The 69,959-nt window shown below is 35.5% G+C and overlaps 9 protein-coding genes and 1 long non-coding RNA gene across 28 annotated transcripts; 3 read left to right on the top strand and 7 right to left on the bottom strand.

The window, feature by feature from the left end:
• Positions 1 to 465: 465 nt before the first annotated feature.
• On the bottom strand, positions 466 to 2,707 carry LOC130470654 (uncharacterized). Its single transcript, XM_056841165.1, has 2 exons — positions 1,172 to 2,707; positions 466 to 842 (listed from the first exon to the last, which is right to left on the bottom strand). Exon 1 carries the CDS (start codon positions 2,328 to 2,330, stop codon positions 1,410 to 1,412), a length of 921 nt encoding a protein of 306 aa, XP_056697143.1. The 5' UTR covers positions 2,331 to 2,707; the 3' UTR covers positions 466 to 842; positions 1,172 to 1,409.
• Positions 2,708 to 12,672: 9,965 nt separating this feature from the next.
• LOC110798216 (late embryogenesis abundant protein At5g17165) lies at positions 12,673 to 17,064 on the top strand. The gene is made up of 2 exons (XM_022003387.1): positions 12,673 to 12,882; positions 16,463 to 17,064. The coding sequence occupies exons 1-2, from the start codon at positions 12,770 to 12,772 to the stop codon at positions 16,728 to 16,730; spliced, it is 381 nt and encodes a 126-aa protein (XP_021859079.1). The 5' UTR covers positions 12,673 to 12,769; the 3' UTR covers positions 16,731 to 17,064.
• Positions 17,065 to 26,535: 9,471 nt separating this feature from the next.
• Positions 26,536 to 33,225, bottom strand: LOC110798202 (pentatricopeptide repeat-containing protein CRP1, chloroplastic). 6 transcript variants are annotated; one of them, XM_022003375.2, is made up of 6 exons: positions 31,770 to 33,225; positions 28,531 to 28,683; positions 28,364 to 28,435; positions 27,351 to 27,693; positions 27,064 to 27,225; positions 26,536 to 26,968 (listed from the first exon to the last, which is right to left on the bottom strand). In XM_022003375.2, exons 1-4 carry the CDS (start codon positions 32,988 to 32,990, stop codon positions 27,592 to 27,594), a joined length of 1,548 nt encoding a protein of 515 aa, XP_021859067.1. In that variant the 5' UTR covers positions 32,991 to 33,225; the 3' UTR covers positions 26,536 to 26,968; positions 27,064 to 27,225; positions 27,351 to 27,591. The 6 variants fall into 6 exon arrangements, with proteins under 6 accessions (XP_021859067.1, XP_056694547.1, XP_021859069.1 ...); XM_056838569.1 differs by having other exon boundaries at positions 27,351 to 27,718; positions 31,770 to 33,205; XM_022003377.2 differs by having other exon boundaries at positions 27,097 to 27,225; positions 31,770 to 33,202.
• Positions 33,226 to 37,920: 4,695 nt separating this feature from the next.
• On the top strand, positions 37,921 to 40,723 carry LOC110798181 (60S ribosomal protein L13-1). Its single transcript, XM_022003352.2, has 5 exons — positions 37,921 to 38,077; positions 39,061 to 39,176; positions 39,319 to 39,452; positions 40,005 to 40,163; positions 40,249 to 40,723. The coding sequence occupies exons 2-5, from the start codon at positions 39,068 to 39,070 to the stop codon at positions 40,468 to 40,470; spliced, it is 624 nt and encodes a 207-aa protein (XP_021859044.1). The 5' UTR covers positions 37,921 to 38,077; positions 39,061 to 39,067; the 3' UTR covers positions 40,471 to 40,723.
• Positions 40,724 to 41,094: 371 nt separating this feature from the next.
• LOC110798172 (uncharacterized) lies at positions 41,095 to 42,805 on the bottom strand. Its single transcript, XM_022003343.2, has 2 exons — positions 42,581 to 42,805; positions 41,095 to 42,491 (listed from the first exon to the last, which is right to left on the bottom strand). The coding sequence occupies exons 1-2, from the start codon at positions 42,639 to 42,641 to the stop codon at positions 41,305 to 41,307; spliced, it is 1,248 nt and encodes a 415-aa protein (XP_021859035.1). The 5' UTR covers positions 42,642 to 42,805; the 3' UTR covers positions 41,095 to 41,304.
• A 1,622-nt stretch (positions 42,806 to 44,427) lies between these two features.
• Positions 44,428 to 45,332, bottom strand: LOC110798192 (leucine-rich repeat extensin-like protein 3). Its single transcript, XM_056838779.1, has 2 exons — positions 45,266 to 45,332; positions 44,428 to 45,107 (listed from the first exon to the last, which is right to left on the bottom strand). The coding sequence occupies exons 1-2, from the start codon at positions 45,330 to 45,332 to the stop codon at positions 44,428 to 44,430; spliced, it is 747 nt and encodes a 248-aa protein (XP_056694757.1).
• Positions 45,333 to 48,154: 2,822 nt separating this feature from the next.
• Positions 48,155 to 49,798, bottom strand: LOC110796815 (protein TRACHEARY ELEMENT DIFFERENTIATION-RELATED 7A-like). Its single transcript, XM_022001904.2, has 2 exons — positions 49,660 to 49,798; positions 48,155 to 48,930 (listed from the first exon to the last, which is right to left on the bottom strand). Exons 1-2 carry the CDS (start codon positions 49,721 to 49,723, stop codon positions 48,512 to 48,514), a joined length of 483 nt encoding a protein of 160 aa, XP_021857596.1. The 5' UTR covers positions 49,724 to 49,798; the 3' UTR covers positions 48,155 to 48,511.
• Positions 49,799 to 51,108: 1,310 nt separating this feature from the next.
• On the bottom strand, positions 51,109 to 52,109 carry LOC110796811 (uncharacterized). Its single transcript, XR_002535684.2, has 2 exons — positions 51,970 to 52,109; positions 51,109 to 51,634 (listed from the first exon to the last, which is right to left on the bottom strand). It is a non-coding gene; the product is annotated as an uncharacterized lncRNA (long non-coding RNA).
• Positions 52,110 to 54,024: 1,915 nt separating this feature from the next.
• Positions 54,025 to 55,688, top strand: LOC110797175 (abscisic stress-ripening protein 3-like). Its single transcript, XM_022002277.2, has 2 exons — positions 54,025 to 54,557; positions 55,209 to 55,688. The coding sequence occupies exons 1-2, from the start codon at positions 54,441 to 54,443 to the stop codon at positions 55,491 to 55,493; spliced, it is 402 nt and encodes a 133-aa protein (XP_021857969.1). The 5' UTR covers positions 54,025 to 54,440; the 3' UTR covers positions 55,494 to 55,688.
• A 3,255-nt stretch (positions 55,689 to 58,943) lies between these two features.
• Positions 58,944 to 65,576, bottom strand: LOC110798143 (UPF0481 protein At3g47200-like). 14 transcript variants are annotated; one of them, XM_022003315.2, is made up of 6 exons: positions 64,596 to 65,559; positions 63,970 to 64,092; positions 63,786 to 63,862; positions 61,798 to 62,864; positions 61,191 to 61,593; positions 58,946 to 59,343 (listed from the first exon to the last, which is right to left on the bottom strand). In XM_022003315.2, exons 4-6 carry the CDS (start codon positions 62,777 to 62,779, stop codon positions 59,319 to 59,321), a joined length of 1,410 nt encoding a protein of 469 aa, XP_021859007.1. In that variant the 5' UTR covers positions 62,780 to 62,864; positions 63,786 to 63,862; positions 63,970 to 64,092; positions 64,596 to 65,559; the 3' UTR covers positions 58,946 to 59,318. The 14 variants fall into 14 exon arrangements, 13 of the variants coding, with proteins under 13 accessions (XP_021859007.1, XP_021859000.1, XP_021858994.1 ...); XM_022003336.2 differs by having other exon boundaries at positions 58,966 to 59,343; positions 65,374 to 65,559; XM_056838563.1 differs by lacking the exon at positions 58,946 to 59,343 and having other exon boundaries at positions 60,674 to 61,593; positions 61,798 to 62,817; positions 64,596 to 65,165; positions 65,374 to 65,559.
• Between the last annotated feature and the right edge of the window lie 4,383 nt (positions 65,577 to 69,959).

Here is a 69,959-nt window from a genome sequence, read left to right as displayed (position 1 = left end):
ATAACCTCAAATGGTGTTTTCCAATCTAGGATCTTTGAGGGTATTTTGTTAAGCAAATATGTAGCTGTAAGAACACACTCTCCCCAGAATTTCTTTGGTAAACCAGCATGAAACCTTAAGGATCTAGCAATTTCAAGCAAACTTCTGTGTTTCCTTTCTACCCTTCCATTCTGTTGTGGAACATATGGAATACTTCTTTCATGGACAATACCTTTGCTGGCAAAAAAAACTAAACAAGAATGCTTGACAAATTCAGACCCATTATCTGATCTCACCCTTTTTATCTTCTTATGAAACTGAGTTTCCACCATAGAAACAAACTCACATATGACTTTTTCTGCCTGCATTTTGTTGTTTAACAAGTATGTCCAAGTAACTCTACTGTGATCATCAAGGATAGTCAAAAAATAAGAGGCTCCATCTAAGCTTTTAACCTTATATGGCCCCCATAGATCCAAGTGTATCAAATCAAAACACTCTGCAGCTTTATTGTCATTCTTAACAAATGGAAATTTATGTTGTTTGGAACTACAACAAACACCACAATTATATTCTGTAACATGTTGACAATATTCAGGATATACATGTTTCATTTTTGACAAAGAAGCATGTCCTAGTCGAGCATGTAACAAATCAAGCTTATTCCTATGCCCAATCCTAGATTCAGATACACTAGTGGCAGTCTTATTTGTCAAACTAAGCATATGTACATCAGTAGTAGTTTCAGTAGCTACACTAGCAGCAGTACTACAACTTGATTGTATATTCTCTGGTTGTCTGACAAAATAGTATAAGCCTTGTATCCATTTTCCAGCACCAATCACCATGGAATTAGAGGGGTCCTGGAAACAATATCCATTTCCATTAAAAATAACACTCATGCCAGTTTGTTCTATCAGTTTACCAATAGACAGCAGATTATGCTTGAAACCCTTGACTAACAAAACATCAGTTAACATCAATTTGTCAGTCAGATATGTGTCACCCATGATATCAACACTCAATTGAGTTCCATCTGGTAGACCAACCTTAATAGGTACATTCATGACTCTTTTGTTTATCAATATACTTTCATCATAAGTCATGTGATCACATGCACCAGAATCAACAATCCAAAGACACTTATCATGAGATTTATTCACAGTGCAGTTGAATGAATGAGAGATTATACCTGCATAATTGGCATAAGAACAGTTTGCTCCACTAGCATCCCCATTCTGCATCTGTTTACCCTGCATTGCTTTCAAAACCTCATGACAAATTGCATTGAGCATCTCATTGCTGACACCTCCAGTGTTTCCAGAAATATCATCATCCAAGGGAGTGTCACCATTTGCAGAAGAACAAACATTAGCAGCAAGTCTGTCTACATGTGCTTGTGAAGGTTTGGATGCCTTGATTGAATTATATCAATCAGGATAACCAATCAGTTTGAAACACTGATCAGCTGTATGACCTTTTCCTTTACAATGTGTGCAGACTCTATACATCTTTTCTTTCTTCAACTCCTTCCAGTCTTTCTTTCCAGAACTACCACCAAACTTCAGATACTGTGCAGATTTGTGAGTTTGTGCTACCATTGTTCTGCTGTTTAGAGCATTAGTTTCAGTGATCATATTATTCACTTCCTTCTGTTTTTCTATTTGCTGAGTAATAGCAAATACTCGATTGATACTTGGTAATGGATCCATAGATAACACATTTGTGACAGTGTTCTCATATCCTCCATTCAATCCAAGTAGAAATTTCATCATCTTGTCTTCTTCTTCAAACTCAGCAATTTTCTTCAAGAACATACAACTGCAAGTATTTAGAGCTCCACAAATACAAGTAGGAAAAGCTCTCAGATTCTGCATTTCATCCCACAGTTTCTTTAGCTTCCCATAATATGTGACTATAGTCAAATTTTCTTGATTAAGATTGTCAATCTCTTTCTTCAACTGATAAATCAGAGGTCCATTAGATTGACCAAATCTTTCAGCTAATTCTTTCCACAATTCTCTAGCATTATCTATATATCCAAAATCATCAGCAAGTTCACTATTCATTGAACTCAGGATCCAACTCACCACCATAAAATCAGCTCGTTTCCACTTAGGATAATCCTTATGATTCACAGCAGGCTTTGTGATCTCACAACTAATGAAACCTTCTTTATTCTTAGCTATTAGTGCTCTCTTAATATTTCTGCTCCAGCGAACAAAATTCATGCCATTGAACAGTACAACAACCAGAGATGAAGTAGGATTATCTGAACTAGCAACAAAATATGGATCAAAGTTACCTCCATTGACTGATTGATGAGCAGAGTTTTCAGAATCAGTGTCCATTGCGATCAACAATTCGATCCTACTGCAAATATTCTGATTGTAGGTTGAGGATTTCTGCAAGAAATTTCGCAATTATAATCGCAAGAAATTTCGCAGCAATTCTTCAGCAAATCGCACGATTTTTCATCAACAAATGTGAACAATTTTGCAAACAAATTTGTAACCTAAATCTCAGAAGAGATTCAGCTCTGATACCATGTAAGATTGAAGAAGAAAACGAAAAATATTGAGGGAAAGAAATCTCAATGATAGAGTTTATAATCTGATTTTCTTAATCTGAAAAATGAGCTCAAGGTAGCTTTATATACAAGCTAAAAGTATCTCCAACAAACCTCTAACTAACTCTAACAAACTTGTAATAAAATAATAATATAAATATGCTAATGTTGACTTTGACTTTCCTATACTCTCCTATATGGTGTTCCATGTATGTCTATTGTATTGCGCTGAATATCAATACACACATGCAAACATAGATTTAAAGCCTTTTAAAACTAACGTCTTACTTTATTCTTCGTTTTTTCTTATGCTCATTTAATTATATTTTTTAGAATTTTCTTAAACTACATACTCCGTATCTACAATCAGTGGCGGAACTAGCCTACACAAAGGGTGTGCACCTGCATACCCTGATTGCTTCAGGTTAAAAATATATATAAAGCAGTTTTGCATCATAGAATTAATTTGGTTTGATGGTCAAAGGAGATATAACAATACTTATTGTAGTAAAACAACCATTAATTTTTTTTTTCGTCATGTTTTGCATACCCTAGGTGAAAATCCTGAATACATCACTGTCTACAATAATAATGTCTATAGGTAGAAATCAAAATTAAGGTAATAATACAAATTTCTCCAATGATCCTTTCGTTGTCGTTCCTTTCTTTTTACATTTAACTTTCTTTAACTCTCATCTAGTGTAGATGGATTTTTTGACAGAACATCTTTAACTTTATTTTCATTTTTTCACAAAGGAGAATATTTAGTCAATCAAATAACTAGATTATGAAATGGACATTATGGAATGGTTAGAATGAAAGTATAGGTGAAGAAAACCTTATCTTTTATAATCAAAAGGATTAAATAAAGCAAGCATTGATGTAAACATGATTGGTTTTGATTTAGAGACTTTTTCTAATCTAACTCTAATATTCTTTTGCTTCCCTTTTACCTTTTTGGTACTTTCAAGTGGAACTAATTCGAAGCAAAAGCACTTGACATAAAAAGGTTCCCAAGTTTTTCATCACATGAAATGTCTTAGATACGGTCTTACTTACGGTATTTAAATATGAAAATTTTAAGTTAATCAAACATTAATATATAATATTGATAGACGCGTGAATTTGTTGTTCGTTCATATAAAGACCAATTGTGGATGTCAATTAGCTTAGTTAATAAATTTTAAGGGGTGGTACCTAAGACTTAAAATCGAATCTCGTCTACATCATTTTATCGATTTGTAACCGAAAATAGTAACCGTAAAGATTTTTACGAAACAGATGTAATACCTGCTATTCACTATAATACCTTTAGAGAATTCTTGACCTCCAAAGAACATGCCTCTTCAACTCTCTTGTTCTAATTTTCTTCTTCCAATTGATGGTATATTTCTTATTTTCCTTAGAGATACTTAATTTAGTTGGCCAAATTTTAGAATTTAGAACCTACCTTATTTTTTCTTCCCTACATCATGAAAAAAGAATTAATCACAATAGTACTTATTCACTTTCTTCAAAAGTTAATTTGCATTGAATAATTGATTTAATTTTATTTATGATGGTAGGGTTTCGGAGGTAGATACGTGGGTGGTCGATCATTGTCAAGAACATAACACGGGTTTGACACCAAGGGTATATGCATAATATTTTAGCTTAGAGTAATCTAACACGACCAATTTATTCTCATGGCATATGGAAATATAGACTAATCCCTAAAGAATTTATGCTTTGTCGCAACTCAAATTACATAAAAATGTAATTTAAATAAGAAGAATCGGTGCTTATTCCTTTGTTATATTAAAATTGAGGTATTTAATCACGTTGCACCGCCAAAAAAAGCAATTAAAAGCCTTAAGGGAAACTATGGAAGTACCTAATATAGAGTAGTCGTTTTTTAATAAGTGACACACGTTTTTTTACCTTAGGCCTACAGTTTAGGAAAATATTGAGTCTGAAATGCAGATAATAAAATGAGTTGTTTAATATAAAATAAAGTTAGTGATATCATTTTATATGGATAGAAAACAAGACATGAAAGGTGGCCTGGAATTTAATGGTCATGGTAGATGAGATAAATTGTGGTCATTTTCAAATTAAATAAAATGTCAAATGTTAATTATTACTCCATATGAAATTAGTTAGCACTCGTGTAATGCACGGTTTCTTAAATTTTTTACTTTTAAAGTGACATTAGTTTTTTTTTTTTTTTTTTGAGGGGGAATTTAAGCTAGTTCATTAATCAAGGGACAAAGTGTCCATGAGTACATACGGAGCAACGTTCGTAGGGCAATGATTCACCCAAACTTGTTCGAAGCCAAAAGGAACTAGCTTAGCAAGGTGATGGGCTACAAAGTTGCCATCCCTTTTCACATGAGACCAATGAATAGACTTAAAATAAGAGCTTACATCAAAAATATCTCCTAGAATAGAATCAAGGTCGGAAAAATACATGACACCCTTCGAGAGCCGAGTTATAAGGAATTGGCAGTCAGACTCAATAATAACCTCCCTGCATTTGTATCTGCGGCCTAGCTTAACTGCTGCTGCGATTGCCTTTGCTTCTGCAATTTCAGCAGGCCAGTAGGCACGTGTTCTTCGTGTTGCTGAGAATATGACTGCACCCGTATGGTCTCTTGCAACAATGCCTACTCCAACCCAGCCCTCCGTAGCCAAAGATGCATCAGCATTTATTTTTATTACTCCTTGAGGGGGGGCAATCCACCTGTTTGAGCTCCGTGTTCTGCCAACAGATGGTCTCGCATAAATACGGGCCGCGTACAATCCTTGCTCCTCTACCAGCCTTGCAACACGAATTATAATGACTGAATTTGGGCTGGTTTTGTTCTCAAATACTTTCTGGTTGCGCTCCAAATGCACCAAGCTAGAATTGCTCCTTTCTGTTGGATCGCAGGCTTGTGTTGCTTCCAAGTTAACATCAGTTCACACATATTGCCAGCACTCCTCCAGTTTATCAACTCCTCGCACTCACTTACAGTCCACAATTCCCGCACTCGGCTGCAATCAAAGATAGCGTGACCCTCAGTTTCCTCCTCGACATTGCACCATGGACACGTGCCGTCGTCAATCAAATGACGCTTGTGTAGCAGGGCACGAACTGGGAGGGTGTTGGTGCACAGCCGCCATAAGAAATGACGCACCTTTGGTGAGACATCTAGTCCCCATATGACAGACCACGCTGTGTGTAAAGCATCGAAATTGAGGCCTTTACCAAGCATGTATGCCGTCTTAACAGAATACCCGCCGTCCTTTGAGTATGCCCAAGTAAGGTCGTCGGTTGGGGACCGCCAGCTAAGAGGTATTGCCAAGATACACTTCTTATCCCGCTCACTGAAAGTATTAGAGATAACCTCCAAATTCCACTCCATCGAGCTGTGATCAATCAATTCACTTACCAGGGATAGCTCATCCGTCGGATCAGTAGTGACAAAACGACCAAGCTCGTCAGTTAGCCAAGGGTCTCTCCAAATGTTTATGCGTGCCCCGTTTCCAACTCTCCAAATGATACCTTCTTTGATGATGGACTTTGAACCCCAAATGCTCTTCCATGAATAGCTGCAAGAGTAGCCTAAGGCCGAGTCGAGGAAAGAACAGTTGGGATAGTACTTGGACTTCATCACCCGTCCAAGGAGAGTATTGTCTCCATTCACCAAGCGCCAGCCTTGTCTACCCAGTAAGGCCTCATTAAAAACTGTGAGGTCCTTGAAGCCCATACCCCCTTCACACTTTGGGGTGCACATTGAAGCCCAATTTCTCCAGTGAATTTTCCGTTTCAAGCCATCACTACCCCAGAAGAACTTAGCCATTGCTGACTCGATTTCGTTTATCACTGTAACGGGTAGTTTGTACACACCCATAAGGTATGTTGGTATAGCTTGAATGACCGATTTTAGGAGCACTTCCTTCCCGGCTCTGGATAGTAGTTTCTCTTTCCAACCCTGCAATTTCTTCCAAATTCTGCCAGTGAGTGCACTAAAGATTGCTTTCTTCGATCTCCCTGCTATCATAGGAATGCCAAGGTATTTACCGTGCCTCTCCACTTGCCGCATGTTTAGGATTCCCATAAGCTCCTCTCTTCGCTCCGTACTAACTCCTCTACTAAAAGATACTTCCAACTTTTCATAATTAATTTTCTGACCGGATGCCGCTTCGTATTGGTTGAGAATATCAACTATCAATGTGCATTCCTGTCGAGAAGCTCTAGTAAAGAGTAGACTGTCATCTGCAAAAAGAAGGTGTGAGATTTCCGGCCCATTACGGCTAGCCTTGATACCATGTAATTTCCGTTCTTGAACTTTATTCTTTAGCATACAAGAAAAAGCATCCGCAACTAAAATAAACAAATAGGGGGATAGAGGGTCTCCTTGCCGGAGGCCTCGTCCCGGAATCACAGAACCACACACACCACCATTGATTATGAAAGAGTATGAAACCGTAGTGACACAATCCATTACCAAATTCACCCACCTCCCATCAAAGCCCATAGTGAGTAGAAGTTTTCTTAGAAAGCCCCATTCAACTCGATCATATGCTTTGCTCATGTCAAGCTTCATTGCTATATTTCCCCTTCTCCCCTTACTTCTCTTTTTCATAGAGTGAAAACATTCAAGTGCGATAAGAGCATTATCAGTAATGAGGCGGCCGGGAACAAAGGCACTTTGGTTCTCCGTAACCACCCCTGGGAGCACTGACTTGAGCCGAATCACAAGGGCCTTTGATACAAGTTTGTAGAGCACATTACAGAGGCTAATGGGGCGGAAATCGGGCATGTGTTTCGGAGACTTCACTTTTGGTATTAAAGCCACGTTTATGTGATTAATGAGGCTCGGGGATAATAAACCATGCAAAATGTTACTGACATAAGAAGCAACATCATCACCAATAATATGCCAGAAACGCTGATAAAAAATAGCATGCATACCATCCGGCCCCGGGGCTTTGCAAGGCTGCATCTGATTAAGTGCCGTGTGGATTTCCTCCTTCGAGAAAGGCTTTAGCAGCTCACTGTTGATTTCTGGCGTGATGATCTTGGTCATATTCTGGAGTACACCATCACACTCCACGTCAGAAGGTAGCATAGACTCGAAGAGCTTCTCATAATAATTAGAGACAATAGATTCCAACGCCCTATCATCCTCCTGCCACTCTCCATTTTCATCGAAAAGACCAGTAATGCTATTCCTCCGTTTACGTTGAGAGGCCTTATGATGAAAGTACTTCGTGTTCTTGTCACCATCTTTAACTTCGGCAACCCGTGAGCGGAGGTACCAATAAGCCTCTTGTTTTGAGTTGAGATCATCCAAACATTTCTCTAGATCAGCACTTTCAGCACACGTCGCCTCCGAGACGGGTTGTTGTTGTACTAGTTTCAAGGCCTTTTCCTTAATGCTAATTTGCTTCCCCAGGTCACCAAAATTCTTCTTGCTCCACCCCTCCAAAGCGGTAGCTACAGTTGCTAGCTTTGCTGGGACCGAACCGTTTGTCGAACCTTCCCATGCCCCCTTAACCATTTGCTCACAGGACGCTTCCAGTAGCCAGCAAGTCTCGAATTTAAAGCTCTTGTCCTTCCTCTGTTGCTTCCTGTTCTTCGTGTCCGTGCCACGCACCAGAAGGGCTGTGTGGTCGGATTTGTAACGAACCAGGTGCTCAACAATCATGCCCGGGTAGAGCTGCAACCAAGGAGGTGATGCAAGAACTCTATCTAGGCGCTCCCGTACTCATGAGTGACATTAGTTAACACTCATAGTCTTGATTTTTAGTATCAACCACTACAGAGTAAAAAAATGACTTGAATTTAGATGCAATAAATTTGAAGGGGGCCATTTCGTAATTTACTTCACATTGAATATTTAAAAGTCACCATTATTTTCAAGAAGAATAAATTATTGGTAGTACTTAATGTCTAAAAAACTAAATTAAAAATAAAAACATGTGAGATTTTGGAGGAATTTTTTTTAGTATAATATATACGTAGTAAATGGCAAACTAATGAAATTGCGTCAGTTATTTTAAAACAGAGAGATCAACTAATTTATGGGGTTACTATCTAAATTATAGAGAGAAATGAAATTATTTTTTCTGTGTGTTAAATTATACTTAATATTTGTAGATCTCCATTTAGAGTATCAAAATGGATTTCTATTTGTAGATTTTGAAATTTTATGATCAATGGTAATATTTTATTTATGAATTAGAAATATATATATAAAAAATGGTCGTTAATTGGAAAATAATCGTTACAAGATTCTCATGTCATGCCAAATAGCGTGCCAAGATTGGCTGAAATTTCTCCACCCAAAAGCAAATATTTTCATTTTCCCCACCCCATAAACAAAATCTTCTCACCATTGAATAACCCCCTTTTTTTCTACTACTTTTTCCTCATGGGTGAATTTTTTTCTTCCAACCATTAATGGTGCTCTTAGGACTTAGGCCTTGTTCTTCTGAAATTTATTTGGCTGAACTGAAATAAATTGAGCTGAATTGAAATGCACTGAACTGAACAGAGCTAAATTGAATGAATGTCGATGAACTGAACTGAATGAAAGTAAAATCATGTAAAAAAAGACAGAGTCTTACGCTAAGGCTCCGTTTGGTTTGGTGTAAAATGTTTTCAGTGCAAAATTGAGGGGAGACACAATTTCAAACTAATTATCCGTTGTTTGGTTCCTTAAAAGAAAATGGATGAAGATGGTGAAAATTGAGGGGAAGAAGAGAGAGGAAGATAAGGAGGAAAGGTGGAAAATTGGTTTCTCTCCCTTCAACTGGAAAAGAGTTTTCCACCTTTGAGGGAGTTATGAATTTTATTTTTTTTCTTCTCTTGTCAAACCAAACAACGTAAAATGATTAAAAATTAAAAAAAAATTTACCAGGAAAACGTTTTACACTCTACCAAATTGAGCTTAAATCAAATTTTATCTACGTGGACTACGTCATTTCGCTTTTATACATAGTTATGTGTCCCAAAGGGGAAAAAAATACTTTATCTGTTTCAAAAAAATTGCAACACTTTGATTAGCACGTTTGCCTAGACACAATTTTGACAATAAATATCTCTAATTATATTTCTTTTTGGAATCTTAAAATTTAATATTATGAAAATATACAATGAAATCAATCCATCCGCATTTTATTTAATGACATTCGCTTTTAGTAAAAGTATATGATCAAAGTTAGTATATAAATAGTGACAAAATTAAAGGTGTTGCCATATTTTTGAAATGGAGAAAATATCAATTAATCCATATTTAAAGTGTGCTCTATAGAGGCGGAGAGGCCCCGTGGTCCTGTGCCCCCTCTTGGAGTGTTGGTTCTTAAGCCCCTCGTGGACCTCGCTCTTGACTTGCTATTTTCCTTTTTCTCCCCCTTAATTTGTTACCATTATCTTTATTTGTTACCATTATCTTTTAAGTACGTGATTATGAATATAATATGGTGATAATTGTGGACTCTCATGTGCTTTATGTGTCTGCCATATCAACTCAATCAACATAAATTAATCAAATAATTATGCCAATATGTCGGTTATTAATCATATCTTTTGAATTGCAATTTTGGATCCGAATCTATATTTTTGTCCAATTTTAAACTACCAAATTTGAGATTACCATTGATCCGAACACGGTTTTTATAGAGCAAGATTAGCGGTAGCCTGAATAATAGTCTGAGCAATAGTTTTATTGAGTATTAACTTAAGACCTCCCATTTAAGTGGAAGAGTATGACAAAAATATGAGCAAGAGTCTTGGATTCCAAGACTCTACTTAAGACGTTTAAACAATACATTCAATCTTAATTATTATTATTTATTCTTTTTTATTTTATTATTTTCATAAGTTTGAGGAGTCTTGAATGAGTACAAGGGGTGAATTGGAAAAATTAAGTAATTCTGAAAGGATCTCAAAAAGAATCTGATTAATTAAAAATTAATAAAAAAAGATGACGTGAAAGTCTTAGCTTATACTAGCGCTAATCTTACCCTTAATACCAAGTATTTGTCATTTTCAAAGTACGTTTTTGCTATAATATAATTATGGCTTACTTTGCTTTTGTTTTATAAGGAAAGAAAATCTGAACGGAGTCGGTAGACTATCTGAAATCATTCTTTTGGATTACATTGCTTATTTTTGCTATGATAGTAATGGGAGAAGCTATTCAAACATTTTTTTTACTGATCTAGGATGAGTACTTTTCACCTTGAAAATAAATAAGTTTTAGGTCCAATAAGTGTATATAAGGTGTACATGTAACCTTTAATCTTAAAACACTAAAAAATGAAATAGTTAACCTCGTTTCCATCCCTAACCTTATCCATCCATTGCTTACTCAAAAAAATGTGTCAAATTGGCATTCAACAAGTGTAACCAAACTGGTAAAGACAACAGACAAACAAACGTGGCACTTACTCACCTCATCCAAATCTACCCTTCCAATTTTCCAATTCATGTCTGACGAAGTGACGATGTAAATACAAACAGCCAACACCGTCAAACTTCCCATCTTCCCAATATACACATAACTTACAACTTTTATTAACACCTCCGTTATGACCTTACAACTAAATATGGTTCTGGCCGGGCCAGGCCAATTTTCGGGCTTGAACAAGCCCGGCCCATATCAAGCCCGCTTGTAAAGGATGGAGCTGATATTTTCAAAAAAATCGAGTATCGGGCCGCACCGTTGTACCTATGCTAAATTTTCTTAAATTTAGCGTACCATGTCTGGTCGGTTTAGGCCGTGCCGCGCCTTATCGTGTTTCCCAAAAAAATGCGGCTCTGGACAGGATCACAACCCACGACTTCATGCCCTTGCTTTTTTGTAGCCGGGCAAGGCGGCAAACAACCATCTTTACTTACAACATCTACCCTGGAATGCACTTTGAGAGTTTGAGAAGGTTTTTACGTACTGAGGCTCTGTATACAACAGATTTCAGTTTCAAATCTCCTCTCTCAATTTTGTAATTTGTATTGGATTCGAAGCTCATTCACACGAAAGAACAATTGTGAAACACGATTTCAGACCTTTACTCATATAGTGTGCCAAAATCAACATAAATTGTGTAAACATTAGTTTCACATCTACCTTGTTTCAGAATACACACCATACAAATAGATGTCAAAAGTTTATTTTCTCTTATGAGTTATGTGCACTATAAATCTTCTAGATGAGCAGAATTAATAAAATAAACAAAATTAATATATTGATGAATGCACCTATCATATCTTAACCGATTAAAATAAGCATAAAAATAATACTATTTCGTCCAATTTCTTCTTCTTCTTCTTCATTTCACCGTTAGGTATTTCACATTTGTCTATGTAAAATTTTATCTTTTGCTATCTTAAGTTATTCTTAAAATTTATTTAAAATTTTGATATTTTAATTCGTGACGAATATAATAAACTATCACATGATTAAAATTTTCATTATATATAAATATAAAATATGTAAAAAAAAATGTATAAATAATAAAAATAATAATATAACCAAATGAAAGTAATTAAAAAAATGGTTGATAACGAGACTTGGGAATGAAATGGAGGTTAGTCCCGTTATAGCAATTTCAATGGTTAGAAAAGGGACCTGCTCATAAAAAAATGAATATGTGAGCATTTAGTCCACCATTGGTACAACAATGACATAAGCCGTTGTTAAAACATTGTAGCTAGGGCAGGTAGCTAAAAAAAAGGGTGCTCAAAGGGAGCTACAAGTTACTGTAGCTACAAATGTCAAAATTCGTAGCTTAATTAGTTGTAGCTAAAAATCTGATATGACAAATTTAGCCACAACACCTTGTAGCTCACCATTAAAATTGCTCTTATCCACAAACGTTAATCTAAACCGTATCCGAATTTTTAATATTTTTAATTTCTTGAAAAAATCTTTAAATCTTTTTAATGTAGTACAATTCCAAAATGTACGGGGTTAGGTGCGACCGTGCGAACCATAGCAGCACCCTTTACACTCACTCTTTCTCTCTCCAAATTCTTTTTTCTTTTTTTCTTTTTTAAAAAAGGTTGTATTCTTATGACTTTTTAAGTTTTTTATTTTTTCTCCGTAGTCCGTACCAGTGCAATAGATTTTGGGTCTATAAAAAGGCGTGTTTGGTTAGAGGTTAATTAAACATATAAACATATTATCCCATTTCTCATACTCCATTTTGGTATCTCTTCATTCTCTCTCTTAAACCAAACAAAATACTTGTATGGCCGCTAACTCGAGTTGCCGTGGAGTTACCACCTTTGGAAAACGAGTCGTCACTCAGATCTTAACTCACTCTCCAACTCGCTCCCTCTCTGCTGCTCCTGCTTCTTCCAGGTATAATTTTTTTTATGTTTTTCATTTATTCTTATGATCACTCTGTAATATTTTTTTTAATTTTTTTTTAAGATTTTGATTATAACCCATTTCCCTCTTGATAAATTGATTAATGGGTACCTTCCTCAAAAAAAAAAAAATTGATTAATGGGTATCTTTTACTTTTGTGATTTTATTTTTTAGTTTTTACTGGACTGTGAGTTGTGACCATTGTCTGAATTAAGTTTGATTTCGGGAGTTTCTTGATTGAAGATTGGGAGTGATCATCTGCTAATTTGAGCATGTTTTTGTGTTTTTGTGGATTTTTCTTTTTCCTTAAAAGATAAGTTTTGGTGGTGATTTCATTATTTTTTTGTACTATTATGATGTTGGATTGTTGGTAAGTGGTTGTTGTCCCCTTCTTGGAATTATAGTTTGTGTCAAATAATGCTAGAGTGTGTTCTATCATGTACGATCTTATTTTCGCATTTTTTTTAAATATCATGTACTCCGTACATATTTATGGGATTATTGCTAAAATATGTAAAAAATGACCCATCTAAAATTACCCTATTTTAACCAATGATGTCTTGATCTAGTGGTTAAAATTTGGAATTTTCGGATACGTAAAGTTTTTTTTTTTTTTTTCGTTGCAAGTGAGACAATATAAATTATAAATGGGACGGGAGATTCGATACCGAGACCTATTGTACACAGGCCTTCAGTCTTAACCACTAGGCCAAGACATCATTGGTATACGTAAGGTCTTAGTAGGTCTCCGAATTCCCTTATTTATAATTTGTATTGATCTTATAGTTTATTGGAAAAAAATTAAAAAACTATTTCAATCCAATTTTTTTGGGTTATTGCTAAAATATGTCAAAAATGACTTAATTGAGAGAATATTTTATCATTAGTCCCTGGACCATCCTCAATTAAGTGTCATTTTAGGTTCGGACACGCATATTGGGACTAAATAGTAGAGGAGTATAGATTTGGGGGCTCCATTGTCCTTCATTTGTTTGCTATGCCTATGAGAGTATGAGTATGTAGTACTGTAAATTTCTGGGTTTCTGACAGTGGGAAAGTTTTTACTACAAATTTACATCTTTAATTTCAGCTGTTTTTTTTCTCTTAAGGAAAGATTTCAGCTTCAATTCTTAGCCATATTTAGAAAATTCCACTGCATAAAGTGTCATCTTGCAGAAAAGTTTACTGGTAAAAATTGAAAAGAAAATCTGGGAAGGGTTAATTTGCTATTTCTGGAATGAACTAATCAAGTTGCATGTATGGAATTGAAAATCATTTTATTTTTAGTATTTCTTTCTAAAAATAATGCAGAGCTTAATTGAACAATTGAATGATAAGAGTAGATATAAGAACATATTGACAAAATTGCATATACTTAAATTCGGTGGGCGGATTTAGGAGAATATACCCAATTCAGTGATTATGCTGAGTAAAAAGAACTGTTTGAATTGACTCTTTCTTGTGGTTGTTTTGGTCTTGATTTGCTAATATAAAAACAAAAAATTTGATCTTTAATTAATTACTCCCTCCATTGACTCATAGCAAAAAAAAAAATCCAATTTATTAAAAATTGGGTGTAAAATGTGCACATTGGTGGATTTGGGCTTATGGGAGAGAAACAGAGAGAATGTAATGTGAAAATGTATCATTTAATGGATACCAGAAAAGAAATACGGGATAATCTTTTAGGGACGGGGGAGTAGTACAGAGTACTCGTACAAGTTAGTGTCATGAACTCTGTAGACATGTGGATGTTTCGTGCGCGAAGATTAGCCATAATATAATTCTTATGTCGTTTTCATGGTTTTAATGTTGCAATTTAGTGGTCAAGCCTAACCATATTGGTACTATTCTATTCCTTAACCACTGTGTTTAATAATTTTATTGGATTTGTCACAAGTTAAAATATATTATTGTCTTGTTGAACGGTTTTTCGTGGCTAGGCAATGTGTTTTTTATATGCTCACCTTATTTGAAGCAAGGTAATTGCTGGTTTTTGTTGCAACTAATAAAAATTGTGTATCTAACACGGATCTATATGGGGCCGAATGACCAACAAATATACGATGTTTGATGACACTCGTATTGTGTTAATTCTAGCATAGTTTTCAATAAATGGTGTGAATTAGTTGGTAATGTCCAGCTTGTCATGGGGTTAGTTGGTTGGTTTCTTTGGTGGGTGATGCTTTAACTTTGAAGATTTAGCTAAGTACATAACAAGCTTTTTCTTTCCTAATTAATCATTAAAGGTCGTTTTCTCGTGCAAGTACTGTTAGACATCTTCCTAAGTATCTAGTACGCGGATTCGCCGCTAAACCACAACGTAGAATATGGTTTATACTTGGTAAATGGTGGTTTTGTGTATGATGAACTTTGCATCTATTGACCTCCCCTCCTCCAAGGACCGGGATCCACTCTAGTAACTAACGGTTCTGATACCGGGGAAATTAGATGGAAAGATTAGACAATATGTTGATTATAAATCCTAGAATTAAGCACAAAAGTGTTGATCTACTTGATCAAATTTTCGGACCCGATTTCAAAAATCCTGGATCCGCCCCTAGATGGAACTGTTGATATCAACATCAGATATACTATGTGTATCTCACTATGTGACATTTTGTCTTTCTTCTATAAAAACAAGGGTACTAATGCTTAAGCATGAAATATGCCAAATGAATTATTAATTGATTCCTAAAGTAGTTAGCCAGTTGCTTGTTGATTTCCTTAGATAATTGTCCATAGATAATTGTCCATCATCTGTCATAATGCATATTGCATAGTTGCTTGTTACCCCATCATATTCTATTCCCAATTAGTTATTATCAGTGTCGTAGACACATGGGTCGTCTCAGCTTCCGTTGCGTTTTCTGTACCTTGTTAGATTTGTCGTAATTAGCGTGTATTACATGCAAAGTACGGAATAATTAATTAGTGTGGTAAGGCATGTACATGATTATTCGTAATAACCTCGGTCCTCGAATTTGACTCTTTGCAAGTTGAGTTTTTATGGCCTGACTGTACTGTCGAAATGTTCTTGACCATCATGGCATCAGATAACCAGGGAAAATCAGGATATTCCTTCATATGCTATTATGCTTTGCTTATGTATTGTTTGTTAAATTCAGATATGTCAATGAGTTGCCGTCTTGTCGGTACGATTAGGAGGACTAGGAGGACATATTAGTCAATTTGGACTAGTGAAAAAGAGCATATCCCATAGATATGCTTGCAGCTTTCTTAGTACTCCATCTGTTCCTGAATACTTGCAACAGTTTGACTTATACACTTAATTGCCAATATGCTTTTTTGACTGTAGTAATATGCAATTATATATTATTAAAATGAAAAATATACATGAAGCTAATCCAACTACATATTACACAATAGTATTTGATTTTTATATATTATAGTAAGAAAATATGATCAAAGTTAATGTATGAATAGTGCAAAAGTCAAACTGTTGCAAGTATTCACGAACAGAGAGAGTACTCCCTGATAATGCTTACGTCTTACTGAGTTCATGTCGTGTAATATCGATCATAATGTGTGTTAATTTGCTTCTTTGCAGGAGGTCACTTCATGCTTCAGTGTATGACAAGAACGTAGAAGATCATGTCCGTCCGGCTTTGGTACCAGATGATATGATCCACCCTCACTCGGACAAGTACTGGTCTCCAAATCCGAGCACCGGGGTTTTCGGGCCTGCTACTGACCAAAACGCGGCTGCAGAGCGTGGTTTCCACACTTCGCCCTCAAAAGCTGGCTACGAGTCTGTGCTTGAGCAGAAGACATTCTTCCGTCCTCTTGAGGACTTGGAGAAACCCCAACACCCTTAATACTACCTTAAACAAGATTAAGCCGCCCTAGCTGATTAATTACCATATATACACATCTGTTAAGCTAGAGGCAGGGCTAATACTTAACAGTTATAAATAATTAAGTTGTAGTTTATGCTAGTAAAAACACTTGATCTGGTTGCTTAAGTTGTGTAATAATAAATCACTTGATCATGTTCATAGAGTTTATGTTTGAGTCATTGCTTGGAAGATCAGTGTTGATAAGTTATGATATGCTTGATGATTTTGTATTTGGGTTGTGCTATGGATGTAATGTGTTCTGTTCAGATACTCAGCCATCTTGCTTATATGAATATCAGAGAGTTTATGTATACATGTTTGATTTTCTTTGTAATTTACTAAATCATAATTTTTTCTCTTTGATTTATTTACGGGGTTTAGGCACCACATTGAGGTTTAGATATAACTCTACCTTGTAGAGTTTTGTTAAAACTCCAGAGGATCCGGAATCAGTCAAAAGGTAGTTAATTATAAATTTGCCGATCTATTATGCAGTACAATTGTTCTTTTTTCTGATACTTTCAAATTATGATGCCAATTTACGGAAATAATTAGGGGTGAGCAAAAAGTTAGAGTACCCTGAATCAGAACCGGACCTGTTAAGAATCTGCGGTTCTGGGTAACAAAATTGGGAACCTGTTGCAACAGGTTCCGGTTCCGGTTCTCACTTTTTCGGAACGGGTACCCTGTACACACCAATTCTAATATGATCTATTTCCCAAAATAAGGGTTCGGACCTTATAAAAATGCTTCATATGTCTAAATTATAAAAACAATCCAAGCTAGTTTTTGAAAAATATAAATATAAAGGCAAATTTGCCAAAAAGGACATTTTATAACTCAAATTTTGCGAGAAATGACCTTATATAATTTTTTTTTGTGAAAACACACCTTAAAGTAATGTTTTTTGCGAGAAAGGACCTAAGGGAAGTTTCCGGCATTGACTGAGCTTTTCCGGCTATTGACTTGCACGTGAGCAGCACGTGTGGCTTACGTTGGCTAAAGACATTGATTTTCCCGAGTCCTTGAATTTTCAAACTTGATTTTATTTCGATTTTTTTTTTTCCAACTTTAGGTTTTTAAGCATGAATTTTGGAGGAAATTTGAGTGTGATTAGCAAAATAAAGTCACACGTGCTTCTCACGTGCAAGTCAATGGCCGAAAAAGCTCAGTCAATACCGGAAATTTACTTTTGGTTGTCACGCCTATAAAACAATAGTCAATTTAACAATAATTTATATAACTTATATAGTCAATTTAAGCCCAAGCTATAAAACAATTAAAGCCCAAACCATAAAGTAGATTTTTTTCTCAATAAATTAACAATAATTTATTTAAATTTTTAATATGACAGGGTACCCTGAATCAGAATCTGTTGGAACAGGTTCCGATTCCGGTTCTCATTTTCAGAAACCTGTTGCAACAAGTTCTTGTTCCGGTTCCCATTTTCATGAACCTGTTGCATAGGTTTCGGTTCCGGTTCCCGAAATTTTGACAGGGTACCCTGTTGTGCTCACCTCTATTATTTAATAGGTTGAATATATATAATTCCTAGAATTAATAGATTGGATTAATAGATTGATTTTCTAAGTTTATGACAAATTTGCCGATGTATTATGAGCATACAATTGTACATTCAAGTATGGAGTATATATGAATTTATGATGGCAAGTTGAACTTGTGACGACAGTTCCTTTTTGTGGAGACACTAATCATGATTAGGAAGTGATAGCAATACGAGCTAGGTAGGACACAATCTTACAACTTACAACTAACAAATGTCCTACTAAAGTGAAAAGATAGTGGCACCAAACTACCAATAGGTCTTACTCTTTAGGGTCCCCCTTTATATGTTGGAAGATTGTGTGTTACTCCATACTACTATTATTGATGTTGATTGTCTATTAGACTCGGTTTGTTCATTTTATTTTCACTTATTATATCAACAAAAATAAGTTAAGAGATAAGATATATTTAGAAAATAAATAATAAAGGCGATGCACACAAATCAATTTACAACTAAAATAAGTTCTGAAATACAGGTAAGTGAATATGAATTCAATAGAAATATAAAAATACTTCTAAATACAGAAGCTTATCAATTTATAGTATGAAGTCAAATAAATTAAGTTTCATTTCCCTTCATTTTCTTTCTCTTTTTTTCATTTCCCTTCAATTCCCTTCCTTTACTAATTAATGGTGTACCAAACAAAGCCTAAGATCATGTTCTTTAATACCTGTATTCAGAATTGATGCAATTTCGCCCAGTTTAAGTGCAATAAGGCTCCGTTTGGTAGGGCGTAAAACGTTTTCATGGAAAACGATTTTCCCCTTTTCAACCATTTTACGTTGTTTGGTTGGGTAAGGGATGGAAAACAATTTTTCATGACTCCCTCCAAGGTAAAAAACCTTTTCCATTTGAAAGGGAAGGAAACCACTTTTCCTTCTTTCCTCCTTACCTCTTTCTCCTTTTTTCCCTCAATCTTCACCATCTTCTCCCATTTTCCTTTAAGGTACCAAACAAAGGGAAATTAGTTTGAAATTGTGTTTTCCTTTAAAAATTGTTTTCCATGGAAAATCATTTTACAATGAAAACGTTTTACGCCCTACCAAACGGAGCCTAAGTTCAATTCAAATTCAGTCTGTTTAAAAAAACAGTGCTAAACAAAATTTTAAACTAGTTTTTTTTTTTTCATAATTTCCAATCTGAAACGAGTTTGTTTCAATTTTCAATATCCTAATCCTAATTGTAATCAAAATCTATAATCCAATTAGTTGTCTTTACATATTTCAAACGTAATTCAAAAAATTATGTTTGCAAAAGAAAAAAAAAAAAAAGATTGTACACAATCTAGGCATCTAAGTATATTGATTGTAATCCTTGAGCTTGCTTGTCAAAATGTTATCCAATTCCCACACTTTAGGACCATTTGCCTACATGGAGATTACGTGGATAATACTATGGATAATGATAAACCATATAACCTTATTTATTTTAGGCACTACACAATTATACTTACGGAGTTATAAATCAGATGATACTTAAAAATTGATATTTTTACATCATTTACCCTTTAAATCTCTCACACGCTAGCTGCAATATAGAGTGGAAGAGATCGAATAAAGCTTTGTCTGGTACAACATTAGTAAAGGAAAGGAAGGAAAGGGAAGGGAAAAGAATAAATGAAACTTAATTTATTTTCCGTTGTTTGGTTGGTTGATGGAAGGAAGTGAGCAGAAAAGGAAAAAAAAAATCATTTCACAGCTTTTAATTTTCCTTTTCTTCCGATTCCCCCACTTTTGGGAGGAAAGGAAAATGACGATTTATTAATGATGTTTTTTTTTCCATTTCCTTTCTTTTCCCATAACATCTAATTTAATCTTTGGAACCAAACACAAGAACCCATATTTTTCTTTCCCTTTTTCTTCCTTTCCTTCCGTTCCTATCTACCAAACAAAGCGTAAGGAAAATAATAAATTAATAACCAACTTACGAGCTTGATGGATCCTACTACATGTACACCTAGTGTACATGATATTTTTTACACCATGTTTTTCTATTGGTTGAAATGACATATTTATTGTCTTGCATTTCCCTTTTTTAGTGGTTTGATGATGTGTCAACAAATTAATGGTGGTGTACAAGAGAATCTTGTACACTAGGTGTACATATAACCTTTTCCAAGCTTGATCGAGCTATTCATTTCATTACCATAGATTTCATGATAGGCTCAAAGAGTCAAAACGGATAACTCTCCTCGTCTTTGTAAGTGCTAACCAAATTAAGCCATTTAATATCCAAAGTCTTATTCATAGACATGCATAAGGCCTAAAGTTAAGATTCCCATGCTGTTGGAAAGGAATCACAATTCACATGTCACTCTCTTCCTTATAGAAAACTGACTAGTTCCATCCATTGGATTATACTTTCTCCATACTTAAACTAGCTCCATTCTTTTAAAAGGGTAGACAAGTAAAATTGCAAGTGGGGAAACGATCAATTCTCAATCAATAGTATGGTCCTATGTATAAACTGGTCCATTCTTTTCAGTATTGGAAGGTATATATGTAACTCCAACTTGCATATGGCCGGACATCATTATCAACACTTATGAGTTATGGACTTATGGGCCATGACTAACTCTTAAGATCTCCGTATCGTGTATATATTTAAATATACTTTTAATGTAAGAAGGGACCCTACTAAATCAACACCTAACACAGGTTAACCAATCTAGCTACGCAGGTGTTCACTTGAGCCACTCCCAAATATTTTTGCAGCTGATGGGGATCGGCCATGTAACCTTCAACCTCCACGTAAATGCAGCTGATGGGGCTCGACCTCGAGTTCTCCGTATCGTGTATATATTTGAATATACTCTATTTTTTTTTACGGTATATGGTTTATTAACAAATGTTTGATCTTCATAGTTCATACATATTACTCTACAAGATAAAACCGTAAACTAATGCTGCATTCTTTAATTAAAAATCAAATAAATCACCTATTACTGTTTTTTTTTTTTTTTTTGAGGGAAATTTTAAATTCTATGTTGAGAAGTAATTTCTTTCTTTTTCTTTGAGGAAATGTTGAGACTTAATTTCTAAAATTACATTAATATAATTTTCAATACTTGTTAATTGTTAACAAATACAAAATCGATAACGTGTCAAATTAACCCCTCGACTAGTGTCAATTGTATATTATCACTTCCCCCGAATATGCAAATAACAAATTAATTAACCCTTCAATTTATGTCAATCTTGAATTGTCACTTCCCGGAATATAAGTACTTGGCACGTAATAAACTAATAGTACTCCGTTGTATTTAATTGAAGAACCGACCACAAAATATCGATTGAATGGAGATCACCCATTCAATTCACAATTTCAAACAGTTGAATGTTAACGGATGGAAATTTATGGACCTCTCTTTACAATTTTAAATTACTAGTTTTGAAGCCCGTGCATCGCACGGGTTTCGTATTATTTTATTTTATTAATTACTTTTTACTTATATTTTTAGGTGGCATTTTGTGTAATGCACATATTTCGTTTTAATTATTTGTATTAATCATGTTGAGAAAGTTATTAAATAGATATATTGGTTAACTATTGCATATACTAATTAGGAGTACCCGTAATATATTTTGAGTTGGATAATTTGTCACAAAATAAAACCTTGATGAATGGAGTCATGGAGAGTGATAAATGCACATAATTTGTCTAAAAACAGTGAACGAAATGTTTAGTACTAAATCTGATAACTTGTTAAAATGAAAATCAGAAAATCATACCTTGATCAATCTTTAACAAAGTACCTTGATATCCTATAAAAAGTAGGAAAAATATATTAAGGGTGTGTCCTATTCCCTTTCATTTTCACTTATTTCCTTAACTTATCAAAACTTATTTTAGTTATAATTATACTCACTTCAACCTTTATTTTTCCTAAACTTATGTTATATGAACATATCTGAACTTATTTTTTCTGAAATAAGTAAAAATAAGGTGAACATAACATAACCTAAGTATTGAAATTGAACAAAATATAATTCGGCTTAATTTAAACTAAACAAACCCATTGAACAAAACACAAATGGTAAGAATAAATCAATTAAATTGAACAAAACTTCAAAATGAATTTGAAAAATGTTGGTTTTATTAACGGGTGGGGTGGGGGATAGGTTTCTGTTTGGCAGTAAGGTAGAATTCAGAAATCTATATATGTTTTTTTATATTATAAAAAGAGGTTTAAAACTTAAGAACTCTAATGATTTAAAATACAAATTTTAGCTTAAAATATTTATATAAAGAGGTTTATTATCTTAAGAAATCTAATTATTTAACATACAAAATCTAGCTTAAAATAAATTAAACTACAACAGTCTTATATAAATATTAATTCTCTATAAGCAAGGTTGTCAGGATCGGGATCCTACTTTGGATCGATGAAAGGGGGTAGGATCGGATCGGTAGAATCGGATCGTAGGATCGTAAGATCCTACTAAATAGTAAAAATAATGGTTATATTATTAAAATGAAATGTACAATCATGTATTCATGTAATCTTAATACTTAAATGTCATTTTTTGCTCACATAAGATTAATACTTGTGTAGATTCAAGAGCAATTAATAAGATATGCGCAAGGTTGCTGAAATTATATTAATTTATGTAATTTAAAGTGAATAAGATACTTTTTTTATAACTAATTTGTTAATAGAAAAGTATGATATTTCTAATGATATGTGATTATGAACTATTTAGTAATAAAAAAAAATTGTTATCTTAAAATATTGTACGTTGGATCGGATCGTTGGATCGGATCGTAGAATCGTAGGATCGTATTAAGATCCTACCACTCAAAATTTTTATCGAGATGGAATCGTAAGATACTACACACATTAAGATCCTACCTAAGATCCGGATCGGTGGCGTGTTTTTGGATCGTAGAATCGTAGGATCGTAAGATCCGAATCGGGAGTTTAACAACCATGTCTATAAGTATCAACTACGGATTATTAAGGCGAAAATAAATTTTTGTTTTAATTCTATCTTATAACCATATATAACTAACAATTTGATATTTTACCATCTCTTAATTTAAAATGAATTTTGTCGCTCTTTAAAGATCCACAATTTGACAATAGGTGAATTCCCAACCCCAATTTTTTCTTTTAGAAGAAAAACATTGAATTTAATTATATTTATAGATTAGATAACTTGCCGCACCCAAATTTCTATCTTTTATCATTAATTCATTACCAATTGTTTTTAATTGGAGTTTGAGCATGCCACTACACTTTTTATACTTTTTCTATTTGCATCTATGTATAATATGGTTCTCTAATCTTGTTTTTTTCTTTTAAATTAAGCTTATTTTTGGGGATATAATTGAATCTGATTTTCAATAAAAATCAATCATTTTAAATCTACAGTTTTATTGGCTAATTACTCCCTCCGTCCCATATTAGTTCCGTTTGACCAAAAACACGGGTTTTAAGAAAAATAGAATATAGTACATGGAAAAGTAGAATAAAGTACATACGGTGATTGAGTTGGATGGAAAATTGGAATATAATACATGGGTGGGGTTTTCAATGCATTTTTAATTAGTATAATACATGAAAAAGTGGGACCTCAATAGCCAAAATTAGAAACGGGACTATAATTTTGGGATGCCCGATTTAAAAAACAGGACTATAATTTTGGGACGGAGGGAGTAATTGCAAATTACGTATATGTGTATCACTGGAATTAGTTAATTATAAAAAAACGTTAATTACATATAATAATATTAGGTTGGCTTATGTGGCAAAATTAATTAAGATATCTACCATTCTACATGACACCTTCTACTTATCTATGTGGCGCGATAATTTTTTTTAAGCTAAAATAAATCACAAATCTTATTTGTCATTGACCGAAATCGTATAAATTTCTATGTGGCGCTCTAATATTTCAGCAAATATGGAAACACGAACTTTTATTTTCCAATCGTTCCTAGTGGAATTTAAATGATGGATCAAAGAAGTAGCCATTGATGACTAAAATTAAAAGTGAAAGATGTGATTGTGTATGGCTTATGAATTAAACAATACGATCAATTTATAGGACTTAATCAATTATAAATTAGAATATGATTAGAACTTCAAATATCTATCTTGAAGAGTTATATTGCATTAGAGTAACTTGGAATCATTATTTGATTAGAATTTCCAAAATTTGATATTTCATATTATTTAAAAATCTATATATGAAAGAAAAAGGTATCCCTATGAGTTTCCACCATTGAAATGCCATATGAAGCATATAATGGACTGAACGTGAGACTGAGTTACGTTAATATTTCTATAATATATCTAAATATTTGTTAATATATATTTTATATTTATCTTTTTGTAAATATATATTTTATAAATATATGTTTCCACATGAGTCTATAACTCTAAATTAGAAATTTTATTTTTTATTGGCCGAAATCAATAGTAATTATCTACGTGGCACCCGATTTTTTTAATTCAAAAATAAATTAGAAATCTTATTATTCATTGGCCGAAACTATTAGTAATCCTAGGTGGCGCTCTAATAACTCAGCAAATATGTCTTCTTTATATATGTATATTAGATTGTTACTTACTCCCTCCGTCCCGGAATACTCGACCCGGTTTGACCGGCACAGAGTTTAAGGGACTTGAATTGACTTATTTAATTTAATAGGTAGTAGTTGATAGTGGGGTATTATTTTAATATAGTTAGTGGAAGGTGGGTTAAGAAATGGGGTTAGGGGAGTAGGGGTTGAATTTTTAATTATTTTTTGTATGAAGTAGGGGGTAGGTGAGTTAATAGGGGTGGAGTGAGAAATAATATAATATTGTTAGAATATTTTCATTTTTAGAAACAGGTAAAGGACGGCCCGATAAGGAAAACAGGTCAAGTATTCCGGGACGGAGGGAGTAATTATTTATCCTGCATTATACCATGATTTTGACACGTTCAGTTTATTCCTAGAAAAATGAAAATTACTAACCCATAAGATTCGATCTTTAGATTTGGACTGATTTTATTCTTAAAGAATCAAATCCTCAATTTCTTAACCATCTATATGACTGGGTGAAATTGTGAAATTGTCACCCACTCTTTAGCAATCAACTCGTTTTCAATGTTTGTTCTTTGCATATTCTTTACTAGTCTTCATACACGCGATACATGCGCGGTATTTTCTATCAAAAATATAAATTTTAGAGGTTCTAAAATAGTACTCCCTCCGTCTCTTTTTGTTTTTTACGTATTCCATTTTGGGTGTTTTATTTTGTTCTTTACATTTCCTTTTATATTGTCACATAATGCATTAATATTCTATCAAAATTTGTGCCCAAATATTATTTTAACCAATTAAATCCATTGGACATTAAATATTTCTCATTTTCCCAATGTCAGATTTTTGATAAAAGTGAAAACATTATAAATAAACGTAATTTTTCTTGTTTAAATAAAAAAAGTAGAGGAATCTCAATGCACATTAAATAGTCGTTAAATCGCGTGAAAAACATCAAACGTAAAAAACAAAAAGAGACGGAATGAGTATTTGGTGTATATTTATAATATTGTTAATACAGTGAATGACAACTAACTTAGTTGGTAAAGTGAAGGGGTGGTACCAAGATCTGGGGTCGAATCTCGTCTACAAAATTAATCCGATGAACAATATATTTATTGTACACGGGTAAAGATGGCCGAAGCCCGACCCGACACGAAAAAACCCGGCGCGACACGGGCATGAAAAAAGCACGGCTCAGCACGAGCATGAAGTAGTGGGGTGTGGCCGGGCCTGGGCCACTTTTTTGGGAAAAGCACGACAAGACACGACACGACTTGACCCGACCCGACAAAGCACACTAAATTTAGTAAAAAAATAGGCTTAGACACGACGACCCGACCGATCGAGAATGGACATGGCATGGGCCCAACCCGAAACTCGACCCAACCCAGCACGGCAGCACACAACCATCTTTAGACCATAACACGGGTGCGTACAAGACCTTTTATATTATTAACATCAACATGGGTAGTATAAGCATTTTACAAGATAACACCAAAATAAAGTCAACCTCAAGAGTTCTCTTCTAAAATAAAAATAGAGATCATATCACAGTTGCCCTTTTCTTGAAATATATAAGAAAGCAGCATTAGGACTTAGGAATTAGGATTCCCTTCTCACGAGGAACACTTAATATACACAATTTTTCACTCGATCTATCGTTCATACTTTACACGTATCTGAATAATAAGCCACATTCAACTTTTAAGGCAAACCCCTTGATGAGAAAATACTTTCCAAACTATACTAGGTAGGTATATATGATTCAGAATCCAATATACATATTGATAATGTTAATAATACACCAGGTTAATATGATCAGAGTGACCACCAGAGTTAAAATATGTCCTATACTCTTATCTTTCAATATGACCACAATATTTTGCTGAAATTTGATTATAGGAACAGATCAGACTCGAAACTCTGTGGTAGTGAAAAATGCTTCAGCCAACAGGACCCAACACAGAGCTTGAGGAAAGGCATCATGTACTGTACAATCTAACGTTGACTTGTTTCCATGGGACAGTTTCTGCGAAATGAATCCTTCAAACATCGCCACAGTCAGGTAAACTTACAGTATCAGCAACTAGGATACGAGCAATTTGATGTTACCCTGAAGCAAGTGCAAATATAATAACATGTTTAATACTCCTGTCATATTGGAATCAAACGATGTCCAAACATATGACACTTCTTTATATATACTACCTCGAGTTGGCAAGGACATTGAGGAAGGATCACCTTTATCTGAATCGATATCCATACACCCTTTTGTTGCATCTTACATAGATCTGCAAGTCAGCAGGAGCAAACAGCAGATTAAGTAATGTCATGCAGTAGTGGGGCTTCTGATGCACCGGCATGATTTACCTGAATAAAATTAGAAACTTGAATAAGTGCAAATGTTCAATCATGATCAGCAAAATTTATTCAGAAGGAAGAAGAAAAAAAGCATCAAATACATCAACTAAAAAAACCACCTCAAAAAATGGTACCTTGCAAGAAGTAAGGAATCAATGGCAAGGCTTGCCTAACTTATACGGAGTAACTGTGTCTGTTATATGCTTCTTTTAAATATCACAGGGGTATTTTGGGCCATTAAGGTATTGAGAAGTGGTTTGGCTGACCTAGGGACTAATTTCGATTTTCTCCTCAATGGCGGAAAGTTCTTAATTCTGTTTTACATTTACGTAGAAACAAGCTTAAGAGTCAACAAGCTTAAGACCGATCAGAGCATCAAAATGGTTCGAGGTGCATCACTGCAATCTGCAACATTTCTCTGGCCTTCTTATCAGGAGTACAGCCAGTTGACTCCATGTGCTGGTACAATTCAGGAACCTGGTTCATAAACCACTTCATTAACCTAACCAGTTCATCAGGAAACAAGAAATAAGGCAGTAGAACTACAATATGACAGTGAAGAGAATTTTTTGTTGACATATGTTCGATATGTTCTCAGAAGAACCATGTTTTGTCCAAAAACTTTAATTATCTGCTCAAGTTGTCTAATCAAGTGAACAATTAAATGAAGATTGAATTATAACCATAGATCAGAATTCAGAAGCACATAAAAACTTTAAGGTGTTTGAATGAATGAAGGGCACACAACTAAAATTTCTCAATTAAACAAGTACAAATATCGTTAAGCTTTCTTTGCTTTCTACAAATGAAGCAAGTCACTCTCTCTATCCCAAAATAATAGGCCACCATTCTAATTAAGTTTGTCCCTAAACAACACGCTACTCCTAGAGTTTAGTAGTAAGTAAACTTTTAAACTATCCCAAAACTCCCTCAAAGATACCATTATAAATGCTCCAAATAGAGACTAAATTACTCCATATAAAGACAACATTGGTATGGTGCAAATGAGAAGGATAGTTTAAGTACATTAGCTACGTTCCTCAACAAATTATCTCAAATCAAATGTGGCCTAAAAGTTTGGGACAGAAGGAGTGCAATACCAGGATTATAAACGCAATTAAAACTAAAAATTATCTAGAAAACACACCTTAGTAAACTTCTTTGATCTGATAAAAGCTTTCATAAGAGTGGTGTATGTAAAAACATCTGGACTAATGCCCTGCGATAAAAACAAAACATTAAATTAAGTTGTGAAATACATTGTCCGGACGTCAAGGTGAACTGATGAAGCAAACTTCTAGAGATGTCACTTACACTTTCTATAATATGGTCATATACAGAGAGTGCCTCAAGATGTCTTCCAGCAATGCCAAATGCATTGATCAAGATATTGAGCATGATAAGGTTCGGTTCAATACCTTCTGCTTCCATGATTTGCAGAACCTTCACGGTCTCTTCACATAATCCCTTAGCCACATAAATGACAAAAAAAAAAAAAGTCTATCAGCCAATATAAGTGATGTCATAATGTGTAATCATTTACTCGACCACGATAAAGATAAATAGCATGTAGCACTTTTACCAGATGACTAACCATGGGAAGAGATTATTCATAATCAATGCAGTCTCCAATTTCATTCTACATAACCAAGTGATTGAGCCCACTCACAGACTCGTGAAAACCAGATCTTCCCAAGGAATTAACAATTACTCGTACAAGATTTAAAACTGGCAATAAGTACATACATAGTAATGAAAATATGAAATACAAGAAAATAGTGGGAAGTGAAAGATGGGAAACGTTAATAACAGAGATACAAATAACATGCATGGCATTGCCTCTACGGCTCTACCCCTCCTTTTCCAACTCTTTCTCTTCTACCATGTTTATGAGACCCATACCGAGAAGTCTTTTAGGCATAAAAGCATCCTTGCAGGATGGCCCAATGTCCATACTCCTTAGGAACAGTATAGATTGACTTGGAACACTGAACCCAAAATGGTTTTTATCTATGTTGCTCAACGGGTTTAAATGTCATGTTTGATAAGGTGTCGGCACTCCGGTCCAAAATTTTGTACTTACAACGACATGGTCAAAGCAGTGTCATGACTAGCATTTTAGATACTTCTACCATATAAAGTGTTCTGGAAACAATCGATGAAAAAGTAATAATTAGTGGTTAAATTAAAAAACGATGAAGATCAAAATATGAGTAAAAGCTACTCAAAATATCCAATTGTAAACGCAACCACTAAACACCCCGCTATTTGAGAAAGAAAGTCAAGGGGATCCCAAAACCAAACACAGACTATCCCCTCCCTCCTAAACATATTATCAGCAAAAATTACTCGAATTAAAAAGAAGAAAAGCCACTCAAAACTTATCAAATTAAAAAGAACATAAACTTCATTCAATGTAGCACTACCAACACCAGTAATTGCTCTTTCCCGTTGTGGTTCGTTGATGGAGAGTTCTACAATCTCAATCTCACAAATATAGACACCCACATCTAATGTATCTTCACTTGAACAAAGATTAAATGAATAAAATACTAAGTTGTTAAGATTAAGTTTTCTAAAAAGTAGTTACCATTTAAATATTTTAACCTTCTGTAGCACCTTTGCTTTCCATATCTTCTTCAAAAATGGCAAGATGACCTCATGTCTCCTTTACTTCGTTGTACTTCTAGATGAATGTTTCGATAATACAGAAATTGATTTGTGACTGTGAGTTAGTGAGTGAGTTAGTCTACAATTTCAGTCAAGTCTTAATTGAAATTACATGTTAGTTTAGTTATTGTAGTCTGTAGACTTGTGGTGCTGGCGTGCTGCTCCCAATTCCCATATGATATTATCATTTTTAGTTGGTTAGTTTAGTTGTTGTGATTTGTGGTGCTCCTGTTTAGTTGGAAAAAAAGCTACAAATCCCAGACATTGAGCTATCATAGTTTAATAGTCCCTTGCTTATGCATAACCCAATATTAGAAGCTTATGTGAACTCAAAAGTAGTTTGGAATTACACCTTTTAACTCAATTTTGCAGTTTGGAACTTAAGGCTCTTACTATGTTGGTTAGATTTTAAGTGAACTAAATCATTACCAAGAGATAAACATCATTTGCCCGAGGTTATTGTGCTATACAAGGGTGGACGGGAATACTGCTCCCAATTCCCATATGGTATAAATCACGGTATCAACCAATAACTTGGTCACTTGTCGAAGTTGATAGGCCTATGACCAAGAGCCCTATGGTGGACGCGTCTTGGCCAGACCATTACTAATGCAATTGCGACCATTTTTCACCTAATTACTAATGCAATTGCGACCATTTTTCACCTGATTTGTATGAAACTAGATAATTTTGGGTTATATAAATTTTCAGGTCCCTTGGCATTTGATTTCGTCCACACTTACCAAACTCCTTCCTAAAATATTGGTATTTGACACTCAATTTAAATATTGCATTACCAAGTGATCCAAAATATTACATTACCAAGAATTTTGTTGAAATGATGTTGCACTATAATATAAAGACCTTAAAGTTGTTTATATGCTATAATCCGCCGAGTATGCTTGAAAATGGTCCTGAAATTAGCAAGCACAAAGTTCAAAGCATAAAAGATCCCCAATGTATAGCAAAATGATATTTAATACCTCTCTGATGATTTCAAGCATACTCGACGGACATCTTTATCTCCAATCCTAATCATTTCGTACATAGGCCTAATAAACTTCAAAAAGTAATCAACATTATCCCACCAAGTGTAGACACTACTTTGAGCGTGTCGCGGTAAGTACAAATTTTGGGTCGGAGTGTCAGATCCTCTGACACCATAGCAGATATGACACCTAAATCCGTGTCTGAGCAACACTGGAACCATATATGAGCCTAGCTCATCGACAAGTTTTACTCATATACCCATATCCTCTAAAAGAATAGGAAAAAAGATCTCCCTAAGTGGATAGTAGGTTCCAAGAGTGTATGTTTCCCCCTACGGACTTGGAACCATAAATGACATCAGGACCAAACCAATTCCCTGAAGGAACCCTAAGGCCCCTGACAGCTCTTTGCTTAAACCAATCCTTAAGATTTAAAAGGTCGTATTGTTTAAAGTCAATCTAGCAGCTTGAAAACTGACCTGCTTCCAGCTTATAATCCTCAAGATTAAAGCCTTCTAATTGCTGTAAGTTGTTCTGCCTTTGAGCATATAATTCCCTCCCTTCCATCACCATTAGGATTCCTTCCCCATTCACTAATCATACCATTTCCATCCTCTATCTTTCTCCATTTTCCCTATGTGGACACATAATTTTCCTAGAAAGATCTCTAAAACTAACAAATCAGGAAAACAAAAGGTTTAATCCCATTTCAAATGAAATATTGGCATATATAATTAAAGATAGTATGTCTTTCCACCTTTCTCTTTCACTAATAATGATTGCATTACTTAGAAGCAATATATAGCATTGCATCCGAAAATAGAAGCACGGGCAATACAAACATGCATCAGAAAACAAGAGTAACAGATATGACGCGAAAGAAAGTAATTATACCTGTTGAGCAAATGCATTAGCCATTACAGAATATATGTTTGATGACATCTGAACACCTTCTGCTCTTAGAGCAGATATGCAATCTCCCGCGCCCTGGAATCTGCTGAATTGTCCATAAATGTCAACCAGAACAGCATATACAGCTCCACTCTTTTTGTGACCTCGGCGTTTCATTTTCTGCAGATGTTCCTTCAACAAATCCCACTTCCCGTGATCTCCTAGCTGACTAATCAAGATAGTAAATATCTTAGGATCAGGATACAATCCCTCATCTTGCATATCAGTAAACAAAGCAAGCGCCTTCATATATTCCCCAGCCTTACAATGCCACTTGATCAAAGAGTTCCATGTCATTATGTCCGGCACTACCCCTTCCCTACGCATCTTCGCCAAGACTTCCAAGGCTTCATTTAACTCACCATATTTCCCAAATGTATCAATAATACTATAATATATCCGCCTATCCAAAGGCAACCCCATCTCACTTACCTCCCCTATAATTTCCATCGCCTTTTTCCACATCCCATTGTCTCTGTACAGCTCAATCACCCTACTATACGCATATGAATTCAACCGAAAACCCTTCTTCTTCATATCCCCAATAATCCGCCAAGTATCACTCAACCTCCTTGCACTCACATAATAATCCAAGAAAATTTCAAATGTCTCTCGATTTCGACCAACATCCAATTCCTCCATCACCATCAAACCTCTATGAGCAAGATCATACAACCCTTTTCTCAAAAACCCTCTTAGCAAAGCATTGAAAACCCCAACATTAGGTCTCAACCCAAGAAAAATCATTTCTTGGAAAATCATTTCAACTTCAAGGGTTCTACCAACACTTCCTAAAGCCTCAATTAAACATGAATAGCAGAAAAGATTAGGGGACATACCCATTGCTTGCATTTCAGATATACACAACATAGCTTTATCTACACTCCCTTTTTTACAGTAATTGCTAATTTTCTGACTATATAACTCTAAAGATTGCTCTTTTCCAACTGGGTATTCCATAATTAACTTGTTGTAACTATTGGGTAAGTTAATTGAGGTTTTCATAGTTCCAATTTGAAAAATTGAAAGGCAAGAACAAGTATATGTGCTTGGTTTTTTTGTGTTGTGAGGGGGATGTGGATAAATTGAAGAGATGAGAAAAGAAATGGGATACCTGGTTAAAATTGAAGGGGTTGTGAAGAAGGCATTGCAACGCAGCTCCATTTTCGTGAAGAAATCAATCCCAAATTCAATTTTCTGCAAATTATTTCGAAGCTAGCGCGACCAACCGTTGCTTGGGAGGATATTTCTGCCCCTCTTTCTTTTCTCTCACCCATGTAGAATTGAATAGTGTCAATTGGGTGGAAATGTGGAATTGTGGATATGTTTTTTTTTTTTTTGTTGCCGAATGGGAGGCAAACGAAGATGTTAATATGATGTTGAAGAATGAGTATAGAATTTGAAATGCAAATTCTTCAATTGGATATGAAATGTGAGACTAATAAATAGTACTCCCTCTGTTCCTAAATACGTGTCTACTTTGGACACACGGTAATTAATAAAAGAAAAAATTAATTTAAATAATCCATCCTTTCGACGATTTTCCATTAATAATCCAACCTTTCGATTATTATCTAATAATCTAACATTTGAACCCCATTAACTTTTATTACACCCAAATGACCGTTTACCTGTTAACAAGGTCACCCTCTTATTTTATTAAAAAAAAAAAAAACTAAAAAGCTTTTAGAAATACAATATAACTGTTTTTTTTGTTTTTAAAAATATTAAACTCCTCCCTCTTTTCTCGTTTCTTTCCTTTGTCTTCCCCAAATGAATTTTGGCCACCTTCTTCACTGATCCATGCCAACCAGTCAGCCATCACCTGCGGCTTTTCGAACGGTCATCGTCGCTTCAAATACTCGAAGCCCAGATTCACGCAAGGCAACAAATTACTACCAAATGTCTAGATTCGCATAAGCCCCAAGAAAATCAAATTGGGGGAAGAAGAAAAAATTAAAGTTCTTGTTCAAATAATTTGTGGCAAAATTTGAACAATTATGTTCGCATCAGGCATGAATTTAAGTATTTGTTGTTTAATTTCGATCAAATTAATACTTTTCCAACTTTTTTTTAACAATTTGGAAATTAAATCCAAATTTACATTCAGGCACATTAAATTAAGGAATAAATAGGTTATATAATTTGGGTGAGTTGGAGGGGTTGGTCGGCAGCGGTGGTGGTTCTTGAAGGTCGTCCTTGTTGGTGGTTGTTGCGGCAATGACGAAAGTGGATACTAGTTGTTGTTGCTGCTTTGGGTTTCTGTTGTAAACTATCTGCTGATGTAGATGTGGGTGAGAAAAGAAGGGACAGAAAATGTAAGTGACTGAATAGTGCATAAAATTAATTTTATTGTGGTTTATTTTGATGATCAAATGATGATGACGACAATGGTGGTGGGAGTGAGTAAGGCTGGTGGTGGAGGATAGAGAAAAAAGAGGGGATGTGGGGCGGTGGAGGAAGGAGGAGAAAAGATGACAATGGTGGTGGGATTAGAGTAAGGACAGAGATGAGAAGGAGGAAGGAAAGAAAAAGTAAAAAGAAATTATTAATGTTAAAAAAATAAAATAAATTATGACAAATAGTTGCATGACACGTGTATATGTGACCTGATGTGTTATGTAGGTGACCGATTGGGTGCAATAAAAATTAATGGGGTGCAAAGGTTGGATTATTAGATAATAAGTCAAAGGTTGAATTATTAATGGAAAATCGTCAAAATGTTGGATTATTTAAAGTAATTTTTCCTTAATAAAATTGAATGGTGTGTAAGAGGTAATGATTGTGAATGTTTTTTTTTTTTGGGAAAGGAAAAAGTAGATAATTGTTTATTGATAAAGTATAAATAAAAGTGGAGGTGGTGATTGAAAAGTGGGAAAAGTGTAGAATGTGTAAGAAAAGATAATAATGATGTATAGAAAAGTGGTAAAGTGTATGGAAAAGTGGGAAAATTGTATAGAAAAGTGGGAAAGGTGTATGTCCAAAAACGGAAAGTGAACACATAAAAGGGAACGCCATAAATGGGAACTGGACACGTATTTAGGAACGGAGGGAGTACTCCGTAACATTGTACTCCACTTGATAACGGACAATTTATATGTTAAATGTGTAGAGTCGACCATTTAAAAATGTGTAGAAACGTTTTTAGGTTAAATAATAATTTAAAGAAGGTTACTTTGTTGTTATAAAGGTTCTTTAAAGCATCTTATAATTAAAATTGCATCTTTTCATTTATGTTTTAGGAGTTTTTATAGAAACAATACAGGTTTAATTTCTATAATATATTTTGAAGTTTAACTTTAATTAATACGTTAATATGCAAATTAGTAACCTATAGAATTCGAGCATGAAGTTATTGATAGAAGTCATATGTAAAAACTACATTCATATTATTGTTACTTTTTATTTTATGGAGTATATTGGTAACTCTTGCTTGTTCTTTAACTTTACTTCGGTGCACAATGGAGTTGTCACTTAATCCCTCCATTTGTAGTTTCTTGTCATTCTATCGTTACTAGTACCTTAACTTGGTGTTGGTTTATCCTTTGTCATATACAATGATATACTATATACTACATAGTATAGTCAAAAGTTCTTATACACATAAAGTATACAATAAATTTAGGGGGTTTTTATTCGACGTCTTATTCCTCTAAAAACGCCCTCATTTCAAAGGTAAAATTACACTAATACCACTACAAAAATTAACCCCCTCCCTCCCCTTCCCCTCCCACCTCAGCCTTACTTCTTCCCTGCTTAAGTCACCACCACCACCCCTGTTACTCCACCACTCCTTCACCACCACCGGAAACCGCACCACCCCACAACAACCACCACAAACCGCAACTTACCACCACAATCATCACCGCACACACTCCACCTGTTACTGCTGCTGCTGCGCTCCTCCCCACCCACCGCGCCGGAGCCAAAGGTGCGCCCTTCTGCTGCTGCGCTCCTCCCCACCACTGCGTCGGTCTGTAGCCCAAGCACCGGAGATGCCGCGAAAGAGGACTCCAATGCTCCGCCGTCCAACGCTCCGCCGGCGTCGCGTTTGCGGGAGGTAAGTTTTTCAATTTTTTTTTAATTTCATTGTTGTGCCGCCTAGAAATGGCGGGTGAAGCCATGGTTGTGCCGCCTTGGATAACGGTGGCGGCCATGGTCCTGCCGCAGATCTTGGGTGGGTGGACCATGGCCGTCGTCGCTTATCTAGGGCAGCACAACCTGGCTTTACACGCCATTTTTGGGCGGCAGTCAGCCATTTTCAAAAAAATGTTGAATTGAATTGTAAACCTTACTGAATTGAATTGCATTCCATAACCTTGCTGATTTGAATTGCAGTCCGGATCGTCTTGTATTCACTTTAATGGCTATATGGACACAAATAAATTTATTAAACTGCACTTAAATTTCAAAACTTTGATTAAGGTGAAAAGGCAAAGACAAAGAATAAAAGGCATCTTAAATATTTTATTGGATTTAGGTAAATTTGTCAGAAATGACTTTTTAAAACACAAAAACTGTGAGAAATGACCTTTTAAAAAAAAAGTTGTGAAAGAAAGCCCAATTGAATTTTGTTGTTGTGAATAAGGACCATAAGCCATATTCCGGTGGTCAACGACTGTTTTCCGGCGTTGACCATCACGTGACACGCACGTGTATAACATTTTTTTTTAAAAAAAATTCCCTCCAAGTTTCCCCCACCCCCAACTAACTTATTCAGATCTTAAAAAAAAATCGATTTTCTCTCTCCTGCTCTGCTGCTCCTCCACCATTTTCTTCTTCCTTCCAACCACGAATTTCTTCTCCCCAGTTGAAATCAACCAAATTCGCGCAACCCAATTGCTTGTCGGTCCTTTTCGTACGAGATAACATTAATAGCCCTAATTTTTTTCCTCACATTTCTCCAACTTTTTGGTTCTTGAAATTAGGGTTCTTAGTGTTACCTAATTTCAAGAATCGATTTTTTTTTTAAAGATCTGAATAAGTTAGGTGGGGATGGGGGAAACATTGAGGGAAACTTTAAAAAAAAAAAATTGTAAAAATTTAAGACACGTGCATGTCACGTGATGGTCAACGCCGGAAAACAGTCGTTGACCACCGGAATATGGCTTATGGTCCTTATTCACAAAAAAAAAAAAAAAAACCCAATTGGGCCTTCTTTCACAATTTTTTTTAAAAAAGGTCATTTCTCACAATTTTTGTGTTTTAAAAGGTCCTTTCTGACAAATTTTCCTTGGATTTATTGTCGTCTTTATGTGAAGTGATAAAAGAATCTTTTAACTCTACGCATTATATTTTTTAATTATATAATGAGAAAATAAGACAACTCTAATTGTTTAACGAGTGATTTTTTTTTTGACAATATTAACAAGTGATGTTAATGAAGATGAAATCACTTAGAATATTTTAGACTCGGGGAGCAACTACGACGAATTCAAAATTTTGATATTGCATTAGAACATACGACATCTGTTTTCCTACCCGCTTTCTTCTTCATCAATTTTTACAGGTTTTATCTTTTATTTTATTCTAATTATATGCGGAGTAAACCATTTATTTATATTTTATCATATTGCACATTTGCACCACACTTTAAGCCCAATAATATTTGTATGATTTCCTTACCCTCTATCTCTATTTTTCTTTATAACACCCTCAATGTCTTTTCTGCTTGAAGCAAAAGTACTAAACAAATGGTCACTTTATTTATTTAGTTGATAACGAACAAGCTCTAAAACTACTTGTAATTAACCGTTTAGAGAATCACACTTATTATTATAAATTTCTAACCAATTGAGGTTGACATAAGTGGTTAAGAGCCTCTTGCTCCTTAATAAAGGTCTCGAATTCGAGCCTTGGGTATGGAAAAAAGCTCAACTGAGAGGGATGCTGCTCATGGAGATATCCATACAAACTCACGCGTGAGATTAGTCCACTCGTCAAAATCGATGAAAATTGCTCGTAGTAGAATCAAAAAAATTATTGGAGATTTCAGAACTTCAGGGCCTTTAGTTAATTACTGTATTTACTAACTGGCCTTTCAAAAATTTGCATTTGCAATTTTGCATAGCCCAACACACACACAAAAAAAAAAAAAAAAAAGGGGAGGAAAAGAAATGGAAAAAGGAAAGAGGAAGTAGGGTTTTTGAGAACATAAAACCCGAGTGTTGCTTCCGTCCCCTAATTTTTTCAGAGAGACGACTACGCCATTTTTCTTCATTATCACTCGTCGGATCTGTCTCTCTCCTCAGGTAATTCTTTTTATTTATTTAGGATTAAACATCAATCTTAGTTTCTTAATAATTGATTTCATTTGATTAATTACTGCAAATCAATGGATTATGTATCAGAGATTATGAAACCGTTTGTTGGGGATCTCGGTTTTTTGATTGGTTGATTTCAGTGTGAAAATGCGCGAGCCGTGTTTGTGGGTTATGGGTTGATGAAATTGGAGGAAATTTGTTAATTTTGTACCTGAAAATGGTCATGTTTTTTGGAAATTTTAAAGCTGAATCGTGATTTTGGATTTGAATTAGAGGGTTTGTTATGGTATTAGGGGTATTTTGTTGGGTTTTAATGGTTTGACGCTCTTTTTGGGGGAATTTAAGTTCATTATGTTATATATTGAAATGAGGATGATGGTGCTGTTTTCTACAAGCCTTCTTGTTAGTGAATTATGTTTTTTCGTTTGGATAATTGATGGCAGTGATATGTGTATTGTTTACTGAGATGATTTTTCTCGAAAGTTCATTTGCCATCAGAAATTTAGAACCACTGCTAATTTGTTCTTTTTAGGGGGCGGGATGAGGGATAACCCTGCAAATACTATGTGAGTGTGATGATCTTTTTACAGTTTTGCGTAGATGCTGCCTGATGAATTTGATTCAAATTTAGTGTCTTTTCTTCACTTCTATGGACCTTTCAAGCAATGATCATTGCAAATCCCTGGAAAGTTGTCGTTTTAGCCTTGTGATGCTTGTTGCTTAATTGGCCTGTATGTGTAGAGGGGCTTGCTGTAGATTTTGTATGAAATGGTGTTCTTTGCTGTTGGGTTTGAGGGGAATAAATATTCGGAAGGTGTAGTTATCTTAAAATCTATATTAGGAGTGAAATCTTTTGATGGTATTGTACGAATGTGGGTTGAGTTTTTTTTGTGGCGTAAGTGGGGAGGTTCTGTAAGATTTTTGTTGAAGTTTCTCTTCCCAGCTAAGTGAGCCCTTGTGTAATTATGCAGGTAAGTCATGGTGAGGCATAATAATGTTGTGCCTAATGGCCATTTCAAGAAGCACTGGCAGAACTATGTCAGGACTTGGTTCAATCAGCCCGCTCGTAAAACCAGAAGAAGAGTAGGTAAGTTTACCTTCTCTTACGCCGTTATGCGTATAACATATTGCAAGCGTGTTCTGTGCCACATCCCTTCACGCCCACGACTCACAAGATAAAAAGATTTATTCTTATTGTGCTAGTCTGAGTTCTGTTGTGCACTTTACAGCTCGACAAACGAAGGCCGTTAAGGTCTTTCCTCGTCCTACAGCTGGATCTCTTCGTCCTATTGTTCATGGCCAGACCTTGAAGTATAACATGAAGCTCAGAGCTGGCAAAGGATTTTCCCTTGAGGAGCTTGAAGTGAGTAAATGGTGTTTCTAGTCTATTATGTTTCATGAGGTTAATTTTACCCCATTAGAAATTTAGTATGATCTGCCTATATCTAGGATGTGTTATGCATGTGCATTCTAGTTTGTGTACCTCCATCTGTCTTTAGTTGGCTTGTGCGATCATATGAATTTTTAGTCATCAAAGTGGTCTTTGCTCTGTCAAACCTGCCTCACACGGTTTTCTTTTATGTAGTAGTTATTTTGATGTTTGCACATTGCCAATTTACCCTTTGTTTAGGTGTTTGGGTTTAAGCTTGCAGATTTTGCTTGATAATCACTCTACTTGGCTTGTTAGAATGCTGAGACTGTTGGTACTTAATTATTTATTGCTCGATCCTAGTAATTAACAACATTATTTGGATACTCCTTAATAATCATTTGTTCTTAAACTCCTTAATGTAGCTGGATTTGTTTAGGGATGAGCTTAGAACAGCAAGGGTTTTGGCAGTACAAAGTACTCCATAAATAATCAACTAGAAGTTTGTCCGCACTGTTAAATATGACGTTGTTCTACATGAATCAGGCAGCAGGTATTCCTAAAAAACTTGCCCCAACAATCGGCATAGCTGTTGATCACAGACGCAGAAATCGGTCCCTTGAATCTCTTCAATCCAATACCCAGAGGTTGAAGACCTACAAAGCCAAATTGGTTGTATTCCCAAGAAGGCCACTTAAATTCAAGGTAATTTTCATGTTAGCTTATTATTTTAGGCCTTTATCTTCACCATTTGGAAACAAGTGATTGATTTATGATGTTATGTCTGTAGGCTGGTGACTCTGCTCTTGAGGAGTTGGCCGCAGCTACTCAAGTCCATGGTGACTTCATGCCGATTGTACGCGAGACTCCAGTTGCGGAGCTTGTCAAGATTACGGACGAGATGAAGGCCTTCAAAGCATATGACAAGCTTCGATTGGAGAGGACCAATAAGAGACATATGGGTGCCCGGTTGAAGAGGGCCGCTGAAGCCGAGAAAGAAGATAAGAAGTAGAGAGTAGTTTTCAAGCTGCTGAGTTGATATATAGTTTTTTTGCCTAGACTGTTTGATCTTTTTGCTTCCAGAACTAGTATTAAAATTATTTGGTGAATTTATGAATTATAGGATCGGATGTGCCTCATATGGTGTTGAGAAAATAGTAAAATTGACGAGATTTTTGAAAAAAATCATGTTCTTTTCAGTTGTGTTTCTACTTTCAATGTTCAGGTTAACTTCTGCAATGAATTGGTGCTAGGATTTCTTGTGATTTTGATCTGTCAATAGTCGAGGCTCTAGAAGCATTATGTTTTAAATTTTCGGCTTAAACTATTTATTGTGATTTTAATCTGTCAATAGTCGGATGTGAAAATAGTTTGATTCTGAGAGCCACAGTTCAGGGCTATAGGTGTACTCGGATTAGGGAATTAGTCTTGACTCGTGCTCTTTTGGTAGCATTGTATACTCGGCCTTGAAATAATGGGGAATTCCCAACTCCCAAGTATACAAGATAAGAAGTTTTTAGACCCTGTCATGAATTCAGATCATACACTTTGTTATATTATGCTAATAAATCAGTGCAGAATGACTAATTAGAGCACATAAGCGCGACAGAATGACTAATTGTATGATTTTTATTTATTAATCTCGCTTATAAATTTGTATGATACAGGCAGCTATAGTATATAAATTCCATTCACCAAACAAGGCAATTGAAGAATGATGTATAATATGTAAATACTTTGCAAGAGGTATGGTTACGCGTTTTGTAGAATGCAAGAACATTAGTTATACGTAGTACTCCCTATTATTTTGTGTTGTTAAGCTGGGATTTGCGTGTTTGAGATTTTATCAAAACATATCTTCCTCATGGCAGCAGGTTTGATTAGCGCAACAGGTTGTACAGGGCCAATCACAATCATTGGAGTCGTTGCAGGGTCCATAGCCACAACCATGTACTTGGTATGGTGTAAATTCGTATCCCTGTGGCGGAACATCTGCTGGAACTCCTATATCATAATTAGTTGGTGGTGGTGCTAATACATCATCATCATCCGTCTCATCACCTGTGGATGGAGGTAGAGCTGGTGGTTGTGACGGTGACAAAGGAGCGATTGTTATTGGATCAGATGATGGAAATGGTGGTACAAACACGGCTTCTGGTGCAGGTGCTGGTTCTTCACAGGTGTTATTTACACTGCAGACAGTGCAGGGCCAATCACAGTCATTGGAGTCCCTGCAACCGTGGCCACAATTGGGGATGTTGGATGGTGCTATTTCTGCAACATCAGGAGCAGGTGCCGATGCTGGTGCAGCTACTGATTCTTCCACGCTTGGTGATGGACCAGGTAATGGAAATGGGTCTGAAATAACGACGGACTCATCATAAGAACAGGTTTGATTCACACTGCAGACAGTGCAGGGCCAATCACAGTCATTGGAGTCCCTGCAAGCGTAGCCACAGTCGTGGATATTATATGGTGCTATTTCTGCAACAACATCAGTAGGTGCCGATGCTGGTGCAGGTACTGGCTCTTCTACGCTTGGTGATGGACCAGGTAATGGAAATGGGTCTGAAACAACAATTGGCTCATCATAAGAACATGTTTGATTCACACTGCAGATAGTGCAGGGCCAATCACAGTCATTGGAGTCGCTACAGGGGTAGCCACAACCGTGGATTTGGTATGGTGGTATTTCTGCACCATCAGTAGGTGCCGGTGCTGGTGCAGGTACTGGTTCTTCTACGCTTGGTGATGGACCAGGTAATGGGTATGGGTCTGAAACAACGAAGGGTTCATCGTAACAACAGGTTTGGTTTGCACAACACACTGTACAAGGCCAATCACAGTCATTGGAGTCGCTACACGGGTAGCCACAACCATGGATTTGGTATGGTGGTATACCCTCATTCGGTGCTGATGCTGGCGCTTCTGTTGGGGCTGGTGGTGGTGACACAGGGGATGGTCTTACACGATGGTGGCAGTTACGGTGATGCACGTGTTTGCGTCTTGCTTCTGCTGTAAATGGAGACAGAACTGCAGCACCAACAAAAGAGAAATTTAGCAGTAATATTAGAAGAGATCTGCAGCACAAAAAAATTGATTGAAGGATTCAAAGAACTTACATGACGCGAAAGCCAGAAGGATGACAACCAGAACGGATAGCTTGACTGAAGTTCCCTTCATGGTAAGGTATGCTGAAAATTATGAGGCTCTCAATCAATGACCTATATATGTTCATGCAGAGTCGGCTTGATTGAGTAATACATGTTTTACTTAGTTAGCTAGTCTATATTCAATCAATTGACTTTCCGATTCAAGTAAGGATGAAGTAAAGCTAACTACAGAGTAAAATACTTATGCACATGATCATCATAGTTCTATGCATTTAATTAAGGATGAAGCTTTGACTACTGAAAGGGAAAGAGTGTAGCAGATCAAAGTTTTCAGGATGGAAATCTCGCAATAATACTATTTAGGAGTAAGAACATAGAGGATTTGGTGTTGAAAAAGATTTGCCAAATAATTTTAGAATCACATTGATGTTATACAACGTTAATAATCCTGTATATACCCCCCCTTTCGAAGAAAAGCTTTTGCTAGGCTGGTTATGTGATCAGTTCAAGGGTATGCCGGGCTGGGATGATTTCGAAATATATGGCCTGCTGCCGAGCAAGAACACAATAAAGAGAATTAGTCTTGAAGTATAAGATTGTATTTGTAATCTGTAGTGTATTACATGAAATGAAGTAGTGGAGTCGGATCCTCTGAAATTAATGGTCTGATTGTTAGACAGATGATTGAAAACGCATTAGATGGGCAAAGGGTCGGTTTTTGGTAAAGAAGGATATGGGCTGGACCGGACTTTGGCCCGAGCCCATGGGCTGTGACCTCAATGAGTCAATGGGCCCGACCCATGCCAAACCCCACTCTGCATCGGACCCAGGCCCACCATCCCTCGTTTGGGGTAGAGTCGGGCTGTAGTCTAAATTTAACGTGTTTTTTCATAAAAATGCGGCCCAAGCCCGGCCCATGATTCGTGCTCGTGCCAAGTCGGGCTTTTTTAGTAGCGATGCTCGGCCCGGCTCACAGCCATATTTAGTTTTTGGCCTTCAAATTTTATTGCTAGCTTACGTATTAGAGCATGACAGAGGTGAAGTTTTAAGACATGGATGATACTGACAAGGAGTGTGTCCCTTGTCTTGAGACCAGATTTTCCCATTTGATGCAGTGAAGTATGTGGGTCCTGAAATAGAGTGTTGAAAATTCAAGACTTGAATCACAGATTGAAGTTGTAAGTTGAATAACTTAATATGGTTTCCTTAATATGATACATATTTGTAGAAGTGTTATGAGACTAAAGGGTGAAGAACAAAATTGAATTAGCCGAATTATGAAGGATTCTTCTTTTTGTAGCATCCTTGGGATATGTCTGAACTCTGAAACCCGCTTTGATGCTGATATATTTTCTGAACTCTGAAACCCGCTTTGATGCTGATATATTTTAGTACTACTTTGTAGCAAGTAAGACCATACATGTTAGCTAACAACATTTTGAGTTTTCTTATTTTGTGCAGTTTAGAATCCACAAATAATACTAATTCTTTGGAATTTGGATGTCTGACGTTTTAAGGATATGTAAACTCCTCATAATCGTCATGTACAGCGTATAAGTCTGATTCAGGAAACATATTGGACAGGGATAATCACAGTGGTTAACCCGGTTGCATGTCGAACTAATGTGATAAAACTGAGAACTAGATGTTATTCTCTCAAACCGTATTTGATCAGTTGACTTCCCATTCCAATATTAAGGATGAAGTAAAGCTAGGTAGCTAGCAAATTAATGGAGTGTTATTGTTCACATACTCACATGATCATAAACATTTGTGTATTCTTTCTTAACAATGCAGGATTCAGAAGGTAAGAGATATTGTATTCTCTCTTAATTGATTTTCGGGTGTTCGAGGGTTTATTCATACGGTAGTTCCGGCCAGTCGTAGCAACAAGTATTATTCCAGCAACAGGCTGTACAGGGCCAATCACAGTCGTTTGAATCAGCACAGGGGTAGTGACAACCATGAGGTTTATATGCTGGGATTGATGGTGGTTCTGGTGCTGGAAACCCTATCCCTTGCCAATAAAACGGCGAAGGTGCCCATGGTGTTGAAAGTTCTACTGTAGGCGGAGTAGGTGGTGTTATTTCATCACCATCTGTAGACGGAGGTGGTCCAATATAAGGATCAAATGGTGGTGGTGGTGGTGGTGGTGGTGGTGTTATAGCATCATCATCTGTAGGCGGAGGTGACATAGTATAAGTATGTTCCATTATAACATCATCCGTAGGCGGTGGTGGTGTTATAACACCCTCATGTGTAGGCGGTGGTGGTGGTGGTGGTGGTGATGTTATTGTAGCATCAACTGTTCGTGGAGACGAAGATGGTGCAGACAATGGTGGATCAGGATAAGTTGATAGTGGTGACGCAGATGATGGAAATGGTGCTACACCGACATTAGGTGCTGATGCCGGTGCTGTTGTTGGTGTAAGCGGTGGTGGCGGCGGCAATGGAGAAGACTTCACACGGTGGTGGAAATCATTGCTGTGATGGTGTACGTGCTTTTGTCTTGCTTCTGCTATAAATGGAGAAAGAACTACAATGCCAACAAAAGAGGGCTAGTATGTTAATTTTGTTTGGGGAGATTAATAATTTCATCAAATATTCGAATGTCATACTTAAATTGGGACTGATGGAGTAACTCAGTAACTAAAATAAGACGTCTAGAAATTATAGAAGATGGGAGACACTTACATGATGAGAAGGTTACTAGGATGACTATCATGAAAGATAGCTTGAGAAAACCTCCTTGATGCTCCATGATACAATTAATTGGAAAAATTTAGGCACTTTGATAATTATCTGTTAGTGATGGGGGGTTTCTCTGTTAATTAAGTAATGCCTATTTTATTATAATGCACCCTTCATCCTAAATTAATCTTCCTTTTCCCCTTTTTCGAAACTCAATTTTAAACAATTATCATAACTCCATTACGTAGTACAGAGTAGCACTTATTAATAATATTTCTTTTACACTATTCACGCACAAATCTCTTGAAAAAGGTTGTGGTTTATAATATGTTAGAAAGTGTTTTTTTTTTTTATAGTAAATGCTTTCCCTATAAGGAGTGTACCTTTTATCAATTTATTGTTCAAAGTTGTCCTTAGCAACCATGTTATTCCAGTAGGAACACGCACAAGAGGGGGGGTGAATTGTAATTAGAACTTTGATAAAGTTTCTTGCGGAACTTAAGAAACAATCAAGGAACTGAGAATAGAGAAGACAATAACAACAATTGTGAAAACTTCTTGACACTAATCAAGAAGAGAATTCTTTTATTATAGTAATGCCTCGATTACAATAATCTCTCCAACACAAGTTCCTCTCAAACTTGTGTTCCTCACAGTAATCTACTCTGATTACAGCTCTTTCACTTCTCTCTCTCAGACTTAAACTCTAAGTCTCAACAAGATAACTCTATCCTTACTAATACCAAATACAATTCGTGTTTGGATAACTCTAGATATTAATGATGCTTTTGTGTATATATGTCACTTAGGAACTTAGGATTAACTAGGACACAAACTGTTTTTAGAAAAATCTTTGACAATGCGTTTTTAGGAAAGCAAGAACTCTTAGAAAGTTTGTGTATTTTTTTCAGAAAACTTCTTGGCCTTATATAGAGTTTTGTCCTTAGGGTTTGTTCCCTTCAAAAACTCAACTGCCAACAACTGACACTTTGATTTTCACGTCCCTAGACTTGAGGAACAAGGGGAGACCACTTCCCACACAACTTCCTCAACTGCTGGACGTGTTTAAGACTATGTCAATCACTGAAAAATGTTTATTTATTTTGTCAAAATAAATAGGAGAAGTTTTAGGAAGATAAAAACTGTTTTTATTTAAGTAACAGAATGTGATGAAAATCTTATTCTTATTAAATAGGAAAAGATATTTTATTTAAAAGTGTTTTCCTTAAAACTGTGTTGCTTGATATTTTTGACAAAAACACACGAGTAATCCAAGTTCCTCTAGTTCCTTTTATACTACTTAGCATATTAATATATTACATATAGTCTAAGCAAGATAAACTACCTAGACATATATGTCTTTCCTTTGGTGAGGCATTCAACTCTGAAGCTTCACTTGTTCCAGCTCAGGAACAACAATGAGTTCCTCTTTTGTTTAAATAGGAACTCGTTGCCATGAGTCTGTAATAGTTCTTGTGGATATTCGGAACTCTTGATATGTAACTGTGTTGCTCCTCTTGTGACTTCAAACTGGAACAAATACAACTTCCAGCTCTGGAACTCCAGTGACTGTTCCAAGTGTACATCAGGAACTTCACCAGCTTATTCAAGTTCCTATCCTAATAGAAACTTGGGCATTTACCTGTTCAAAGTCATTTAGCAACCATAATCAGGAAGTTTGCAATATGTGTGTGTCATCAACCAAAACTTAGGAACAACAAACCAATAAATAGCGGATTAACAAAAAAATGGATATGCACGGTTAGATTTAATGAGCACTTTCAATTCAAAATACTGCCTTTTTATCGTTTATGTTATTACAAAATGTTGTGAAATAGAGAGAAGTAGAGGATAAATTGAGAGAGAACAATTGTGTGTTTTATTCCATGAACAATGGGGGTATGTATACAAACAATAGAATATGGTTTGTTTCGGGAACAATAAACCCTAAGATATAGAATATTCTTGAAATATAATAGGGGTATAAATGTATAATGGACATCCACATAATATTAATAACACAAAATATATTAATGGTCAAGAAAATACATTTAAGAAAATCCACCAACAGTCAATCTACCATCTACGTAGTACGTACCAAGATTTTAAATTAAATGAGGGGTAAGGAGTATATACTTCGTATTAGTCTTCATTTCAACGTTTGACTTTATTTCCAATTCATTTAAGGATGAAGTAAAGCAGTAGCTAGTTTCGATCTTGTCCACATTTGATGAGTTGACTTTTCTTTTCAAATATGGATGAAGTAAACCGGCCATGAATAGAAAGTCAATAACCATTGTTAGAATATGCGTTATACGCCTTGAATGGAGTCTCCTCCTAACAATCCACAACAAGGGTTTCTGTTTGAAACTTTGAACCTATTTTCTTAGTCTTTGGTTTAGGGAGTGAGAGACGGATCAACAAATTATACTGAGTAGGGGTAATTATTAAAAAATGAATGAAAATTAACTAAGTTTCTGCAAAAAAAATTTAACCAAGAGGGTTACGTACGTGACCCCACTTGGTATATATGCATTGGCGGACCACACTTGTCTCGGGGGTATATAATATTCTCAATGTCATAATCTGCCGTACACGCGCGATAATGTGTATGTTTCAAGATCAATGAAGTTTTTCTCGATATCCTCGATCTGTCTGTTGACTACCTAACGCATTGTTAGTGACTCGATAAACCACATTAAATTCCGTGTTTTTTATTTGCGTTTTCAGTTATTCTTACTTGCATTCGTTTTAACAAAAATCGAATTAACTTTTTCACGTGATCATCACCACCATATGCATTGAATTAACCATGTAGCTAATTAAAGAGCACACGTAAATTAACAAATACTTCCTCCGTCTTTTAATACTCGCAACGTTTGGACTTTTGCCACTATTCATATAATCTACTTTGACTATTCTTAGTCATGTGGGATCTTGTTAGATTCGTCTCAATGTATATTTTCAAAATATCAACTTTTTATAATTTTTGCATAAAGAAAATTTAAGATATAAATGATCAAAGTTGTGCATTGGCATGCGTGAAACTAACAAACGTTGCGAGTATTAAAAGACGGAGGAAATACAATTTAAGCAACGCAAACATACCAAAAACACGTACGTAGTATTATTTTCCACTTGAATCATGCATGGTTACGGTGAAATGAAATTGCATAAAAACATAACGTTTAAATTCTGTGTTCTTTATTTGCGTTCTCAATTCTTCGGTTCAAGTGTTAATTAGAGGTTTTATTCGTAGGGAAGCTCTGGCCAGTCATAGCAACAAGTGTTATTCCAGCAACAGACGGTACAAGGCCAATCGCAGTCGTTGGAGTCAGTGCAAGGGTAGTGACAACCGTGGGTTTGATAAGGCGGGAATACGTACCCTGGTGGCGGACCTACTGCTGGCGTTCCTATATTGTAAGGATCGAATGGTGGTGGTGGTGTTACTATTTCATCATCTTCAGGGAAAGATGGAGATATTGGAACTGATAACGGTGGGGAAGATGATGGTGAAGGTGGTGTACCGCCGCCGTTAGGTGCTGGTACTGGTGCTGTTGTTGGTGATAATGGTTGTGATGGCAGTGGGGAATACTTCACGCGGTGGTGGCCGTTGTTGCCGGGATGTGCGTGTTTCTGTCTTGCTTCTGCTATAAATGGAGACAGAACTGCAGCACACACACCAAAAAAAAAAAAAAAAGACCGGCCAGTGGTTTAAATTGATGTATAATGTGATAAACATTATTTTTTTCGTCTCGTTTTACTTGTCACCATTTGAAAACGTTTTGTATGAGTTTTTTAGCGAAATGGCCGGGACAATATATACAATGTAAAATGAGACGGAGGGGTATTGGTAGAGCCGAAAAATCTGACACACGCCACAAAACGACACAAAACAAGACACTAAAAAAGTGGGTTAAAATTAAGGATTTGCGACACGTTAAATTAAACGGGTCAACACGACATGTCACATATAATTAAATGGGTCAGGTTATTGGTTGCATGTGTTAGTGTAGATATTCTCAACATGAAACCAACACGACTTAACCTGCCTAAAAACGACAACTCTAATTTAATTTATTTGGTGATAAATTTATAGAACGAGGTCAATTATACCGAGCAAACACGATACAACCCGGACACAGAAAAAGTGGAATAATGTCCAGAGTTTTCGATATAATTAATTAAGAAGTCAACATGACAAGACACGACACATACAACACACCAGGTTTAATTAAACAGGTCAAATTAGTGCATGTTGATAGGGGGAATTCAAATCATTTATATTCCACAAGGACACGACACGACACGACACGTTTATCAGTTCTGGTGGTAAGATGTCTAATTTTGGAAGAGACATGAATAATAATTAGAGATGGAGGGAGCGAGACACTTACATGATGCGAAAGTTACAAGGAGGAGTACTAGAAAAGATAGCTTGAAAAAAGCTCCATGATCCATGGTTTGTTGGAATTGGAAATTGTATGGCACTTAGGTACCTATTTTATACTCCTGATGGGAAGCCATCTTGGTTGAGTAATGACTATCATAATGTATGGGAGCCCTTAATCTAGCTTCCTTTTGAATGGTCAATGTCAATCACCTCTTTAGCAAACTTGCCATCTAAAAAAAAGTCCTTGAAATTGACTTTAAATTTAGGCAGAATGACATATCAAGTAATCGCCATCATAATAGCATAATGGGTACTCACATACCTGGTAGAAAAAGTATGAATCTTCTGTCTCACAACGTGTGTATAAGGATAGATATGGATTTAAGGCACAACCCGGACCATGTTGGACCCGCCTCATTTGTTCGGGTTTGGGTATGTATCCAATATTTGTAGACTCAGATCCGACCCAAATCTAACCCATGAAATTCAATTAATAAAATTATAAGAATATATTAATATTACATATTTTGACATTAGAATATATGGGAAGTAATATGTATTTTTTTTTTATATTATAGTATTATTTACGTTTTGCGTTTCTAGTGTCCAATTTTAATCTTTACACTTAAAATCTTTCTTTTTACTTTCTTGTTTCAAAAAAAATTGCAACACTTTGACTACCAAGTTTGTCAAGATATTAGACCATAATTATATCTAATTAGATTTTTCTACAATAAAATTTAATACTATTAAGAAAGTATGTAACGTAACCAATTCAATGAAATTTTATTTGGTAACATTTGTTTTTTAATAAATTAGTGAAAATATATGGTCAAAGTTGGTGTATGAATAGTGGAAAAACTACAGTGTTGCAATTTTATTTAAACGGATGAAGAATATTGTAGCATAAAGTCTATAATATTATGTCAAAAATCGTGTCAAATGATTATTTTCAACCAATTAAATTTATTTGGTCATTTTAACCATTAAAATCTCTCACACTTTCTCATTAAAACATTAAATCTTTCTCATTTTTCTAATGTCAAATTTTTGATAAAATTGAAAATATTATTGATAAATGTAATTACATTGTTTAAATTAAACAAAAAGAAGATCTGTATCCACAATGCATAATACCGTACCAAGCGTAAAGAATAGGAACGGAAAGAGTACATAATTAAATTGCGTGATAGAGGATTTTGACTAAACTAGAAGTTCTTCTCTTGGTTGTGGTTTACTAACATTAAGTTTTCGCACTTCAACTTGTCAAATAATGTCTCTTTAGTCTTTACGTACTGATTTTTTGCATTATTTCTACGTCAACTAATCCTATCCGGATATATTCTTACAATCAAATTCCACGGATTCCAAGGATAGGATGTACTTCTTATGAGTAAATTAGTTATTGGAATGGACGATGCCAGTACGATTATATAAGAGTCAAATCACGCCATAATAAAGAGAACACATTATATTTGTTTGGGTATAATGACGATGACAACAACAGAAGTACATAATTGTATTTCTAAATTAAATAGCCATAAACTCGTAATCACTATAGTTGACAAACCGTCACAGTACGTCTCACAGACGAGCTAGGTGAACCACATAGTGATTTGATTTATTTATGTAACATGATTTATGAACGTATTACTCCTTAGTCCTTACTACGTAGTACGAAGTAGTATGATTTATTTATGTAACATGATCTATACTACACTTGATATGATTTATTTATGTAACATGATTTACTTAGATGTGTGTTTGAGTTAATCCGTCCATAGGCAAATCATAACAGCAAGTTTGGTTTTGCCAACAACATAACGTACAAGGCCAATCACAGTCGTTGGAGTCGCTGCACGGGTAGCCACACCCGTGGATTTGATACGGTGGTGGCGCGGGTGCTAAGGGTGATGCTGGCGCGGGTGGTGGCGCACAAGATTTCTTGCCCCTTGCTTCAACTCCATATGGAACTAGAACTGCAAAACATCGAAAATATTGTTACTCTTTGGTGTTTAATTGTCAGGAAAATTTGCCAAATATAACCTAATAAAGTTCTCTATTTGCCAATTACAACCTTAAATTTCTAATTTTGCCAATTACAACCTTAAACTTATACATCTATTTTAAATTACAGCCCGAAGTTATTTCCGGTAAAATTAACCGAAAGATGATGTATAATGTTATTAAAAATACAATTAGTTTGAGTAAGATCGTCATATCGGAGTACATAATTAACAAATTCTACACGACCACTTAACTTAGGACAAAAAACAAAACAACTATTGAGCAGAGGAAAGACGAAGACACATACATGATGCAGAGGCCAGTAGGACAACAAAAAAAGCTAATTTGAGTGAAGATCCCACCATAATTTACAATATAAAAGTTAATTAGGAGATAATTACTTAAAGTTTAAGCCCAAAATGCGATATTTATAGTGATGTAAGGAGGTGATCGATCTTGGGTCAGAACTCAGAAGTGTATAAATATTAAATACCAAATTTACAAGCAATGTATTTGACTTTCTTAAAGGATGTGCATGGTTAGTTATTATAACACCAATGCAGTCAACAGTCACAATACGTAGATTCAAAGAACATGGAATTATATACTCCGTATTTACTTGGATAAGATATAGGCAAATTTGCTAAAAAGAACCTTTTATAGTTCCATATTTGCGAGAAGGGACCTTTCAAAAAAAAAGTTGTGAAAACACACCTAAATGTAAAAATTATTTGCGAAAGACAAAAAAAATGAGACTTTCGGCGTTGACTCATATTTTCCGGTGGTTGACTACCATGTGAGGCTCACATGTTCCATCTAATTGCTATCTACACCCGTTTCCCTCCAAAGTTCGAGGCTTTAAACACCAAACCAGAAAAAATAAAAATAAAAACTCAGATTCATTTATACCCCTACTGTTCTTCTTCCTCCCCAAACCCAACACTCAGAAAAAAAATCATCAACAATGACATTTTTTCTCTAAGATCTGGAGGAATATAAACCCCAACATTCTGAAGCTTCTGAACCTCCGAAACAAGCATTTCCTCCTCCTCAGCAATACTCTGAATCTCAAGGTACGGCAGTCTAGACAAAGCCTCAATCACATACTGGTTAAACAATGTATCCTGAATCCTATCAAAGAACGCGGCAACATGGAAATTCATAGCTAAAACCTTAAGCAACAATGTCTTAACCAATCACATCAATGTAGCCACCATAAACCAGATCAAAATCTTGGTCACATAAGGCAACACTTGACTCTTAGTCTCCTTCTCAACTTTCTTATCCAAAATCAAAATCCAAGCTAATAAAACCCAACCTAACCACAAAAAACTTCTTCACAGAACTCCTCAATCCATAAACAAAATTCAAAACCCGCTTTCGAAGCAAAAATTACGCTCAATGAAGAACACAACTAGATGAATTAACCTGAGATTTTTTTTTTGGTTTGGTGTTTAAAACCTACCGTTTTTGTGGGAAAGGGGTGTTGATAGCATTCAGATGGAACATGTGAGCCTCACGTGGTAGTCAACCATCGGAAAATATGAGTTAATGCCGGAAATTCTCATTTTTTTTTGTCTTTCGCAAATAAATTTTACTTTTAGGTGTGTTTTCACAAAAAAAAATTTAAAAGGTCCCTTCTCGCAAATTTGGAACTATAAAAGATCCCTTTTAGCAAATTTGCCTAAGATATATCATTTTATGTTATATACTCCGTACTCCGTATTAATATTGTTAATTTGTTACTTCGTAATCCATATTATAATATTACCAAAGTTTTATATGAACATGCTAGCTAAACGTCATATTTGCATTTATTTAAGGATGAAGCTTTGACTTTTTTAAGGTTTTAACTTTTGTTTTTTTAGAACTGTGTACTCCATATAAATCGATGCACTTTATGCAAATAATACAACCTAGTTTTGTTTGTTTGAATTGAGACGCAACTCTAATTCGAATCGGATCCGGGTATCCAAAACATGAAAAGTGTGATCTGGATCTAATTCGGATTTTGCACAAAAGTTCAAATCAGAACCTGTTCCGAGTATCCAAAATTTCAGATTTTACATTGGATTAATGTTCCGAAATTCGACTATCCACCTTTTAGACTTTTTGCTTCCCCTACTAGCTACTCAATTTTTGTTGGGCACGAATTTGATATATCCAAGGCAAAGGAGCTACCCGATATTCATAGTCTAATACTGCCATTATCCCGTATATAAAACTGAATTAAATCCTTACTATTATCTTTGTTGCCAAAATTATAAAACCATAAATATACCAAATCACCACTTATTTTATTTTCTATATTTAATTATTTATTACATGCACCACTTTAGTTTCCAGGGCGGGCCTATGTAGGCCTGGAGGGATCCAAAGGGACCCCTACTTGGAATAATTAACTTATGTGTAGTTTACTTACATTAACTAGTATAGTACCTGTGCATTTGCTCGGTTTAAAAAGTTAGAATATTAATTCTTTATTAATTTGAAATCTAATAAAATACGGACGGAGTATTTGAGATGATCTGATAAAACAAATAATGAGCGCCGGAAATTCAACTACCTTTTTGCACCCAAATATCTAACAGATTTGTCTAACCTATTTTCTTAACGCACAAGTAAATCTAGACTGCCTATATATACGTACGCTAATAAGTTTAAAATCAATTCGTAAAACTTAAGCTTTTAGTTTTTGTAATTTCAATTAGTCTACTTTTACCCTCCTCAAAACTCAAACTCAGACTAATTACGTTATGAGTCATCACCACCACCACCATGGTCATCACCATCACGAGAAAAGAGCACGTAGACCCTGCGAAGGAGCTAAATCACCACAAAACCCTTGAATTTATTGGAGAGACGGCTGCCATTGCTGCTACTGCTTATGCCTTGGTAAATTATTATTATCTCCCTTGGCAAATTATTATTATCTCATGTTAAATTAATGATGTATTGTTATCTGTCAACAATTATAATTATAATTGAGGATAAGGCAGTTATCCTATATGATAGAATATCGAATATAGTAGAGTTATGTTATAACTAGGCTATATTTTAACAAATTAATTCATTATACACTTGCGTTTAAAAATATTGACAAATATATTTAATTCACTTTTTCAATTAATTTTATATAAACTTTTGATATTAAGAAATAACTTTTTTTTAATGGGTGTAAGACAGTCTTTTTCTTTTTTTTTTTTTGTCTTACCCTCTTACAGAATGACAAATTAATTTATTTTACTTTATCAATTATGTTGTTTGTTTAAGTAATACTTGGGCGGACGAATACAACTCATACTTTAAAAAAAATAAAAAATCTCGTATTTCTTTTGCTTATACTTGTATATAGATATTCATACTTAACTACTTATGATAGTTTTGAAATTAATCAACAATTTTCATATTATTGTTTTTATATATTATGATTGGTTTCTAGATCTATAAATTGTATCTAATAATTAGAGAATTTAAAGAGATTATCTTTAACTATTTAGTGAATCTTAATTTAATTTGTTTGTTATCTTAACTATTCATATACAGTATGAAAGACATGAAGCAAAGAAAGACCCAGAGCATTCTCACCAACACAGGTTAAGAGAAGAGATTGCAGCTACCATTGCGGTTGGAGCTACCGGGTTCGCCATACATGAGAACCACAAGAAGAATGAAGCAAAACATGAGCTACAATCATCCCACTCCCACCACCATGGTCACCACGAGAGCCACCATGAGAGCCACCGTGGTCACCATAAGAGCCACCATGGTCACCATGGAAGCCACCATGAGAGCCACCACGGCCATCAGTCCCATCATCACCATCATTAATGGACTGGCGCTTTTGAGGTTCTGGACTAGCATACAATTAACCCTATGTATTATCCAAGTATCAGTGCTTTAAGCTAGGGTTCACTTTCACTAGTATTATTTTCGTTCCTTTTTGTTTACGTGGTCAAAGTAAAAACAAAGTGGATTAAATTGTTGTTACATTTCAGAGTCCTATATCGTATTATTTGATTTCAATTAGCAGCTTAATAAATACTTATTTAGAATTATTTAAAGCACAGTCCAAACAATATGCCCTAGCTACCATGCCAGCATTCTTAGGCTCCTAGCCAAATTTCACTGACTTTAGCATGCTCCATCACGCTGAACTGTGCATGCTTTTCCCAAAAACTTTTCCCAAAAACTATGGTTGCTGCCCACAAAACTTAATAGAAAAGTTTATTTCCACCATAGAAAACCCTAATTTTTTGTAAACCTGAACACTGAACGAGATATATCATCTAACAAAAGGTCTTGCGCGCACAAGGTGTTGTACACCAAGATAACTTTAACCCTTTTTTTTTTGTAACTTTAACCTAATTTTGATTAACTTTTATATTAGTAAAAAAATTGATAGATAAATATTTTTAAAGGGTTAAATGATTAATTTTATACATTATTAGTTATTTTGAAGAAATAAATTTTACCAAAATGAAAAAAATTTATCACTGAAAAGTAGATAACTTTTACATATATATGCATAACTTTTAAGTATTTAAAGTTAACTTTTACTCTGGTGTACAATATTTATTGTACAACCATTAATTACAAATTTTCCGTGCTTTCTCATTTGCCGTGCTTTCTCATTAATTTTCTCAGAATATATACATAGCTAAATTAGGGTTAAGCTAAGGCTATTCTAGTAATTACAAAATAATTAATTTACATTAATTACAAATTACGTATTCTATCACACCCCCGCAGTCGAAACGGGAGGTCTACGGACGGTTAGACTGTCTCGAAAATCATCAAAAAGTACACGCGGAAGACCTTTAGTGAATATATCGGCAATCTGATATCGAGACGGAACATGTAGAACACGTACTTCACCACGTTTGACCTTTTCACGAACAAAGTGAATGTCCATTTCAATGTGTTTAGTGCGTTGATGTTGAATCGGATTCCCAGAAAGATAAATCGCGCTCACATTATCGCAATAAACCAACGTGGCCTTATTAACCGGACAATGCAGTTCGAGTAACAAATTGCGAATCCAACAAGACTCAGAAACTACATTGGCCACCCCTCTGTATTCAGCCTCGACACTAGATTTGGACAATGTAGGTTGGCGTTTGGCCGACCAAGATACTAAATTGTCCCCAAGAAATACACAATAGCCCGAAGTAGAGCGTCTGGTGTCGGGGCAACCACCCCAATCGGCATCCGTGTACGATACAAGTGATTGAATAGAGGAATAGTGCAAATGTAAACCAAAATCAATCGTACCTTGAATGTAACGGAGAATACGCTTCAAAGCGTCCATGTGTGCAACCTTGGGATTATGCATAAATAAGCAGACCTGCTGAACTGCATAAGATATGTCAGGACGAGTGAACGTCAAATATTGCAAAGCCCCGGCCAGGCGCCGGTAATGTGTCGGGTCTGCGTAAGGTGCGCCAGAATTGGCACTAAGCTTGCCCTGAGTGTCGACAGGAGTAAGACAAGGCTTGCACTTTGACATGCCGGCTCGATCAATTATATCCTCTGCATATTTCTTCTGAGACATAAACAGACCATTCTTATCCCGGGTGACAGCAATGCCCAAGAAATAACTCAAAGGACCTAGATCCTTCATAGCAAACTCGGAGCTCAATTGGGAAATAATGGTGCGCCAGAGAGAATCTGAAGAAGCAGTAAGAATAATATCATCGACATACAACAAGATATAAGCAATGTCATTGCCACGGTGGTAGATGAATAGAGAGTTGTCTGATTGACTGTGACAGAAACCAATGTTAGCAACATAATCAGCAAAACGTTGATACCAAGCCCCGGGAGCCTGTTTCAAACCATACAAAGATTTACGCAGAAGGCAAACATGATCAGGGCGAGAAGAATCCCGAAAACCCATGGGTTGATACATGTACACAGTTTCATTCAAATTACCATGCAGAAAGGCATTCTTGACATCCAACTGATGAATGGACCAAGAACGAGATAGAGCAATGCTAAGCACAATGCGAATGGTGGCCGGTTTTACAACCGGACTGAATGTTTCATCACAATCAATGCCTTCTCTTTGAGTCTGCCCATCACCTACAAGACGGGCCTTATGCCTCTCAAAAGAACCATTAGATTTCTTTTTATGCCGAAAAATCCACAAAGACCGAATAACATTAACATGAGGAGGACGAGGTACTAAGTCCCATGTCCCATTTTCAATAAGAGCATCATATTCCTCTTGCATAGCATGTTTCCAATTATGGTCGTTAAGGGCAGTAATGGGGTTTTTCGGTATAGGAGAAATGGATGGGGAAGATGCTGCCAGGGCCTGGTCCATGTATTTTGGATTGGGCTTGGAGATCCTAGACTGACTGCGGGTCCCGATACGGCGAGGGGGGATGGGTGTAGTCTGGACTGGCAGAGGCATGGTAATGGGTGAGGGAATGGGCCGTAGGTGAGGAGGCCTATAAGGGGGGGAGCTGTTGGGATTTGGTGTGGACCGAACAGTGTGGGCCGTAGGAGGCGAGGGGGGAGTAGACATGGCAGAAGTGGAAATAGGCGCTGCCATTGGGTTAGGCCCAGTAGGAGTGTGGGCTGCTGGAGTTGGGTCACAACTTGCAAGCTGATGAAGATAGTGCAAGGTAAGAGGAGATGGATCGTCCAAAAGACAATCATAAGATTGAGGAGTAGAGGAGGTTAGTTTGGCGTAAGGAAATTGAGTTTCATTGAAACTCACATGCTTGGATATGATAATTTTACGACTTGACGGGTCGTAACATTTGTATCCTCGATGGTTAGCCGGATAACCAAGAAAGACACAAGGGGTAGAGCGGGGCTGGAGTTTATTTATTTGTGTGGAGGGAAAGAGAGGAAAACATAAACACCCGAAAACCCGAAGATGAGAGTAGGAAGGATCCTTTTGGTAAAGGATTTGAGTGGGAGATTTATAACCCAAGACCTTAGTGGGTAGAATATTCAGAAGATATGTGGCCATTTCCAAAGCATGATTCCAAAATGTGAGAGGAAGAGATACATGACAAAGGAGAGTGCGAACGATATTATTGATTGATTTTATTTTTCGTTCAGCTTTGCCATTTTGAGGAGAGGTATGAGGGCAAGAAAATCGGAAAGACATGCCATGTTGTTCACAGAAGGTATGAAAGGATTTATTGTCAAATTCACGGCCATTATCGCATTGAAAAGACTTTATTTCCCGTTCAAATTGCGTACGAATATATGTTCTAAAGGATAGAAATAAGCCAAAAACTTGAGACTTTTGAGAAATGGGAAAAGTCCATAAGAAATTGGTATAATTGTCTAAAAACAGAACATAATATTTATGCCCAAGAGAACTAACAACCGGAGAGGTCCACAAATCACTGTGAACAATGTCAAAAGGCATATTAGTAAAAGAACGGGAATCATAAAACGGTAATTTGACTAATTTTCCCAAAGAACAGGAATGACAAGCATTGTTCGAAACTTTATTACAATGAATTAAATCATTTCTACTTAAACTTTGAAGAATGGCAGTGCCCGGATGACCCAATCGGGAGTGCCAGATGTCTGTGGAGATGGCATGAAAAGCAGAATGGGATGTCGATGAAGGTGGTGACTGATGGTTGGTGATGAGCGGATAAAGAGCTCCCATGCTCTCACATCTCATTAGGCGGTCCCCCGTCCGCAAATCCTTCACGAAAAACCCATACCATGTGAGAAATATTTGTCGTGCTTTCTCATTAATTTTCTCAAAATATATACATAGCTAAATTAGGGTTAAGCTAAGGCTATTCTAGTAATTACAAAATAATTACAAAATAATTAATTTACATTAATTACAAATTACGTATTCTATCACTAATGTTATATTATTACTCCTTCGTAATCCGTATAATATTACCAAAGTTTTATATGATCATGCTAGCTAAACGTCATATTTGCATTTAATTAAGAATGAAACTTTAACTTTTTATGGTTTTTACTTTTGATTTTAGAACTTTCAATGTGTACAAATCGATGCACTTTATGCCAATACTACCTAGTTTTGCTAGTTTTAAGTGAGACACAACTCTAATTCGGATTGGATCCAGATATCTAAAACATGAAAAGTGTGATCTGGATCTAATTCAGGTTTTGCACAAAAGTTCAAATCAAAACCAGGCCGAGTATCCAAATTTTCGGATTTTACATTGAACGGATGTTCCGAAATTCGATTTTTCACCTTTTAGACTTTTGGACGATGATAAAGGTCGCAAGTTGCGACAACATTTAGTTGTCGCAATCTTACGTGTCGCGGTTTAATTGGTACATATAAGCGCCACGTAGGTTATGCGTCATCATAATATTTTTACTATTAATTCAATATTTCTACTACAGAAATATGTAAATAAGGTAGCCGATATAAATAAGGAAAAAAATTAGAATATTAAGATTTTCCTACCTTTTTTATAACATGTATAATAAAAAATATAAGTTAAATATTTTAATTTCCAATTTAAATCATGACACATAAGCATGCCATGTCATCATTGTGACACGGCTTAAAGGTCGCATGTTGCGACCTTTATCATTTTCGTAGACTTTTTACTCCTCTACTAGCTACTCAATTATTTAGTATGAAGTATTTTAAACCAGCTAGTCTCACATCGCACTATCTTATACTTACTTAATCGTCAGCGTGTTAGACCATGCCTAACCGTATAACAAATAAACAAGAGATTGGTGACATACAGTGTGGTGCAAGTCGGTCGGTCTTTCACCAGATAAGTTTTTGTGGATAACTTGGAGCATTGGATCTTGAAGTCATATCGGCCCAATTTAGTAAATCCAATATCACAAAAGACAGTAATAGACTATAGATCATACAAATCAATTGAGAACCAAAGAGTAAGAAGAGTGAGAATATGGGCTAAATTTAAATGTTGAGTTCAATCATACAAATGAATTGAGAACCAAAGAGTAAGAAGAGTGAGAATTGATAGAAATTTGAGGACGCACGCGGAAGTTTTGATGGATCTCAATTATATAACAAAATTGTATTTTTATCATTGATTATATTGATAAGAATTGTACAACAATATTTGCGAGAGCTCGTGTCTCTCACTTATCTTTTTGGTAGAACCTTATTTCTACCCCTCATATATGTGGAGCTCTCTTGATTGACTCACCCTAAACTTATGCACATACAACCTATTTATAGTTGTTGTATTATGGTTTCTAGATTTTTCTACTCCCTTCATCATCTAGATTTTTCTACACTTATTTAATATTCCACATCACATGTCCTAGATGCTTCTAGATACACCATCACTTGATTTTTCATTCATGTAGATTTTTCTAGAATAACCTCTAACAAGAATATGGGCTACATCAACCTACTTGGGAGTTGGGATATTCACAGGTTGCGGTGGCCGGTGGGGAGACTAAAAAAATATATGAGAAACAAAGTAAAGAGAATTTTTTTTCCCCCACCAAGTAATAGTTCAGCTCTAAAACACATGGTTTCATAACGAATTCGAAAGCACGTCTGAGGCTTACCATGGTGGAGGGTCTTCTGGTTCAATGCCGCCCCTAGCTATGAATCTAAGACCAGACCCAACCATTTGTTTAAGCCCTTCAACAGGATGAACAAGGAGAGAGTTAACTCTAACCCACGCTCCCTCTTTATTCTTCAAGCGTTGTTCCTTCTCCTGAGCCTCAATAGCATCGCAGCTCGCCTGCAGTAGTGTGAGGTAAATCAAGAACAGAGCAGCCAACGTCGAGATACCAACCCACAGGTTGCTAAAATAATCGTGTTTCAGTCTAGCCTTGACCTTACTAAACCAACGATCAGAATAGAAATTAAGACGTTCCACCACCTCACACAAGTAAGACTCTTGACCATCATGTTCCACTTCGACACATAGATTGTTGACAAGCTTAGCCACCTGTTTGTTGCTACCTGTTAAGAGTAAAATCCACATGTGAGTATTAGACTACCTATACCACATCGAAGAAAATAGAAAGAGATTGACTAACATATATATAAGATTGATAGGCTACTTCACCTATCACCAATTGGTTTTAGGATGTAACCCCGTCAGACTTATATGTGGTCAATCTCTTCTCTTATCTGGGCCTAAGGGCCCTGTGAGTTTATCACTACCTAAGGTGTGTTGTATCACCCCTTCGTAGTGGAGAAGCCCTACGTCTTCAGCCGAGTTAATGAGCTTGTCTAGGAAAAACAGATATGTAGTCATGTCTGGTTTGCACTCACGGTGGCATTGCTCATAGGCCACGATATTCCTGAAGACGCTAGCTGTGTGATTGTCAATCAGTAAACTCGGCATCCTCAGCACTTCTCTCTCAAACCTCAGCTCTAACGGTTGAGTGTTACCCAAAACGCGCACTTTGATGCCTGCTTCTTTCAGTTCGGCTACTGAACGGTACATGTGAGGCTCCTTGCTTCGTTTAACTTTATTCCCAAGTGTGATACTAGAATGGAAGATGTCAAGCAGGTGCTGAAACTTTTGATGATTCCCATTGACTGATGTGATGCTTTGTTGTAGTACATCTTCTTCTCTAGGCATCAGTGGATCAAAGAAACGTAGAGCTAGCTCTTCTAACGAACCCTCCTCTGTTGAGTTTGTCCTAGTTGCATCAAATATCTTCTTCAGGACTATCATAGGGAGTTGATTCTCAAGAGTTATGAGATCACGACGAACAACAGGCAACATCCACCTCTTGGAAAGGAGGGATGAATTCGAACACACAAAATTCTTCTGGTTTAGCTCTTTGAAGAGATCAACAATGAAGCACCCATCAAGGAGCATCATGTACACAAACTCCTCCCTGCTTAATTTTACATCATCTGAGTAACATTCACGGGCTTCAAGCTCTATAGCGTTGATATCAGCAGCCAATTTTTGCTTGCCTAGGCCAACTAGGCGGTTCAAAGATTGCAACTTGAACTTTTCTGAGTCCTGCAAGTTAGGCGAGCCGTGATGGTAGGGACCGATGGATATGAAGTGAGGCTCGTAAGCTTTTGGGTCAATCTTGCGCAATTTTGCTGGGACGTGGTATATGCTGCTTCTGCTACTGTGTAGCGAAAGTTGCTGTTGTTGTTGTTCTTGTTGCATTGCCTTCATTTTCTCTTCCAAACAGCCACTCGAGTTTGTACTGCTGCCTGCGACATAGTGCTCTTCAGCTAACAGAGCTTTTGAACACAATTGCCTAGCATAGGTAAAGGAAGATCTTGACAAATACTCAAAATGCAGAGAAACAGATTTATTCCTCAACATCTTTTGACTTTTGATATGATGGTAGATCGAAGGATTGATCGGAAAATTATCTTACATAGAGTTGATTTTTGTAAGAAACTGAGTAATCACTCATTCACTCACTCATTAAATTACTAATTCCTTTTTTTCCACTCTACTTAAACTACATAAAAACTATAATGATAATGGATAACAGATTAAACGCAGCGTAATAGCTTAATTTTAATAAGTGCAAGTAGTAACTTAATTGCATTTCTATATGTGAATCTTAAGAAGTCAAATCAGTGATGAAGTCCTTGTTTAATACGGAGTATTTGAAGGATCTCTTAAGTCTTAGCTACTAATTAGAGTAACTTTATTAACATGTTGCTGCATGTGAACAAGTTGAATATGAACAACCAAGTCCAAAAAAACATAAAATAATTGCATTCAGAACTTCAAGCAATGTAAAAGTCAGTAAGTGACCAAGTTAATGCTTAATATTTTACTCAGAAGCTAAAAAATTGGTTTTCCTCTTTTATAGATTTTGAAAATAATTAAATTAAAGTATTCAAATATGAGGAAGTTGACAAGTTACAAGAATCTCTAAACTAGGCCAACTGATGATGTAATGCCACTGTTATACCTTGACATCATCACACTACATTTTATTACTAACATGAACAGCATTTGACAATGCCGACTAAGGTACCGCTCTCTTCACCTGAATTTCACTTATATTATCTTATCTATTTTTATTGGCACTGAACTTATCTTATCTTATTACCCCTTATCTTGTTAATGCAATTTTTTCTCAACCGGTTAGCTAATGTATGAAATAAATACGGGAAGAAACAGGGAACCAAGCAAGAGCATACTAAGGGAAAAAACATACCTGTCTAAAACCAATGATAGGCAAGCCAGATTTCCATTTCAGCTTTACAGCTTTAGCAAACTTGCCAAGAAACTCAACTATCATGATTTGACATATATAAGACGCAAAAAAAAGAAGAAAAAACATTAATCTAACACAAATAAGAAATCGTAACAGAAAATACACGAATTTTTACCAGCCTGACCTGAAGTATCAAAGTTAGTTGTAATATTTCCATGATTTCATGAACAATTGGTTTTGAATAACTCCTTTATAAAGGTTCGGTTAATCAGGTTTACAAGGTTTGAAGTTTGAACTCATTGAATATCTGCACATAGTTAATTGGCATAAAAGTGTTAGTGCTTCAACACTCGCAGTAAATAACTCCTCAGATATCAATGCTATCTCATACAGTGCACAATAGCAGCTTCCACAAGCAAAGCTGCTCCCCTAACAGAAATAAAATTCAAAACAGATAACTTTACAGTGCACAATAGCAGCTTCCACAAGCAAAGCTGCTCTCCTAACAGAAATAAAATTCAAAACAGATAACTTGTGGTAAAACGCAGTTCATATCCGTCAATTGAGGTGGTTGACTACTTGACTATAAGATCTTAAAATCGTGGTAAGGGACCGATGTATCAACTCAGAAAGAGACAAGACAGGAGCAACATCAAGGGATTTTGAATGCTACCTTACTGGCATGATGCCACGGTATTTTGTTCACTCGCAGTAGATGAAAACAATAAAACCAAGTATTCCAGTAGCATGATTATGAAAACAATTGCAATAAACAGAATTGCATTTGATCAACATCATAACATAACTCACACTGCTTTGCATTGCCTAGGAACATGGCATTTCAGGTGCTGCTTGGACAGCATGTAGCGTGTTTTGGTGTTTGAATTGTCTACTTCTAGAGCCAACATAATCAATCTTCTGCTTAGCACTCTGGTAGAGCATACTTCGTAATAATGAGCAACAACTATAGTAGATTGAAGCTTATCAAATCTTAATAATTCAAACCTGTGCAAGACTTAGAAAATAAAGTACTATCAATTTGAACAGATTATAATTCAGACCAATTACTTTATAAAACTGTCTTCATAACACTCCACAATTTTGCTATAAACTCTCTCAATTAATTTTGATCTTTGTTCTAATAATCAATGGCTATCAACTTCTTGTTCCAATGTCACCATTACCTAAAACAAAAATAGAAACCCTAATTGACGACTGACACGAAAAGAGTCGACATAACAACACACTACACACAGCTAGAAGAACATCACCTAAACGGCTAAAACCATAATTCGAAATAATTCGACATTCATTCAATTGTTTCAACAAACACAGCAGCAAGTTTCAGTACTCTTGGCCCTAAAATTGCATATACTTTCCCTGCAAATCACAAAATTTAACATTGCAAAAACTATCATTAATCAAATCAAAGTACTAAAATAGCGTTAAAATTGCGAAGATATCAAATTAAGATCTGAAATTGACTCAATTATGGAAATAAAAAACAAATTAATTGGTGCATAATGAGTTCAATTCGAAAATCTAAACCCTAGAATTCGAAATTAATACTACTACAACAGCTACTTACAAATCAATTCAGTAGAAGGGGGGAGAGGGACGATTCATCTGTAAGCGAAAAGATAAACTGAAAGCACATCGCTTGATCGTCTATTCGAATTTCTCTCTTCTTCGGCCTTTATCAGTGCTCTGTTTGTTCTTTCTCCTCCCGCCAACATTTTTTCGCCAATGCTCTCAATTTTTCATATTTTATCTAATGTTAAATAATACTCCTTCCGTTCCTAAATACGTGTCCAGTTTCCATTTATGGCGTTCCCTTTTATGTGTCCATTTTCCGTTTTTGGACATACACCTTTCCCACTTTTCTATACACTTTTTCCACTTTTCTATACATCATTATTACATTTTCTTACATATTCTACACTTTTCCCACTTTTCAATCACCACCTCCACTTTTATTTATACTTTATCAATAAACAATAATCTATTTTTTCCTTTCCCAAAAAAAAAAAAAAATCAATAATTACCTCTTACACGCAATTCAGTTTTATTAAATCGCGCGTAAATGTCAAAGTGGACACGTATTTAGGAACGGAGGGAGTACTACGTAATTGTCAAAGTTACTTAATAAATAGTATAGTATCTATTGCGAAATAGAGGAAGTATTATTTATTGTAAAAAATTGATAGTGCGTGGATTATTTATTGTAGTGCCTTCGCCCCTTAATATTCGTTTGATCAGCATTAAGTTTTAAAAACTTTAATTGACTTATTAATTTATTTAATAATTGATACTGAAGTATTTTTTTTAATATAGTTAGTGGATTATGTGTCAAATAAAGGGGTGGGATAGGAGTGGGGTTGGTGTGGGTTGAATTTTTTTAATGCTTCTAGGTAAGTAGGAATATATATATGGGTAGTAGTATTAATAAAAATATGTCATTTGTAGAAATGAAACGAGTTAAGGAACGACTTTATAAGGAACGACTTTATAAGGAAAGTGGAACGAGTATTATGGGACGGAGAGAATAGTAAAAAAAGTATCTCTATTCTATAAAAGAACTTCTGAAGTTATTTTATAATGCACTTTTAGTGTCCTTTATAGAATAGCCCAAAATAAATTTTATAACTTCACCATCAAATTGAAAATACTAAAAAAGTTTTATTTCATGAAGTTCTCTATTTGCCAATTACAACCTTAAACTTATACATCATTTTTAAATTACAACTCGAAATTATTTTCCGGAAAAAATCACCGAAAGATGACGTCATAATGTTATTAAAAAAAGTAATTACATATTTTCTATAAGAAAAATTAAATCGATAAATAAGAATTAAAACAAAAAAGTAAAATAATCGATTTTTTTTTACATATATTATATACTTAATATTTTTTTTAATAACGTTATGACATCATCTCGCGGTAATTTTTGAATGATTTCGGGTTGTAATTTAAAATAGATGTACAAGTTTAAGATTGTAATTGGCAAAATTAAAAATTTGATGTTATAATTGACAAATAAAGAACTTTATTATTCTGTGAAGTATTTGGCAAATTTGCTATTTAATCTATATAATATACTAAAAGAGAGGAAATCAATGTGGTGATGACAAATGTCACCCTATGATTCGCCTCTCTTTTAATATAAAAAAGTAGTTAAAATATTAGTCAAAATTTGTTTGTTTTATTTTAGGAAAAATATGCACAAAAAAATATTATTGATTTCCATTATAAATCTTTAGATTCTGTTGATAATAAACATCCTTAAAATATAACGTAAAAATGGAACTTACTAAGATTTTCATTTTTTAAGATTCTTATAATTATGTATAAATAATTTAATACACAATATGTTATTTCCCCCTCAAACTACAAATGTAATTACATGGTGTTGTACGTTGTTCTTTTATTTGATTATCTTATACAGAGTAATACAAAACATTATATAAAAAAATGAAAGTCAATGTGGTGATAAAAATGTCACTTTTTGATTCTCCTCTCCTTTAATATAAAATAAATGAAATTATAAAAATGTACAACATCAAATATTTTACAACCTTATAAGCTCACGCAAATAGGATAAAATATAGAGCTGAGAATCGTCATATCAAATGGTTCATTGCTTTTTATCAAATATAATAAGCATAACTAACACTTACTAAAAGTTCTACTACGTTGGTTATGAATATAATTTTTTTGACTAATAACTTACTTATTATAATGTTTTGTTTAGTTACTTAATTATTTTAATCAGACAAACGAATTGTCAAATACTCTAGAATACAGTTTTAAAATTCAAAATTATTTTACCAAAAAAAAAATGTAGAGTCTAGGGGTGGGTTTGAGGCGAGTGCGGGAGAGGGTGATGAAGAGGGGATTCATTTTATGTTGTACCTCTCAAAACGGGGATTGGGAGGGATGAATATCATTTCTATCATTGATGGAGGGGATATAGATGAGAATTGTAGACGGGTATGGATATGCAGGCTAAAAGTGAATTGTTTATCGAATATAGGGATGTCAAATTGTTAGTGGGGCAAGTTTTGGGGGATCCCCATGTGCATCCTCCCTAAGTGTGAGACGATGGATAGATGTTGCATGGTGACGGGGCTGTGATGGATTTTAGATTGGACCCGTCTCTGTCCCTAATTCTACATAAAATTGATTATGAACATATAGAAATAATAATACTATAAACTTAGTAGTACACATTATAATGTTTTGTCTATTTATTCTTTCATTCTAATCAGACAAACCATTTGTCAAATACTTTAAATTAACGTTTAAAATTCAAAATTATCTTACAAAAAAAAAAAAAAAGTCTAGAGGTGAATTTGAGGCGGATGTGGATACACGGGGGTGATGAATTTTATTTTGTATCTCTCGAAACGAGGATTGAGAGGGGTTTGTATCATTCATATCTTGGACGGCATGGATGAGGATGAGAAATGTAGTACAGACCCACCCTGCCTTAAAGTCATCTCTAACTGAATAAAGTAAATGGTGTACATAGGTGTTAAATGACAGGTTATTACTCAAATTCATATATTAAATTGTAATCTTCTAATTGTAAAATCAAATAGTTAATGGCTTTTTACCAAAGTTACCGAAGTTATTACCTTAAATAATCCATTATATTACCAAATGAGCGTTCTTCTACGTGTCATCTTTACCTGTTGTACTGTTTTATATATTGTATATCGTGCATCGCACGGGTATTATACTAGTTTATTTAAAAACCGATTATTAATACAACCGAATACAACCGGAAAGCCATCTTTAGATAGGATGCGGACAACCGGAAAAACCTTTCAAAAGCTTTTGTGTTAGCCGGACTAACAGTGACACGCCTGTCAGAAGGGAGACTTCCCCAACGCGTGCGTGAAATCACGCGCAGGTATATAAAAAAAAAAAAATCTCTCTCCTCCAATCTCACTCTTTCACTTTCCGTGAAACCCAAAAACCCTAAACTCTCTCCCCTTCTCTCCCTGAGAAAACCTAGATTCGCTCTCCTCTCTTCTCCTCAACCCCATTTACGCCGGCAGAATGTAGCTGAGATGGTGGCGAGGCAAGATCTTGCGGCGTCGAGGCAAGAGACGGATCGGATTTTACAATTTAGGTGTTTGGTTATTTATTTTTTGGTGATTTTTGCCTTTTTAACGGGAGTTACGACGGTGGAGGTGTTACAACTACGTCGATCTCGCCGCCGACCCCTCTCCCTCCTCAAGCTCAACACAATTTGCCCAAACGTATCTCGATTCAACCGACATCTATTTTGTATTCTCGAGAAAATGGCGAGGAAGGCGGCGGCGGAATAAGGTAACTCTTTCATCTCTCCTCTATTCTTCAGTTATTTTAGGTTTTGATTGTTCAAAAATTTTTTATTTATTAATTTAGGTGAATTTAGGTTGAATATTCAAACTCGTCACAGGCTTCAACCGTCCAGTCGTCCACCAGTAATAAAAAATACACGGAGTAGGTAACATACTATTCTCATTTCAATACCAATGATGTCTTGGCCTAGTGGTTAAGACTGAGGGCCTGTGTACAATAGGTCTCAGGTTTGAATCCCCGTCCCCATTTGTAATTTATATTGCCCTTGTGGCTCATTTGCACCAAAAAAAAAAAAAAAAACTATTCTCATTTCAATTACTCCGTATTAAGCTATGCTGATGAAAAATATGATTGTCTCTTATGAAAAATAATTCCTTTTCTGATGTGTAATTCACTAATTCATTTTGACTCTTTCAACGCGGTTACGAAAAGAGGTTAACGTGATTAATTCTGGCAGCCTTTGATGACTATTCTCTCCGTTTTGGGACACTTTTTTAACATTTGTCAATTTAAATATTTGGATATTAATATCTCTAATTTTGTATTCGTAAAATTATAAAAAAAGTTGATATTCTAAAAGTATATATCGAAACGAATAAAATAAGACTTTAAACAAAATTTGTAAATAGTGTCAAAAGTCAAAGTGTGTATTATTTCGAAACGGAGGGAGTACAATAGTATGAATCCATGAACTTTTACACTTTTACACTTATTTGTCGTAAACTTTCTCCATTCTTAAATGTTTGTCTCTTGCGTCATGTAAGACAATCTAACTTAAGAACTTAGAATCTAAACCATGTTCATAGGAGAGATAAATTAATA

This window comes from Spinacia oleracea, chromosome 3 (assembly GCF_020520425.1).
Source record: "Spinacia oleracea cultivar Varoflay chromosome 3, BTI_SOV_V1, whole genome shotgun sequence".
Taxonomy (NCBI): domain Eukaryota; kingdom Viridiplantae; phylum Streptophyta; class Magnoliopsida; order Caryophyllales; family Amaranthaceae; genus Spinacia; species Spinacia oleracea.
This window is presented reverse-complemented; position numbering and strand designations above follow the sequence as displayed.

Bases quoted from the DNA above. Each gene is read 5' to 3' on its own strand.
- LOC130470654 (XM_056841165.1), bottom strand. From the start codon at position 2,330: ATGGACACTGATTCTGAAAACTCTGCTCATCAATCAGTCAATGGAGGT.
- LOC110798216 (XM_022003387.1), top strand. From the start codon at position 12,770: ATGGCCGCTAACTCGAGTTGCCGTGGAGTTACCACCTTTGGAAAACGA. The intron at 12,883-16,462 runs GTATAATTTTTT...GCTTCTTTGCAG, and splicing joins GCTGCTCCTGCTTCTTCCAG to GAGGTCACTTCATGCTTCAG.
- LOC110798202 (XM_022003375.2), bottom strand. From the start codon at position 32,990: ATGGAGCTGCGTTGCAATGCCTTCTTCACAACCCCTTCAATTTTAACC. The intron at 28,436-28,530 runs GTAAGTGACATC...TTTTTATCGCAG, and splicing joins ATGACCATATTATAGAAAGT to GGCATTAGTCCAGATGTTTT. The intron at 27,694-28,363 runs GTGTGTTTTCTA...TTTATGAACCAG, and splicing joins GATCAAAGAAGTTTACTAAG to GTTCCTGAATTGTACCAGCA.
- LOC110798181 (XM_022003352.2), top strand. From the start codon at position 39,068: ATGGTGAGGCATAATAATGTTGTGCCTAATGGCCATTTCAAGAAGCAC. The intron at 39,177-39,318 runs GTAAGTTTACCT...TGCACTTTACAG, and splicing joins TAAAACCAGAAGAAGAGTAG to CTCGACAAACGAAGGCCGTT. The intron at 39,453-40,004 runs GTGAGTAAATGG...TACATGAATCAG, and splicing joins TTTCCCTTGAGGAGCTTGAA to GCAGCAGGTATTCCTAAAAA.
- LOC110798172 (XM_022003343.2), bottom strand. From the start codon at position 42,641: ATGAAGGGAACTTCAGTCAAGCTATCCGTTCTGGTTGTCATCCTTCTG. The intron at 42,492-42,580 runs GTAAGTTCTTTG...TTGGTGCTGCAG, and splicing joins CCTTCTGGCTTTCGCGTCAT to TTCTGTCTCCATTTACAGCA.
- LOC110798192 (XM_056838779.1), bottom strand. From the start codon at position 45,332: ATGGAGCATCAAGGAGGTTTTCTCAAGCTATCTTTCATGATAGTCATC. The intron at 45,108-45,265 runs GTAAGTGTCTCC...TTGGCATTGTAG, and splicing joins CCTAGTAACCTTCTCATCAT to TTCTTTCTCCATTTATAGCA.
- LOC110796815 (XM_022001904.2), bottom strand. From the start codon at position 49,723: ATGGATCATGGAGCTTTTTTCAAGCTATCTTTTCTAGTACTCCTCCTT. The intron at 48,931-49,659 runs GTAAGTGTCTCG...TGTGTGCTGCAG, and splicing joins CCTTGTAACTTTCGCATCAT to TTCTGTCTCCATTTATAGCA.
- LOC110797175 (XM_022002277.2), top strand. From the start codon at position 54,441: ATGGTCATCACCATCACGAGAAAAGAGCACGTAGACCCTGCGAAGGAG. The intron at 54,558-55,208 runs GTAAATTATTAT...ATTCATATACAG, and splicing joins CTGCTACTGCTTATGCCTTG to TATGAAAGACATGAAGCAAA.
- LOC110798143 (XM_022003302.2), bottom strand. From the start codon at position 62,932: ATGTTGAGGAATAAATCTGTTTCTCTGCATTTTGAGTATTTGTCAAGA. The intron at 61,594-61,797 runs GTAGTGATAAAC...TACTCTTAACAG, and splicing joins GGTGATACAACACACCTTAG to GTAGCAACAAACAGGTGGCT. The intron at 59,344-61,190 runs GTAAGCCTCAGA...TTTTTCGTGAAG, and splicing joins CCAGAAGACCCTCCACCATG to GATTTGCGGACGGGGGACCG.